Source organism: Cynocephalus volans, chromosome 1, assembly GCF_027409185.1.
Source record: "Cynocephalus volans isolate mCynVol1 chromosome 1, mCynVol1.pri, whole genome shotgun sequence".
NCBI classification, from domain to species: Eukaryota; Metazoa; Chordata; class Mammalia; order Dermoptera; family Cynocephalidae; genus Cynocephalus; species Cynocephalus volans.
The window spans coordinates 123,527,833-123,581,739 of NC_084460.1; the positions used below are offsets into that span (position 1 = coordinate 123,527,833).

Here is a 53,907-nt window from a genome sequence, read left to right on the forward strand (position 1 = left end):
CTCAAGTGCTGGTCCTCACAGGAAGTTCCCCCATTTTAGACATAAGCAAAGGACAAGAAATTAGTTCCAGTGCAGAGTTTAAGTAGTGGAAACAGTGAATAATCCAACACAGAATTGAAAGAAGAACAAAATACCCACAGATCAGAGAAAAAGTTTGAAATTAACTAGTAAAGGTCTCACTTCACAAAAGAACACCTATAAAACCTAGGAGGACCAGAAGCCCCCTGGGTGCTCAAGGCAGGAGGGATGGCTGGGGGCTTCAGCCATGCCCCCCAATACCCACAACCAGCCCAGCAATGACCATCAAGCCACTTTGGGAAGTGCCTCAGGCCCCAAACCAGGACAGTGGGGGGCTCAGGGCCTCAGCCACACCCCCCTACACCTGTAACCAGCCCAGCGACAACCACCAAATCACTGCAGGAAACACCCTGGGCTCCTGAACCAGGGCAGTGGGGGGTCGAGGGCTTCAGCCACACACCCCTGACATCTGCATTCAGCCCAGCAATGGCCAAGCCACCACTGGAAGCCCCCTAGTCTCTCCTGCAGGAATGAGGGGGGTGCCATGGGCCTCAACCATGGCCCCACTCCTTCCTCCTTCTCCTACCCTTTCCCTTTCCCCCTCATACCCAACTGCTCCACAAGAACATCTTAGAATATAAAAACAGATGGAGCCAGGGACCGACCCCTCCTCATGCAACCAATCATGCTGCCACTGCCATGGGGCCCACCAGGGCCCCTAGGTATGGAGCCGGGGACCGACCCCTCCTCCTGCAACCAGGCATGCAGCTGCTGCCATAGGGCCCACCTGGAGTCCTGAGGCATGGAGTAGGGGACTGACCCCTCTTCCTGCAACAAGGCAAGGAATATGCCAAAAACACCACTTCCATGTGACCACAGCCACCACAATAGCATGGCTGCTGCAAAATTGGCTAGGTGCTACAACCACCATGCAGAGGTCCTGCCAGCAGCTCGAATGCATTGATACAAGGAGAGTCACTAGCAGAGACCAAAGAAAAGAAGGGGATGCCTCTCTCCACAGAGCTCATTCCAGAGTGACAGAAGAAGCATCTACTCTATGATAATAGTGGGGGACCTAAACACATCTCTCAGCACTGGACAGATCATCTAGGAAACAAATCAACAGAGTAACAGTTACTCTTTCAGAAGGAGAGAAGAAATCTAGGGTTATCAGAAATGGGAGGAAGGAGGGAGGGGGACATAGGGAGAGATTGGATAAGGGGCATAAAGAATAAATACGACTTGTAATCATATATATGCTAATAATATTGATTTGATCAACACATGTCAACATTGAACCCCCAAAATATGTATGATCAATTATGATTCAATAAAAATTAACAATAAAATAAAAATAAAAATTATTTCCTTTAATTATTCAAACATATTTGTAATAGCAGATATAAAGATTTTGCCTAAGAAGTTCAATATCTGGGTCCCTTAGACAGGATGGGCCATACTCTCCTGTTTCCTTGCATGTCTCATACCTTTTTGTTGAAAACTATACCTTTTAGATAATATATTTTAACAACTCTAAAATTGCATCACCGCACCCACACCAGGGTCTGTGGTTGTTTGTTTAGGGGCTTTCCTAGGCTAGTTCTATAGAGTCTGCATTCCCTGCAGAATGTTGCCACTGAAATCTCTGCCTGTTGTTTTAAAATTATTGTTTATATTTTTAAGCCTAACTTCCCAGGGGTTGCCCCTGTGTCTGCACAGCTCAGTGGTCAGACAATGATTGGTTAGAAGATTTTCTTAAATGACTTGAGTAAGTAAATCTTCTGTACTCTGCTGAGGGGATCTGTTTGTGGGTTTGCACGTGCCTTCAAAGTTTATGCAGTTTACAAGTCTGCCTTAGTCTACACTTCCTGCTTGCACTGGGGACCAAGGTCAGTCAGGGATGTATAAATAACTGGGGCTCCTGTCAGTGTTTCCTGAATCTGCATGTAGCTCTGAACATACTCATAGCCTTCCAAATCCCCAGGAATATTATCGAGCTTATCATATCATACCTTGTATGGCTCTCTTGTTCCTCAGTTATCCTTCTAAAATTTTTGCTGGTCTCTTGCTGCCACCACCTATATCACAGTCCAAGGCAGTTAGTTGCAATGCTGACTCTGACCAAATTGCTTTTGATTGATATTCTTTTCAAAAACACCCAGAGATAGAGCTTTTCTAAGGTTCTCTGAGTCAGGTTAGTTCCTTCCAGCAGCAGCAAGCCCTCAAGACTAACTTGCCACTGAGCTGACACTCAGAGAGATAAAATATGGAAAATATCAAAAAGAACATAAGAAACATAAAGAATAGCATGAACGATTCTAATTTACATGTAACTGGAGTTCCAGAAGGAGATCAGAGAGAGAGAACAGGGAAGAGATAATTTTTTAAGCAATGATGGCTAAAATTTTCCCAAAACTGATGAAAGGCATTAAGTCACTGATTCATGAATCCCTGCAAACCCCAAGCAGGATGAATATAAAGAAATCACATCTTGGCACCTCATAATAACACTAATAAAAACCAAGGTCAAAGAAGAAATTTTATAGCAGCTTGAGGGGGGAAAATATTACCTTCTATTTTTAATTGATTGGGTGCTGACTTTTTAATAGAATGATGGAAGCCAGAATATAAGTAGTGGAAGAAAGTAACTGCTAATCTAGAATTACAGACCCACAAAATACACACAGCAAAAATATCCTGCAAAAATGGAGAAATGATTTTGTCAGACTATCAAAAACTGAGAACACATCCCAAGCAGAACTGTACTAAAGAACTACTAAAGAGAGTTCTTCAGACAGGAAGGAAATAATTTCAGATAAAATCTTGGAAATGCAGGAAGGAATGAAAGTCAACAGAAAGAGTAATTATATGGATAAATCTAAATGAATATTGAGGGCTGGCCAGTTTGCTCACTTGGTTAGAGCAGGGTGCAGATAACACCAAGGTCAAGAGGTTGGATCTCCTTACCAAACAGACACCAAAAAACAAAAACAAATAAACAACAAAAACAAAATAAATCAACAACAACAATAAAAAAACCTTAAAAAAAGAATATTGAGTGTATATGACAATAATATATTATCTTTCAGGGTGTAGAATTAAAACTCATGAAAACAATAACACAAAAGGTAGGAGAGGGTAAATGGAATTACATTTTAAAATCCACGAACTCCCAGGGGAGTGGTTAAATTAATCATGTATATATACTATGAGAAGTCCAGGATGTATGTAATAATCCCAAGGGTAATCACTAAATGAAACATTAAAAGAATGTATAACAGAAAAAATTAATAGTGAGATGGAACAAAAATATCTGATTAATCAAAAAAGAAGGCAGGAAAGAAAGGAAAGAAAAATGAATATAAAAGAGGTTAGTTAAGTGGAAAGCAAATATAAGATAATAGGTAAAACTTAAATATATCAATAATTGTATTAAATGTAAATAGATGAAATATTCTAAGTAGAAGACTAAGATAGTTAGACGGTCTTAAAAAACCATATACATTATGCCTACAAGAAACACACATTAAATATAAAACCACAGAGAAATGAAAAGTAAAAAGATGGAAAAAGATATCTCATAAAAACATAACCAAAAGAAAACTGGCTTATCTATATTCACATTAGAAAAAGTAAATTTTAGGTAAGAAGCTTTGTAGAGATAAAGATGAACATGATATAATGATAAAGGATTAATTTACAATAAATTATATGATACTTTAAAATACATTTGTACCATAATATAGCTTCAAAATACATAAAGCAAATTTGACAGAAATAGATTTAAAAACATATCAGGAGATATTTGCTCTAATAGACATATATATAGAACATGGCACCCAACAATGACAGAATACATATTGTTTTTTTCAAGCATACGTGCAATGTTTACAGAAATTTACCTGGATCAAATACTGGATCATAAAACAAGCCTCAACAAATTTCACAGGATTTTATTTCCTTCAGAACATATTTTCTGACTACAGTAGAATTAAGGTAGACATCAATAACAAAAGGATCCTGTGGAATATCTCCGAATGCTTGGAAATTAAGTGTATTAGTCTGTTTCTGATTCTTATAACAGAAATACCTGAAACTGGGTAATTTATAAAGAAACAATATTTATTGCTTACAATTTCAGAGGCTGGGAAGTCCAAAGTCCAGGGAACACATCTGACGAGGTGACTCTACAGCAATGCAGGGTGTCACATGGCAAGAATGGCAGAGCAGAGGAAGCTAACTCCTCACTGGCTCTCCTTTTAAAGCCATCAGAACCACAACTATGACCACCATTAAACCATCAATGGATTAGTCCAATCACTATGGCATGGTCCTACAATCTAATCTCCTCTTCAAGGCCCCACCTTTCAATTACCGTAATAGGATTTCCCTCCCTCTTAACACTGTCATAGTGGGAGTTAAGTTTCTGATACATGGACTTTGGGGGACACAAATTAATCCGTAACATTAAGCAGGGAGCTCTAAATAACCCATTGGTAAAAGAAGAAATCACAAAAGAAATTAGAAAGGATTTAAAATTGGATTATAATGAAAACACAACATATCAAAACTAATAGGATCCTGCATTTGAGCAGAGGAAATAAAACAATGTGACCTACCTGTGCTACAAGGTAGAAAATGATGAATGTCTTCACCAAATAACAAATTGAGCACTACTGAGGTTGAGAGATGGGAGCAATCATGTGTATCCCAGAGGTGGATCATGAAGGCCTCATAAAGGTGGTGATATTTTAAAAGATTTTAAAGGAAAAACATGATGGAAATGCAGATTTATAGGACAGCGATAAGAAAAAAAAAATCCAAAAGGTTGCAGCTCAAGTTATGATTAGAGGAAAATTAATTAAAATATTATAAATAATAGCCTAAATAAATACATTATAAAAAGAATAATGGCTGAGAATCGATCACCTAAGTAAACATCTCAGTAAATTAGAAAGAGAAAAGAAAATTAAACCCAAAGGAAGTAGAAGGAGGAAATGAAAAAGATATTCGAGATATGGAAGACTCAATATTGGAAAAGATGCCAAATGTTCCCAAATTGATCTATAGATGCATTGCAATTCTGACTGAGATCTCAACAGATCTGTGTGTGTATGTGAGCATGTGTGGGTGTGCAACTTGACGAGGGCCAGTAGAAGGAATAAGACTAGATGGGTAGGTAGGGGCCAGAGCAGATAGGGCATTGTCGACCTTGTTAAGGAGTTAGAAGTTTATCCCTTAGAGTAAATAGGGAGCGATAAAGAATTTTTAAGCAGAAAAGCAATATGGTTTGCATTTTTGAGATCATATTGCCAGCAGTATATGGAACAAAACAGATTAAGCATAATGGCTGTTGTAATAATCTATACACGTGATGGTGTACTGGCAATGGGAAAGGAAAGAAGTGGACAAATTTGAAACCTATTTAGTAAATAGAATCTTTAGTAAATGGATAGACTGAATATGTGCAATGTGGCAGAGGAAGGAGTCATGGATAATGTCTGTGTTCCTAATTTGGAAAATAGGTAGCTGGTGTTGAATTTTGAATCATATAATCATAGTCTTATGACTTTCTCCTGCATTTCCAGGAAGCCCCAAAACAGGAAGAGGAGAATGTACAGATTTGTGCAGTGGTAGAGATTAGCAGAAATGGTGGAAGGTCAAGAAGGCCAAAAATTCTGATATGGTAGCAAATGAATAGCTAAAATAATTGACGATGGGCCCAAGCTAGTTTCAAGGTAAATGAAGTCAGACTAGAATTTAATCTGAGAGAACAGAGATGTTGATCTACAGGAGATTACAATGAAGATGAACAGCATGTTCAATGGAGAAGGGGAGGAAAATTGTAAAACTACAGAAGTTTAAGATGAAAGACAATTTCAAAAACAGAGATCTTCCAAAAAACATTGGAGTTTGAGATAAAGTTTAGTCTGAGAATGACTGAGTTACCCTAGGTAAAATAAGTCATTGGAATTTAAAAAGGGGTCAGGGCTGGCTGGTTAGCTCAGTCGGTTAGACTGCAGCCTTATAACACCAAAGTCATGGGTTCTGATCCTCATACTGGCCCCACCATAAAAAAAATGGGGCCAAATAATTGGTGAGCTCTGGGTGCTAACATTTTTTGTCTATGAGTTCAGAAGCCTCCAAAAGTGATTGCAGAGATAAGACAGGAAAAGATTGAGAGTCAGATACTACAGTTAGGAAAACACAAGTTTTGTGAAGAAAAATTTTGAAAATTTAGTTTTGAGCTCACTGATGGCAAGAAGTTTATTTCACTTATCTTTGTCTTGTTTGCTCTAGGTTTGTTCGTGTTTTTCCCTCATTCATTTGGTGTCATACCACATTGTCACCCACGGTATGGAGCCACAGCTGTGCTACAGTTAACTAAAGGTAAACATTACCAGTGGAATTCAGAGATGGATCAAACTCCTAGGGAGTTGGTTCACTGGATGCATGAGGAAATACTAACTTATAGGAAAAAAGCAAAGCATTTTATCCCTTGGTTATTGCTATGGCTAATAGCTAAAATGAAAGTAAGAGACAGTGCTGGGTCAGGCTTTGAGGCTAGATCAAACTCAGATGTCAGTCCGTCTGAGCTCAGGCCACTAGCCTCAAAGCCAGCCACAAAAGGAAAAATTATCCACAAAAGAGACAGTGCTGGGTCAGGCTTTGAGGCTAGATCAAACTCAGATGTCAGTCCGTCTGAGCTCAGGCCACTAGCCTCAAAGCCAGCCACAAAAGGAAAAATTATGCAGGGACAACAACCTCTAAGACTTGTGGTTACCAAGAAGGTAGTCAAAGGTTGGGGGGGGGAGGGCAAAACCAAGAAACTACTGAAACCAGAGGGTATATAGTGAAGGAATTGTTTCATTCTGTAGACCAGTTATCATCAGCTCCCTCAGAACCTTTATTAAAATGGGCTGTGAGAGTAACTAATTTAGGAGCAGGGTCTTTGGTTTTAAATACTGCAGAGTGGAAGAGTATGTTCAGGTTAATGCATGATCCATAGCTAACTATTGAACAATCACAGATGGCTATACATTATCTAGACACACAGGAGGTTATTCCAGAGGGAACAGCCAGACTGAAGGACTGGATAAAAGCCACTGTAAAATGTGTTTATCCTCAGATAGGGGACTGCCCAATTCCCCCAATAAATGCTAAGTGGAGCACCCCAGATGAAGCAGCTAATATGCTTTGTATGCAAGCCATGTGGGACTGGCTTTATGATGACCAGGATACACACCTGCTGAATATGCCCATTACCCAGGTTATGGTAAATGCTGTGATTAAGGGGGCTCCTTCTACATGGGCATCCCATGTGATTTTACTGTTGCAAAACCAAACAATTCAAGAAGCCTAACTAATTTGCTGTTTCAGCTTCCCCTCATGGGTCTTATAGATACTAATAAAAACATTAGATTAATTATCAAAAGAATGAGGAAAGGCATAGGGGAGAGTCAAAAGACACATCCCAGGAAGGTGGAAAATTTTAAATAATTATTAAGAAATATGTTGAATAGAGAAAACATTTATAAATGTGAAACTAAAGAAAAAAACAGGAAAGTCACAGGACTTGTTTCAGAAGGGTGGAAATCTTTAGGTGGTTATCAAGAAACGGGAAGAATGAAATGGAAATTGATGGGCTTAAAACAAAAGTCTTAATACAACACTATAAAAGGTTGGGCGGACCAAAGGGAGCCCCTGCTGGTCCCCTAATTTTAAAGAGTTTCAAACAAGTTTGCTGTATTTACCCCAGTTTGGAGAAGTTTAAAAAGCCAGAAGGGAGAGATTACAATGAGAAAGCTGACTAACAATTGCCTGGGCAATACTGAGGCAGTTTAATCAAGATAAAGATGGAAGAAAGGGCCAGTGTCCCTTGGCTCAAACCCCTGCAGGGGATCCAAGGCCTTTTGTATGAGAGGGTAAAATGGTCAGGGAGTAGAGAAGAAACTTTTCTGGAGCTACTTGACACAAAAGCCCAGAGCACTGTGTTTAAGGTCCTAATGGAGCCTACAGTTAGGAAATTAAGGGATGATGAAATTAAGAGAAAACTTCATAGGAAAATTGGTATATTTGAACATGGTTCATGTGAAGTGGTTGTGACTCTTTTACCTTATTGTTTTATGGAGACTGTATCTCACTGGGGAATATTTCTTCTACCTAGTACTATAAAAGAGAAGGTATGTAAATCCACCCTTCTAGCAATATTAACTGGACATACTGAATAGGAACCTGTAAGATTACCCAAGCCCACACAATATGGAATAGAATCTGGAGTGCTAGGGCCGGCCCGTGGCTCACTTGGGAGAGCGTGGTGCTGACAACACCAAGTCAAGGGTTAAGATCCCCTTACCGGTCATCTTTAAAAAACAAACAAACAAACAAAAAAACCCGGAGTGCTAATATGGATAAATTCTCCATTAAATTTCCCTTTGTGGACCGTTTACTGGGGCTTATTGCAAAAGTCTGGGAATGCCTCCCAGCGATGACTTACTGGGACTTTGGACTAGAGAAATTCCCCTTCGGGGGCATTTCCTACCTTGCTATAGGGTATTAATTGAAGCTACCTCTATGACTGAAGGACATAAAATAATCTTGAAGCCTGAAATACCCATGATGTCTTGGATGATGTCAGAGAAACGCTCTAATAGAGATGACAGTGCCCAGAAGAGTTTCATAATAAAATGGAAATGGTTTATACACGATCATGCTACCTGGGGATTGCAAGGAGGAGATGCTCACAAGCAGGGAGGCTCTTTTCCCTCCCCTAGGACTGACTCTGGAATTGCATGAGGAGCTGCTGGATTCTATTGTCACTTGGACAGTGCCCTATAAACAGCCCTCAACTGACCTACAGAGTGCTGCTTGGTTTGTGGATGGCAGTTTCAAGATGAATGGACAACATCCTATTTGGAAGGATGCCACTCTGACCAAAGAAGGTAAAAACAACTCACCTCGGTGGGCTGAATTTCCTAGCAGCAATGGAAGAATTGAACAGTGGTAATAAGACCCTGTGCTTGGGTTTTTACTGACTCATGCACAGTGGCCTATGGCTTGGCCATATATTCAGGCAGGAAGGTAATGAAAACCTAGCCTGTTAAAGAGATGTCCATACGAGGCACAGCCCTATGGAAATTTGAGGGTTACATTAAAGTAGATAACGTTGATGCCTATCAGAAGAGCCCCCTTTCAAGTTCAAAAGTTGACTGGAATTGACAAGCAGATATCCCCATGTGCTCACTTAGGGTGGCCACCTGGGTCCATGAAATGAGTGGATATGGGGGTACTACAGCAGTGCAGAGATGGGATGAATCTGGACATATTCTTTTTGTACCCTCTCAGGCACATAGTGCCAGTAAGGACTCTTACTGTCTGCCAGCAGAAGAGAGAGAGACTGCTGATTGCTATGGGGCAGACTCCCTGGTGGGAAGGCCCTGAATACAGCTGGTAAGTGAGACTGATACTCGTAGCCCTGGAGGGCTACAAGTGGGTCTTGACAGGAATAGACAGTCTCTGTACTAAACTTTGCTTACCTGGTAGAAGATACAAATGCTCAGAGTGCTATTTAAAAAACCAGAACAGAAGACATTGCAAGGATTTGAATGGCCATCCATCATTTCTTCAAACCAAGGAACACACTTAAATAGCCCATAATGTCCAGCAATGGGAGAGAAATATCCTCCTCATAGTAATAATCTGATAGAAAGATGGAATGGCAATTGAAACACTGGTTGTCTCAGGGAGAGATAAAAGCATAAGGGGCCGTCTTCCATGCCTTCATGAGTGTGTGCTCAAATTCCTAACATGAGTAGGACTAAAGGAGTGACCCCACTAGATTTCTCTGTATTTCTGGTGGATCTGGGGAAGAGAGGGTGGGGAAGAATGCTGGTATGACTATGCAATTCTTGCCAAGGGAGGATTACACTGGTATAACAACTATTGTTTTTTCTTTCTTCCCCATACCACCTCAATTCCCCCCCTTCCTCTTCCCATGCAGTGGTTCTAGTAGAAAGTACAAGTGCTGAAAGTAGGGATGATTCCTAAGCAAGGAACTGTAACAATGTTTTTAAACCTGATGTCAAAATTCCTAAGGGCCTGATAGGGGTAGGTTCTGTTTTCACCCCATCTGGCAAAATTTGGGTTAACAATGAATGCAGATCTATTGCCTGGTGGTAAAAATGGCCTGCCAGTTCTGCACCTATATAACCTTATCCTATATTAATGTGAATGAACTGAAGGGGAGGCACATAGTGTCAAAATTTAATTAGAGGACACCCAGCTGTTATCTGCCACAGAATTGCTTGCTTGCTTGCTGAAGCGGAGAAATCTACACACATTTGGTCACAGAATTGACCAAATTTGTTATTGGTTATTAGTGAAAACACAACACCTTTTAAAAAAATTCTCATTAGCACATCTGGAACATAGCAAGAGCTCAATAAATATTTCCTGATTGAACTAAGTCCATTGGCCTTTTCTTTTCTCAGAAATCCATATTTATACATGCAATGCAAGATGGTTATTTCAAATTGAAAGATTAATGATGGAGAGGTAACCTGAGAACTGAGTGACAAAAAGAGCCAATGAAGAATATCAGGGGAAGAACATTCCAGGTGGTGCAAAGATCCCATCAGGGACAAGCTTGGCATGGTTGAGAAGCAAAGATGGCCAGTGTAGTTGTAGCATAGTGATCAAAGGAACAGAGAATGATAAAGATGAGGTGAGACAAAGGAAGATCACATGGGGCTTTATAGATCAGGTTAAGTAGTTTATTCCAGGAAGGATGAGAAGCCATGGAGGGCAGTAGTTAAGGAATTGGTCAAATTGGATCTGTTTATGAGGATCTGTTGCATTAACATATCAGTATCCTTCATGTTCTCCTCCAGCCTTATCTCCCACCATTACTCTGCACACATTCTTTACTCTACACAAATCAGACTACTTATCATTTCTTTAGTCATACTCATGTTTGCCTGTCTGTCTCTTCATCTTTGTTTGTGATGGACTCTCTACTTGGAGTATTCTTTTGTCCCTTGCCTCATGTCCAAATTCTAGTCACCTTCAAAGTCAAGACTAAAATGCTATCTACTTCATGCCTGCTCCATGAATTCTACCCTAATTCCCATAGTCAGAAGTAATCTCTCCTTTCCATGAAATTCCACAACATTTTGTAAAGTCTTTTGTACAGGTCATGTTCTATCTTCATTAAACAGAATTGAGATAACATATGAGAAAAGGAAGATACTAAACAAATGAAAATTATTATATTACTATTTATGTAGATTATATTTATGTACATGTCATATTTCTTATGCAGACTAGAAAATTCTTGAGAGCTTGGCTGGTTAGTTCACTTGGTTAGAATGTGGTGTTATAACACCAAGGTCAAGGGTTCAGATGCCCATACTGACCAGCCGCAAAAAAAAAAAAAAAAAAAAAAAAGAAAGAAAGAAAGAAAGAAAAGAAACTCCTTAAGAGCAAGGGTTCTTTACACCCATTTATTTTTCTCACAGTTCCTGACACAATGCCCTGCAGGAAGAAAGAAAGAAGAAAAAAAGTTAGGGAGAGAGGGGAAAGAAGGAAGGAGGAGGGGAAGGAAGGAAAAAAGGAAGGAAAGAAAGGAAGGAAGGAAGGAGGGAGGGAGGGAAAGAAGGAGGGAGGGAAGGAAAGAAGGAAGAAAGAAAGGCAAGCCATTAAATCACAGAGGAAAGAGGATTTGGGCAAACTTACATAGAAATTAGCAGAACCCAGATTTGCCTACAGGAACAAGTACTTCCTTTAGGTCAGTCAAAGATTGTTGTTTTTTTAATCTAATTATAATAAAGAATGTGTCATATATTAAATCACATTCTCTTGAGTTTCCTCTTATTTCATAGGTCACCCATGTCATTGCCTTTGCTGCAACCTCCTCATCTCCTAGACCTCTAATGTTGGAGGACCCTAGGGCTCAGTTCTTGAATGATTTCTCTATATACATTCACTTGCTAGGAAATCTAATTCAGTTTTATGGCTTTAAATACCATTTATATGCTGATGATTCTCAAGTTTATATGTCTAGCCCCAACCTTTTACCTGAACTTCAGACACATACATGAAACAGCCAGGTTAATGTCTCTAATTGGATACCAATTGGCATCTGAAGCTCAACACGCTCCAAATGAAATTAATAGTTACTTTATACCCCAAACCTATTCTTGCCCTAGTCTTTTCTACTTCTAGAAAATTGCACCGTGATTCATTTTCACTAATCAGACCCAAATCTGTAAGTCAGCATTGATTTCTTTCTTTCAAACCACATATCTAAATCACACTCAAATCATGTCAGTTCTACCTTAAAGTTTAATTCCAAATTAAACCATTTCTTTCCACCTCCACTGCTACCACCTTGTCCACATTGCCTGGACTATTGCAAAAGCCTCCTAACTGGACTCCGTGCTTCTATTCATTCCTACCTATAGACAGTTCTCCACTCAGCAGCCAGAGTGATCTTAAACAGAAAATCAAGTCATGTCATTCCAATGTTCTAAACTTCCAACAGTTTAACATCTCACTTCGAATGACATCAAAGATTTTTACCATAGTCACAAGGCCCATGATCTAATTCCTAGCTTGTTCTGAATGTATTTTCTACCTCTTCGTACCTTACTTACTCTTGTCATACTGTCCCTCTTGCTCTTCTTCATTACACCATCACTTCCTCAAGGTCTTTGTACTTTCCAGGATCTTGACAGTCAGTCAAGACAAGCGAGATAACCTTGAGGACAGGTAGAGTGTATTATTTATCTTTCTTTCTCTAACAACTGACTCAATGAATGGCATATAGTAGAACTCGAAGATGTATGTGGATAAACAATAGCTTTCTTCAAAAACTTTGAGGTTTTAGCTAACCATGCAGTTAGAATATAAGCCTATATTGTGATGTAGTTTCCAAAACATCTAATGTTATCTTAAGCTGCATTAACAGAAGTGCATTGTTTAGAGAAAGGCAGGTGCTAGTTCTTCTGGTCAGACCACTTCTGGAGTGTTGTATTTGTCCCCAGATATGACATATTAAAATATCTTAATCTTGATTGCTGTATTTCAGGTAAAAGATATTTTTCATAAGCAAGAAATCAGGATGGTGAAAGGACAGAACTATGCCTTTTGAGGAACGATTACAGGAACTGAGAATCTTTAGCTTAATGAATTCTTGATGACTGAGGAAGAGCCATAAAAGCTCTCCCCAAATAGCTAAAAGTTTACCATATGAAAAAGGGGCTTATACTTATTCTTGTTAGCTACAGGAGAAAGAAACAATGGTAGGAGGTTTCAGAGAGGAAGCTCTTATTTCAGCATAAGGAAGAATTGCCTAACAGTTTTTCCCAAACCAGTGGCTTTTTTTGTTTTTTGGTTTTTTTTCATCCTCGTAATTCAACTTGACCAAAACCAGTGTTCTGCAGAACACTATACCATGTTAGGATACACGAAGTGTCTTGTGTCTTTACTGTAGGATATCTTAGAGTCTTTAATATGCAAATGTTAAGAAGAGGATACAGTATGCCTCATTTCCCAAACTTATTTGTCTATAAGACACTTTTATTCACAGATCAAAGTTAACATCTCTTGAAACAATACTCATAGAACAGTTTGGGTTAAATCTACTTAAAAATGAACATGCTGTCTTCTAAAGAAGTAGGGTCAGGTTCACATCTGGGTGGTTTTGTTGCCATTTCTCTATTTCTGAAACCTTGATCATTAAAACTAAAGTATACAAAGTGTAAGTAACTGGAGAGAATTCTTTTACTTGCTACACTGACAATGAGACTCAACACTGTTCTAGATGAAAATAATGGAGTAAAACCAGTAGAAAGGAGGCCCTCTAGTAGAGTGATTCTGAACTTTTTCCCCCCTAGCAACACACTTCACAGTCATGATATTCCCATGTGTCTCTCTTGACTCATTCATTGTGAGCAAGGTGATACTTTTCAACTTTTTTCATTAACACACACACACACACCACTCATGCTCTACCATCCCCCCACCACACACGGATTTTGATAGGATTGTCATGCGGGACCATGCCCCTGTATTTGAGTATCGCCATTTTAGAACTTCAAACCTAGAGTACAAATAAACAGGGAATTTCCAGGCTTAAAGGAAGAAATGGCATTTAAAAATTATGGCAAAAGTAAGCCAGGAAAAATCACCAAAACAGAATCACTATTTTGAGGCTAAATGGGATAATTAAAAAAGGAAGTTGAATTTATAAAAACATTGTTATTATGGAAGGTTTGCTGCAATAAGCAAGACAAGATGTAATAATAAGAGAAAGCAAGTTGTAACTAGTGTCTACACAACTGTCCACAGACGGCATAGTCCAGGGCCACAACTTCATAGTTCCTGAAAGGAATGTGTACCATAGAAGAATGAATAGCTCATCAGTATTTCTACAATTTATACCTGTTCCTCCAGCAGCATATTTACTAATGTCTACTATCTTTAATCTGGTTTCCAGGATCTATCAGTACTGACAAAGGAATATTTGGATGAGGAGATAAAATACTGTAATAATCAGAAAGATATATCTTCTCCTGTGTGTTAATAAAATGGTATTCTGTCTCCTAACACCTGTATTGAAAAATGTACCGATGTCTTATCAAACCTGGATAGCTGACAGGCCAGCACCTAAACCAGACCACACCATACATACCAGTTCTTGAGGTCCTTGTGAATAGCACAATTACATTGCTTATAAAGAAACTTGATTCTGATAGCCTTACTGGCCAGCTGCCAAAAGCAAAACAAAACAAAACAAAAACAAACAAAAAACCCCAAAAAGCAAACAAAAAAGAAACTTGAAATACCACTTCTGTGTAATTCTGTGATTTTGCCTCTAATTCAGCACCTCGAAAAGTAGAGTCAACAGTTCTAAATAGCAGGAACCTGTAAAGGAATTCCCATATAACTCTGCAAACCCAGAGACTGAACTCTATTATACATTTGTATTTTCATGGCTACTTGGAGACACCAGGCCAGTTTTAGCAACGCTATACTACATTTACTGCATTCACTGATAGGTGGGAAGACAGAGTTTCAGGAGCCTTGTTTAAAGATGTACCGGAAAGCCCAGTCCTAGAATTGACTCTATCATGGGAGAAAGCTGGAGGAAATCAGCTCATATATGATGCTACCTCTCTCACTTAACCTTATAGGAGAAAAAAATGGTTGAAGATAGGTAATGGCTGAGATCAGGGCCAGGAATTATGATCATGGCAAAGTCCAGGGAGTCATTACAACTTTGTCTTCTTGGTCTCTAGGTTGATCATGTTCCCTTGGATATGGAGAATCTGCTTATCTTCTGGCCCCTGAATATCTTCCGGCCTTACAGGAACATAGTAGTAGCCCATGATGGAAAAGATCAGGCAGACCACCAGCAGGACGCAGGAAAACAAAATGAATTCAGCCCACTGCAGGGAGAAATAAATATAAGAGAAGAATATGGAGAAAGCTGAAACTAAAGGGATCTTGACAGAATGAGGATTGGGGAGCAGACTGACCTGAGATCACTGGTTTAGGCAGACTTGCTGGAAGAAGACTGGGTTCACTGGCCTCTCCACACACAGACATATGGTGGTTATTATTGCTACTTATGTAGTATGTCTATTTTTCTGGCAAAGTCTATATATCTAACCCGTCTTATTTCCCAGAACTGAATGGAGTATGAGAGAGGCAGAGAGATGAGGAAAAAGAGAGAAATTGGAGGGAAAACTTGGGGTTTTCCTGCTTCCCTCAGATCCATACCTGTACCAGGCCACTGAACTGCGCCACAACAAGCACGATGATATTGCCAACTGCAACTGTCAATAACCAGGCTGCCTGGAGTACAGATTTCATGCTAGAGGGAGCCTAGGGAGAATACAAGTGTGAAAGTAAACAAACTCCCTACGCTGCTCTCATGCCCCATGCATCTATCTAGGAAACTTTTCCCATAAAAGCTTCCAGATTCAAACTTCCCCCACTAAGTTCAGCTATCACATTGATTCAGGGGGTGGTAATAATGTTAACAGCAAGAATAAAAAGGAGCCCTTAATTGGATATTTTAATTAATTATATCATATAATCATCATTACAACCTTAAGAGATAAGTTATATTAGTATTCTTATTTTATACATAAAGAAAAACATTAGAGAGATAATTCAGTTGCTCAAGATTATACAATAGGTCATGCAGCCAAAATTGAACATGGGCAGTCTGACTCCACAGCCCTTAGTCTTAATCTTTAAGTATTCTTTCCTACATCCCAAACAGTACAGATTCCTATGCTGCACTGTCACGATCCTGGGAGTCAAGATGACAGTGCAGGGTCATATATAAGGAATTCAAGCCAAAAAAGAAGGAGGTCTCGGTCAGGATCACATACTTATTTAAGGCTGTGCCAGAATTAAAATTCACCACTCTTCAAGCAGTGTCTCCACTTCCACTTTCCACTTGCGAAAACTTACCTGAGAATAAGAAAACTCAAGTCCTGTGACAGAGAACATGACCTCCCCAGCTGTAATCAGGACATATTGTGGTAGCTGCCATGCAATGGACATTTTGTTTGCTGGAATGTCTTCCATCTTCCAGGCCTGAAGACTTTGATTGGAGTTCTTAGTAGGAGAAAGAGAAAATTGGCTTGTCAATAGTCTCAAGTAAAACTCCTAACTATGACATCCTATAATCTTATATCCATGCCCTCTTTGTATTTCATCCTTCTACTACCTTCAAGAGATTGAGCATTTCTACACAATTCCAGCTTTTAAAGATTTCTTTTGATATCACTACATTCACTTGCCTAGCTTCAGTCAATCAGATATTATTACTGACACAGAACTTAAATGGCAGAATATTTTGATATTGCAATATTGATTTCCACCATTTTGATCTATTGGACATTTGGATCCTGGACATTTTAAATATAAAATGGCATCTGAATTACAAAGACAAAATAAATTTTCAGAAAGCATCTTCTTGAGAAAAGTTTAGTTCCTTGATCCATTTTCTATTTGAGTAAAATTAAACTGTTTTTTAACATTTTCTATTTTTTTTTTTTTTTTTTTTTGGTGGCTGGCCAATATGGGGATCCGAACCCTTGACTTTGGTGTTATAACACCACACTCTTAGCCAACTGAGCTAACTGGCCAGCCCCTAACATTTTCTATTTTAATCTTTATTTTAATAAAGTTACTATTATCAAAATGAGTTATTTTCTTGGTAACTCTTACATTGAAGATTTTATTGATCAATTTTTAAAAAATCCATATCAAATACCACCTATTATTTTGAATTCTATTAACTGGTCATTATTTTTGAACACACATTTTACACATCCAAATTTTGTCAAAAAGAGGTAATTTTTCTGTACAATTTTGGTCAACAAGAATTTTTTTTCAGGGTCAATTTTTTGTTATTAATATGACTAAATATATGTGATTCTACAAACAGGATGTTTTTGTCAAAAAGTGCTTTTATCATATGCACATTTTTAGCTATGTCTGGTTTTATGTAGATTATGTCTACTAATATCTTTTATTATGAATGGAATAACATTGTAAAAATTATACATATTTCTTGAAGTAAAACTATGATTAGGGAGCCGACCCTGTGGCTCACTCGGGAGAGTGCGGCACTGGGAGTGCAGTGGTGCTGGGAGCGCCGAGGCCGCGGGTTCGGATCCTATATAGGGATGGCCGGTGCACTCACTGGCTGAGCGCGGTGCGGGCGACACCAAGCCAAGGGTTATGATCCCCTTACCAGTTACAAAAAAAACACAACAAACTATGATTAGGTAGTAGGAGAAATATCTGGATAAAAATGAAATAAAAATAGCAAAGGTAAAACATCGAGGTCAAAAGTCCTTGAAATCAAAAGTCTTTGATGTCCGAATGCTCTTGATTCCCTGAGTCAAAAGGCCATTGGATTCAAAATAGTAAGGTAAAGGAGTCCTGCTTTGCTTTAGTTGACAGTGTGAACAATACCTGGGTATCTGTTTATGATCCCTCAGTATCAGAGAAGACCATGACCAGAGTTCCTAAATCAAGATCAGATTCTTAAATGCCACAGGCAGGTAATTAAATAAATAAAACAGGCTGAATGGGAAAGATGAGGACTATGGTCTAGACAGCATAGGTCCCATCAAAAGGGCACAGCCACTACAGCTCAAGCTAAATGACACAGTAATACCTGTTATGGAATTCTGATTTTTTTCCAAGAAATGTTAGTAATCCAACTTCTTAAGTGAAATCTCTATAATTTAAATATTGGCAATTTATTATTCCATTATTTTTTTCAACACTAGGCAGGCCAAACAAGACAGGACTATGGAAGGAACTGGGTCTCCAGACCCCAAATTTATGACCTTTACTCTAGCAGATTATTAGATCCTAGTATTCAGAAACAATATATATGATCTTTGTCTTCAGCAGCATGAGAGACAGAACAAAAAAAATGGAATGCAAGTGTTGTGGTTGAATTGTGTACCCCAGAACTCATATGCCAAAGTCCTAACACCAGTACCTCAAAATATGAACTTATTTGAAAATAGGGTTGTTGTAGATGTAATTAGGCAAGGTAAAATGAAGTTATTAGGGTTGGCCTAATCCAATATGACAGGTATCCTTATTTTAAAAAGGGGGACATTTGGACACAGACAGGAACGTGAAGATGAGGGCAGTCATTGAGGTGATTCTTCTACTCACCAAGGAATACCAAATATTCCAGCAAACCACGAGGAACTATGGGAGAGGCAAGGAACGGATTCTTCCTCACAATCCTTAAGAAGGAACCAACCCTACCAATGCCTTGATCTCAGACTCCTAGCCTCCATAACTGTGAGACAATAAATATCTGTTTTATAAGCCACTTAGCCTGTGGTACTTTGTTACAGCAGCCCTAAAATATCAATAGGGCTAGGCTGGTTTAATATCTGAAAATCTATTAATGTAATATACCATATCAATAGAATGAAGGACAAAACCCACATTATCTCAATAAACACAGAAAAAGCATTTGGCAAAATTCAACTTCTGCTATGGTAAAACAAACAAAAAATACCTCAACAAACTAGAATAGAAGGAAACTTCTTCAATCTGATAAAGGGTATCTATGAAAAACCGACAGGTAATCTGCTTGATGAGAAAAGACTGAATGCTCCCCTCCAGAGGATATCTGCTCTCACCACTTATATTCAACATTGTACTAGAGCTCCGAGCCAGAGCAATTAGGCAAGGAAAAAAAAACAAAAGGCATCCAGATTGAAAAGGAAGAAATAAAGCAATCTCTATTTGCAGATGGCATGATCTTGTATGTAGAAAGTTTAAGGAATCCACTAAAAAACTAATAAATTATTTTTATTATAATTTATTATTAGAACCAATAAATGAGTTCAATAAGGCTGCAGCATACAAGATCAATATACAAAAATCAATTGTATTTCTATAACTTACAATTAGTAATCTGAAAATAAAATTAAGAACATGATTCCATTAAAAACAGCTTCAAAAAATACTTAAGAATAAATTTAACAAAATGAATGTAAAACGTATACTCTGAAAACTACAAAACATTGTTGAAAAAAATTAAAGACTTAAATAAATAGAATGACAGCTCGTGTTCACTGATCAAACTTAATATTGTTAATATGGCAATACTCCCCCAAATGATCTTCAGATTTAATGCAATCCTTATCAAAATCCCAGCTGGCTTCTTATCCTAAGCTGATCCAAAAATTCATATAGAAATTCATGGGAACCAGAATAGCCAAATCAATCTTGAAAAAGAAAAATAAGGTTGGAGACTCACACTTTCTGAACTCAAAATTTACCACCAAGAACAATAATCAAGACTGTGGTACTGGCACAATGACAGCCATACAGATCAATGGAATAGAATTAAAAGTCCAGAAATAAGCCATCACATTTATTTATGGTCAATTGATTTTTGACAAGAGTTCCAAGACTGTTTAATGGGGGAAAGAATAGCCTTTTCAACGAATTGTGCTGGGACAACTGGATATACACATACAAAAGAATGAAGTTGAACTCCCTAACTCACACCATATACAAAAAATAACTCAAAATGGATTAAAGACCTAAATGTAAGAGCTAACACTATAAAACTCTTAGAAGAAAACATAAGCATAAATCCTTGTGACCTTGGATTAGGCAATGGTTTCTTAGATATGACACCAAAAGCACAATCAACCAAAAAAAAAAAAAAATAGATAAATTGAACTTCATCAAAATTGAAAACTTTTGTGCTTCAACAGACACCAACAAGAACGTTAAAAGACAATCTACTGAATGGGAGAATTTGCAAATTGTATATCTGATAACAGACATTTCTAAAATATACATGGAATATTTACAACTCAATAATAAACAGACAAGTAATCCAATTGGAAACTGGGTAAAGGATTGAAATAGATACTTCTCCAAAGATACACAAATGGTCGATAAGTGCATGAAAAGATGCTCAACATCATTAGCCATCAGGGACATGCAAATAAAAAACACAATGAAGATACTGTTTCATACCCACCAGAATGGCTATAATCAAAAAGACAGAAAACAACAAGTATTGGTGATGTTGTAGAGAAATTGCAACCCTATTAGAGGAAATGTAAAATGGTGCAGTTGTTTTGGATAAGTTTGGCAGTTCTACAAATGTTTAAACATAGTTACCATGTAACCCAGCAACTCCGGTCCTATGTATATACCCAAAAGAAATAAAGACATCTATTCATATAAAAACTTGTATATGAATGTTTATAGCAGCATTATTTATAATAGTCAAAATGTGGAAACAACCCAAATGTATATCAACTGATGAATAAATAAATAAAATGTATTTTATTCATACAATGAAATATGACTTGGCAATAGAAAGAAATGAAGTGCTAATACAAGGATGAGCCTTGAAGAACATGCTGAGTGAAAGAAGCCAGACACAAAAGGCCACATATTGTATGATTCCATTTATATGAAATATCCTGAATAGAAAAGAATAGAATAATTTATAAGCAGAAAGTAGACTAGCAGTTGCCTAGGAGTATTGGCTTGGGAGGAAATGGGGAGTGACTGCTAATGGGTATGGAATTTCTTGTTTGGATGATGAAAAATGTTCCAAAATTACACAATTCTGTGACTATACTAAAATCACTGAAGCTGGCCAGTTAGCTCCCTTGGGAGAGCACAGTGCTAATAACACCAAGGTCATGGTTTCGGATCCCCATACTGGCCAGCTGCCAAAACAAACAAACAAAAAACCATTGAATACATATTATTGAATATATATTCTTTCTCTATATATATTTAGTACATAACAATATATTCAATATAGTAATACTGGTATATTAAAAACCATTAATACTTTAAATGGTTTAAATTGTATGGTATATGAATTATGTCTCAATAAAGCTGTTATAAAAATGGCACACCAAAAGGAGCAAGTTAAACAAATTAATTAATTAGTAAAGTAAATAAAATTTAATAGATTGGGATCTTACCACACCAATAGAAAAGTTCACTCTTTTTTGTATTCACTACATTTTTATCTTTAGTACAGTGTCAAAAGCAATGAAATAAAATTAAAGGCAAGATTGACACCAAAATTAAAATTCAGAGGTACCAGTGAAACTGAGAGCATAAACTCTGATTACTGAGACAATTGCTTTTGATGGACCACAGTTTGGACCCCAAAACTTTGTGTAGAGATTGACATTTACTACCAATTTACTACCAGTCTGGGTATTTCAGACTGTGACATGCTGGTAGATCGAATTTCCGGGGAGCTGGGAGATTCGCATATAGAGTCAAACAAGAAGACATAAATAGTTTTGCATAAATAACCTTTGTTTTCTTGAGGCCATAATGAGATTGGAGCAGACTGTGCCATCTCATAGTGAGGACTCAAGATAAATTACGTTTCCCATTCCCCAAGACCCATTGCCTGCTGCTGATGTTGTCTCTTTTAATATACCTGTGGTGACAGTGGGCTTTCTAAAATCACTGTAGAGTTTGTCACCTCACAAGAGGAATAAGTATGTGATCCTGTCTTGCCACAGGATCTCTTTTGTCCTTTGTGCCTGCCAAGAGGATCTCAGGATGTATATACATATATGTGTAGAGGGTGGGGAGGATATGGCCGTGAGCTACGTACCTTAGTAATAATGAACAGATATGCTGCACCGAAGTCTAGTAGACCCAAATTCAGAAAAAAGTCTTCATCTTCTGTTCTACAATGCACTGCAGGGTATCTGGAACAGAATGAGTTTAGGTTAGAATAAATGCCACAGTTTAGAAAAGCACTCCCATCTCCAGGAAAAAAAATAATCTTGTCTCTCTGCTGATGGTGAGGAAAGCAATGAAACAACCATTTCTCTTTGCAGAGAGACAATGCTAGGAGTGAATTAATTTAATGCTAGGAGTGAATTAATTTAATGCTAGGTTTCTTCCCCTAATCGGAGCTCTTTATTGCCTGTCAGGTTTGTTTTTGTTTTTGTTTTTAAATCTTAAACCTGAATAATGAAGGCACAAATCGTTGGTGTACTCCAGGCCCAGGTGAATTTTTGTCACGCAAATCTTATGACTTTGTGGAACAGCATAAAACAGTGAAACTGAGAGGATAAACTCTAAGTAATGAGGTGCCAAGGGAAGGTGCCAAAGGGTAGTAGCAGGAACCAACAATAAAGTTTGTGAACCTCACAGAGATGGGCCATGTTAACTACACAGTACGACCATCACAGGAATCATGATCTCAATATACATGTGCCGAAAAATATGAGACTGAGGGAAGAAGAAAGAGTTGGAAAAAAGCAAGTCTGTCTGTCCTCGGGCCGAGCCCGTGGCGCACTCAGGAGAGTGCGGCGCTGAGAGCGCGGTGACGCTCCCGCCGCAGGTTCGGATCCTATATGGGAATGGCTGGTGCACTCACTGGCTGAGTGCCAGTCACGAAAAAGACAAAAAAAAAAAAAAAAAGAAAATGAAAAAAGTCTGTCTATCCTCAAAATTAGCCCAGATGTACCTGAGGTCCCCACTTATACACAACAATAACATTTAAATAAAAAATTCTTGATAAAAGTAAAATGTCCACAGGGCAACACTCTTACTCTCCTCTTTGCACAGTTCTGTAAGCAGACACAACATAGTCTTCACCAACATTGAAGGAGATATCTGTACCCAGAGAGATGTTCACACCTTTATGCAAAGTGTTAATAAACCTGAGAATAGAGAAATTATTTACATATCAGACAAACACATCCAAATAGGGACACCTGATAAAAGAGGGTAGGAGCCTTTTCTGTTTTGTTTATTTGCTATATCCCCAGTGCCTAGAATAGTGGCTGGCACATAAAAGGTACATTTGATATATATTGTTAACTGGACAAATGAATGAACTCACACGTAAGATGTAATCAATTGTCTTGGCTGTCCCCAACTTTCTTCTTCCTGAAGTATTACCTTTTTATCCATCACATCCTCACCAGATCTCCAGTGGGGTGAACACTATCATGATCACCTATGGTAATCAGAGTTTGTTCACTAATCCAGCTCAGGTGAATCTAATTTCTTTCCCTCAAACTGAGACTTTACTAAGAAAAATAAGATAATTATGTATATATAAAGATATAATGGTATCTACATAAAACTGATATCCTCTTATAAATGAAGTCTGATTTGACTTATGCAAAACTCAGATTCCCAACCCATAGTAGTCTGTTATCATTGTTTTGGGGACTGCAGGAATCTTGGACCCTTCCAGAATCATCTTTCTAGTCTTCTGAACCTGGGCCCCTAGACTGTCCCCTCAGGATGGGTTTTTGGTACATTTCTATTTTGATAGCTTTTGCCTTGGTCTCTGGCCCAAGGGACAAGAAAGGCAGTTACCTCTAGAGTTCTGAATGTTGATTCCTGGACTTTAGGTCATCCTGCACTGACCTTCTAGAGGCCTATGGCTCTCTGGTGTAACTGTTGTCATTTATTTTGAGCTGTTTGCTCTTTCTAAAGTATATTCAAAGGCAAGTTATTATGACTGTTCTACCTTTCAGTGAAATTCAGACTTTTCATTAAAAGTTCTTCTCTAAAATGCTTTCTCAATAGCAACCACCTGATTGTGGTGGCCATAGGAAGGTGTATCTGTCTATTTCATGTCTAATTCCTGCCACAAAGAGCTGGTGACCTCTTTGGTGCTCCAATTCTGTAACTACCCTCGTGGTCTAACAAGACCTTCAGCCTTATTGTATCCAAAACCAAATCTTTTGACTCCAAATGTCTACTACACAATGATGCTTCTATAGGTTTTTAATAAAAACTGTACTTTAAAAGATAAATAACCAATTACCAACAACAAAGGGAGGATTATTTCCCTCTGGTGATCACAGAGAGGAATGTACTCAGTTATTTTCCTGAGAGCAAGATAAATGAATAAAATTTAGCCCAAGGAATTTATGCAGTACAGCACAGGGGGCATACATGGATACAGGGTCGTCTTTGAATCCCACATGAGAAAGCAAGCCTATCTGCCTTTCACTGTCCTGGAAAATGCCTTATGACTCCAATGCCCTGATATTCTAGGAGAGAGAATTCCTGTCCAGAACAAGTAGAATAGGAGGCTTCTTCATTTGAGGCCCCAAAGATCAGAAGAGATCCAAGATTCAAGAGAACAAAGTGGCCTGGGGTCTCCTTGACATCCAAACCTTATGGTTGTCATCCCATTGGTTGTTCTGTTTTCTACATCCTTTACCTACAAGAGAGGAAAGTAAAAATCAGTAACAGCTGACAAAAGGGAACCTATAATCAGAAAATTTGACCATCAGGCAGATCCTTGGTAAGACATTGATGAGCCGGTCATCTTATTTTGAGATGACAACTTGGAATGGTCAACTTACCATTATGCTGGAGATACTCTTTCCATCCTCACGAATGATCAGACTGTACCAGTTCTTCTCCTCCACAGAATGCTCAGTGTAGACAGACAAATTTTGATATTTCAGGTGGAAGTGTAAATCCTGGCTTTTTGTTTTCAAGTGCAGTTTGGAATAGTGTGGAGTTTTCTGTAGGATGAAGACAAGTCCAATCACCTTCTACCCCATCTCGGACATCACAATCTCATAGCATCTAAGGGCGAGTGACCTCATCAGATACTTTCAACCAGCAATTCCTTTCTTTAACCTAGTAATTCCACTTCAAGGAATCTACCATAGGAAATAATTACAGGCATGCATAAAGATTTATGAGTAAGGATATTGATTATGGGATTATGTATGCTAATTAAAAACTTAAATTCCTATAAGGAAATGTTCAAATAAACTATGATGTATCTATAGGATGGAATATTTGTACCCATTAAAACCATGTTCTAAAAGATTATCTAAGGACATGGGAAGATGTTTATGATATAATTAATGTTAAGAAAATATCAAGGTCAATACAGCATATAGAGTTTATAATTCATTCAGGCCCATACCTCACCTGAAAGGATTTAATGGACTCTACCAGCAGAGAATTGTTTTCATTTCCCAGCACTATCACCTTCACCTCATCATCTGCCAGATTCAAGACTTGCAGAAAAACCTCTTGGGGACCTGGCTGGGGTGGGGCCATACCCTTAGGACAGAGAACACACATCAAAATCACCAACAAATACCCCTTCAGATACAATGAGAACACATTTCTCAGTCCTGTCTCTGACAGCCTGGCTTATCTAGCCAAGAGGACACAGTTTACTTCCTCTGAAGAATATTTGGCATAGAAAACACTGAAGGCAGTTTGGAGGGGGAAACACCAACTCAATGCGGCAAGCACCAGTGTGTGTTTTTGATTCAGCTGTGGCCTCATACTTAATTCCTGATAATGGCTATTCAATCTGCCAAAGGTATTTGTTTGAGTATCTAGAATGGCATCATATAAACCTGTGTTCCCTAAAGAGACAGCTAGATATCTTGCATATTAGTGTTTGGGAACTCCCCGAAAATACACTTTGAATCACTCAAGTGGGAGGTGGGCCTCACTTCACATTGTTGGTTTACCCCTGTATCTACTCATTTATCACAAGTAACTTATTATGCATCTCCTGTAAAACAGGTACTGTGCAGGTTGCAGGGAATCAAGTTTGAACAAATCAGAAGAGTGAACAAGACAGATATGGTCCTGCCCTCGTGGAGCTTAAGATTTATTGAACTCACATTTATTTTTATCTCTACGGCTGCCGCAGCTGCAAATGCCAGGCATGCTAGGATCATACCAACAGCCATTTTCCTAAGTGAGCTGCAGAGGAAAGGAAGAGACAATTACTCATATATCTAAATTTTAGGCTCTAAAGATAAAATCCAAACTTCTTAGCCTACTATCAAGACCTTTCTTGATTTGGTCCCAACTACTTTTGAAAGTATTTCCTAGAACTCCCCTTCACACATCCTTCTTTCTCCTTTTACTTGAATCACATTGAACTGCTCTTCTCTGTAATGCACCATATTTTCCCACTTCTACCTTTACTTACGATGGTTTTTCTATCAACTATGTCATAATGTGAAAAACAACAGCATTTGGATCCCCATACCGGCCAGCCACCAAAAAAAAAAGGTCTAAAAAATAATAGTAATACAACCAGGTTAATTAAACATTTACCATATGCCAGGCACCGTACATATTTTTACCTCATTTTCTCTTCAGAAGTCTTTGTTCACCCTGGCAGCAGGAAAGACTCTCTACCTTCTATACATTTCCTTGGCATTTCAATTTTTCCATCCTAGGGCACTTAACATATTTTATCTGTGTAATAGTTATCCTTGCATATGCTCTAGCTCCTTACTAAACAGTAAACTCCTTGAGGGAAAGATTTGTGCTTGATTTACATTTGCATGGCATTGGTCCTGAACTCCCTAATATCATCTCAATGAATGAGTAAATGACAAAAGGCCATTTGAATATAATAGTCATCAAAACAAAATTGCTATTAAGTCAAAAATGAAAGGAGGATTGAAAACCTTCTTTACCAAATTTTACAAAGAATAACACCTCTATTAGAATAGGAGAAAAGTAGTAATTAGGAACAATTCTACCCCCAAACCTACCAGGGCCCCCATTTCTTTCATAGGAACAACAGGAGATATAAAGGAATTAGTTCTCATAAAAGGCTCTGGACTTCTCTGAAGAGGCAATATTCAAGAACAAAGCAGCAAGCTGGTTTACAAGCCTAATCTCACATACTTTTGACTTTCCATGAAGCCTAGACCTACCCCTTCAACATCACAGGTCAAGTCCACAGTAATGGTTTGAACGCGCATTAGTTAGATCTAATTCACTTTTCCAATATCAATAGGCACTTAGTCTAACATGGAAAAATAGAAGCAGATAAATGAAAAATCAAAATGAATTATCATTAAGTAGAAAAATACTGACATTGAATCTTTATTGAACTGGACAAAGACTGAGTTTGGAGTAATACAGGCATTGTGAGCACTTACGAGAAGTTAATTCCACACTTGGAGACCAGACGATAAATAACAAGGTCAAACAACGGGATGAAGATAAGTACCAGAAAGGGATTTATTACCTGTAACACCATGGCAAAAAAAGATTAGCTACAAATGTTTTTCTATCATGAGTGTAAGCATGTGTTTTCATTTGCTTGTGTGCACTCTCTCACATCTACACACTTTCATCGTAGTGGACACAAAATTGATTCCACATTTCTCAGTCCCTTTACATCCAGGACTCTATTTCCCCTGCATAGCACCTTAGCTTCCAAATATCCCAAGAGACCAGTTTCACTCTGAGCCTGTTTCTCTGCCAATCATATCAGGAGCTCTTGCCTCCCATTTTCACATATCTTCCCCAGCTCCACAGCCCAAGGAGAAAATGTCATGGCCAGGGTAGAAGGAAGGAGAGAAGGAAGAACTGGGAATTGTTGAACAAGGGGTTAAAAAAGAACTGTGAGTGTACAATAAACAGAGATTCTGACCTCATTGCTCATACAACAAGGCCTTATACTTTCTTTGACAATATTTCCAATTACACTACCTTGACATGGAAAAAAAATCCAATGCTTATGCTTTACTTATTGGCTCAAATTCCCTCTCCCTGGTGTTGGAGAAGAGCTGCTTATTTAATAGGGAAAGTGAATGAGAAGTGTGGAGCTTAAAGAGATGTTTTCATCTCTATGCTTGGCTCTCCTCAGCATACAAGGAAAAAAAACCCATCAAATTATGGTTGTTAATTGTAATACTTCAGGTAGTGGTATAGATGAGAAAAGAAAGGTCTCCATGTCTATAGAGAAGTCTCCTACCTGCATCTGGTCGGGCTGAAGCACAAAAAAACCCTGAAACATTATAACAAATTATATTTAGATGGTGGCTGAAGACAAGAAAAGCATAGATGTACAATCTTGCTAATTAGCAGGTAAGAAGCATATAAAGAGAAAATTCATCAGGTCTTTGGTTCAGGGCCCCTATCTTGCCTGTGAGGGTATTTGGGGTGGGGACAGAGGGGGATAGCTTCTTGGTCTGCCTGCCGAAGGCAGATGGGCCTAAGGGAAAATATTCTTTTCTGTGTACTATGCTTTCCCTAAGTCTAGTGTAATTTTATTAATCTCAGCAACTGCAGTTGTAGGTGGTAATAACATGAAGGACAAGACATTGTGGTTAGGGTAGACTCTCACTGACACATATTACTTCCAAAGTTGTTCTCCAAAGGGTCAATAAGAGGATCACCATGGTAAACCCTGGACAACCAGAGGAAGGGAGAAGGTAAAATTATATTTGGCAGGCTTCAAATAGGCAGAATAATATGACCCTGGTATTGTTCCACCCTGTCTTCTTCAGAACTGAGAAGGTAGAAAAATAGTACAATAATCTAGGTTGTGGAACAATTGAGAGCAGTAATGGTACCTTATTTGAGCGGACTAATTAATGGAGATTGGAAAAGAGAAAATAATGTATACAACCTTCCCATTCTTTCCATATCCATGAACAAACTATTCCATTTCCCACAGGTTCCCTACTGTGATCCCTGCCTGAGATACGGGACCAGTTGTGTAGTACCACCAATTCAACCTATCCCTGCTGTGCCTGAGGATGAGCTTAGATAGAAGAAAATCACTATCCCAGGTCTGTATCGCCTCATTTGCTATCCTCTCAACACTTATTTGTATACATTTAAACCTTTCCCATACCTATGTTCCTGTTTTCCAAAGATAAGATTCTGGTTTTTATTTCCAGACTACCTTTCTTTATCTTTGCCTACTCAGTACCTTAAAGCTAAAAGCACCTCTCTAATAATCTTAAGTCAGGCAAAAACACAAAGAAATTAATTTTTCCAGGGCTGGCCAGTTAGCTCAGTTGGTTAGAGCATGGTGCTGATAGTCCCATGGTCCAGGGTTCAATACCTATACCAGCCAGCCACCAAAACAGAAAAAAAAAATTAATTTTTCCTCAATATGGATGAAGAAGAGAATGGACTTCTCTGGAAAATCTTCTACTCACCAAATTCCCATTCATCCTGGTGGCCTGCAAAGTCCACCGTGAGCCCTAGGGCAAATGGATGGTATTATGAGAAATCCCCTTCCTGCGAGAAGGAAGTGTCTAGAAGAAAGGATAGCTTTCCAAAGAACTATTCTTACCTGCTGATCCATAAGAGCCCAGAACATGGGTAATGGGATATAAAGGAACAGTACCCTGGTCAGTGCCTTCACATCCATAATGAGCTGCTTCTGCAAGAAGGAGGAAGAAAGAACAGGCAGAGTTGCCAGAAGTTGCACACATGGCTTTCTTGCTTAGAGTAGGAGTGCCCAAGACAGTAAGAGGAGAGGTCAAATGCAGCAGGTACAAATCAGTTTGAACATTAGGAAAGATTCCAGGGGATCACAAAATGTTTCTGCAGTTCCAACTTACTGGGTATCTCTCAGCTGCCCAGTCGAGCCAGTGCTGTCGCTTTGGAATGTCTGAAGAACGGTTCTTAAAACGGTTGAAAATAGCAAACTAGGGCAGAACATAGATATCAGGAGAGAAAGAGCAACCATTCCCTGCCTTTTCCAATTCATTATCCCTTCCTTTAAACACACATACTTTTAGTGAGTTACTCCATCTCTTTGATCTCATCAGAAGTTGAATTTCAGAATATTTCAGATACAATTTTATCTATCCTTATTTCCTGTTGGCATCATATATAACTATACTTCAGAAGATTTTTTTGCCAATTCCTAAAAATGGTTACATTTTTAAAAACCTAATGGTTAAGTAAAGGCACAGAGGAAGACCGATTAATGTGAGCTTGTGAAAAGGCATGGAAGTAGAACAGAGGTCATGTAGAAAAATGTATACCCATGTTCAAAGGCCCTTATTCTTAGCATAGCATCTCTTTCCTTTTCATTGAATAAGGCAGGTAAACAATTCACGGACTTACCCAGATACATCTGACAACTTGAGCCACTATGTTTCCTTGAGGAGGTGTTTTTTTGTACATTTTGCTTCCCATTGCAAACACAACTGCAGTTGATACACAAACAAAGTTCTTAGCTTCTCGTTTAGCACATTCAATATGTCAGTGCTAAGGGCAGACTGCTGAACTGTGGGAGTTACTGGCAAATCTCATAAGGAGGAAATGGACTTACATTTCCTGACTCTGGAGTTATAAAAATTACTCGAGCCAAGAGAAGATAAAATAGCCAACAGTTAAGAGAGATATCTGTTGAGAATTTCACATAATCACAGAAAAAGAAGTCATCTTTGACTTCTCACTCTTCTTTCTTCATCTCCATATCTGATATGTTACCAACTTTCATAGATCCTTTTTCTTCAGTGTATTGCCCATCTGCCCCCTCTTTACATTATCACTGCCACCACTCTTCTTCAGGAGTTCACAACTCCTATTCTGGATTACCAAAATAGCCACCAACTACTTTCTCATTCTTTAGTCTCTTCCTTCTCTAATCTGATGCCAAATTTTTCTTTCCAGGATCTACTTAATAAGTCCAAACACCTGGCATGAAAGGTCTTCTTAAATTCATTATCCTGATGGTTATTGTTATCACTACCATCTACTGAAGATTTAATTTATTATATTAAAGGCTAAGCATTTCACATACATTAACTGATTTATTTTTATTTTGTTTTGTTTTGTTTTGTTTTGTTTTTTGTGGCTAGCCAGTACAGGGATCCGAACATATGACACTGGTGTTATAAGGCTGTGCTCTAACCAATATGTTAACTGATTTAGCCTGACAAAATATGTACTATCTCCATTTTACCCATAAGGAAATTGAAGATTAAAAGACTTAAGCAACTTGTAAAAGGTTACACAGCTATAAAGTACCAGAAACTGCATTTTTGACCTTAGGCCTATCTGACCCAAAAAATCCATGCTCTTAACCACTATCAAGCATCTCATTCACTAATTCTTGCATCACACACTATACTAGATGCTATTGGAAATACAGGTGAAAAAGACAAAGTCCCTGTCCTTAAAGGAGCTCACCTCAAACTACCGTTTCCCGTTGTATATTTAATTACTCTTTGTTAGATATGCCCTAACCACTGTGCCTCATTCCTACAAAAAATTCTATTCTGTACTATTTCTGTTCTTGAGCTTTCTGTTTCCCTTAACCCAGATCTTTATCCTTTAACCACATCTCTACAGGTAATTATAGGTGAATTTTATTTTCTTATTTTTTCCAAATTACTAGCAATAAGCTGGTATTACTTTTATAAATATAGAATAGTGTTATGTTTTTTCAAGTTTTTAAAGTTTAATTAAAATCAACAGAATGACTCCATGTTGGTACCCTCCCAGATGTACTTTCCTCCTTAATAGATTTCCCAGTTCCAGCAAGATGCTCCTCTAGTAGATTCTCAGCTAAAGTTGCCCTTGAAACTGACCAGTAGAATTTTCCAGTATCCATCCATACACACAAGAATGCATGAATCACCTTACTCTTCTTTCCCTTAAGTTTCTAATGGATCCATTACTCTCAGACTCACTCCACCACTTTTTCTTTATTCATCCTCCTAGTTTGCCCAAAGCTTCTCCAAACAGCACCCTTTACCTACAACAACCCTCTCACTGTTGATAAAAATAATAGTTCAGAAAAAGAATGTTAATCCTGGGAGTCAAGTGGGCAGATAAGGAGTTATCTAGATAAGAGGAAGGTTTTAGATGGGAAATAAACTGCTCCTGACACTAAAAATGATTCGGCCGACCCCGTGGCTCACTCGGGAGAGTGGGGCGCTGGGAGCACAGCGGAGATCCCGTCGTGGGTTCGGATCCTATATGGGGATGGCTGGTGCACTCACTGGCTGAGCCTGGTGTGGGCGACACCAAGCCAAGGGTTCCGATCCCCTTACCGGTCACCAAAAAAAAAAAAAAAAAAAAAAAAAAAAAAAAAAAAAAAAACCACCACCACCAACAAAAAAGAAACTAAGAATGATTCTAGAAATAAGTGGCTGGACACCTCAGGAATGCTGGTTGCAATAGTGAAAGTAGAGTGGTAAAAGAAAGGCTATGTAATCAACTACAATTTCAAGACCACCTAGCTAAAGAAGATGAACAGGAACTTGAGTTTCCCTACTATCTTCTCCCTCTAGTAGATGATGCTGCCTCTTACTTCACAAACAAAATAAAAGCCTTCAAGTGGAAATTCCCTCAACTTCCTGCCACCAAATCTATTAATTCCTGTATCCACAACCATCCTCTCCTCCCTCCAGTAAAGTGAAGGTGATATTCCACCTCTTGTCCATAGCTAATTCTTCCATGTGTTTTCATATTGATTAAACTGTCTTTATATTGCATCTTCAACCTCTTTCTCTACTGGATTCCTACTAATAATATTCAAGCATGCTCAATATCCTCTCTTAAATCCATGTCACCTTCCAGCTATAAAAACTTACTGTTTTACTTTCTTACCTCTTATTCACTTTCCAATCTATTCTAATCAATCTTCAGCCTCCACCAATATATCATAACTGGTATTATCATATCAATGACTTCCTTGTTGCTATATTTAATGGACATTTTTTCATTCTTATCTCAACTTCTCACTCAGTAACATTTATCACTCTCAACAAGTTTCTTCTTAAAAATTTTCTTGGTATCCAAGATAGCCCCAATAACACTTTGGCCATTCCTTCTTAATCTTATCTGTGGGCTTTTCCTCTTTGCCTTTATTTTATTTTTGGTGGCTGGTCAGTACAGGAATCGAACACTAACCTTGGTGTTATCAGCACCATGCTCTAACTAACTGAACTAACCAGACAGCCCTCTCTGCCTTTCTTTTAAATGTCAATGTTCCATGGAGCGTGGTCCTTTGTCCTCTCTTTACCTTACACTTATCAGCTCTTAGTTATCTATTTTCAAGGTTTAATTGCTACTCATATACTAATGATTCCACATCTATATCTACAGCCCAAACATCTAAAATGCAACATGTCCAAAACTAAATTCATCAACATTGCCCCAAATCTGTTTTCCCTTACTATCTTAGTTAATGACCCCACTATTTACCCAGTTGCTCAAGGCAGAATCCTACACTCAACCTTGATCTACTTTTCCCTCACTTCACATATCTAATCATATCAAGGTTTGTTAATTCTACTAGGGCCAGGACTAGGGTGAACTGAGTGAAGCACTCATCTTGAGAACAAAATCTAAGGGAGTGCCAAAAAATTCAGCAATCAAGACAAATATTATTCTTGCCTCACCCTTAACACAATCTTTTCTGCACATTTTACAAACACCATTGAAAAATAAAAATCTAACAATCATTCCTCTGTTCAAAATCTTTTTGTAGTTCCCCACTGTCCTCATGATAAAGTTCTAATTCCTTAAAGGTTTAAAGGGCCCTTCATTCTTTGGTTTCTCTCAACTCCTCCTTTTTAATCTTTGACCTATGTGCTCCAGGTTATTTGATTTCCTTTAAGGCCTTTGAATGTGTCATACTGTCTCCCACCTCCTTGTTGTACAGATACCATGTCCTCTTTCTGAATCACTTACATTCTCCTCTTGCTATTCTCACCTTAGATGCCATTTCTTTAGGCAATCCTTTTACGACTCTCAAAGTCTTAATCAGACATTGTTTCTATGTATTCCCATAGCTCTCTCTGTACTTCAGCAATTGTGACATTGATCATACTATTTGGTAAATTCCTATTTGTCTGTCTTCTTCTTCCTAAAGAACTATATATGTTGTTTGAGAGAATGAACCCTGCAGCTGTCTGATTCACCAATATGACCCCAATACTCAGCACAGAATTTGGCACATGATAGGTTCATTAAATAAATATTTGTTGAATAAATGGAAAAATAAATAAAAGAATAAATTAAATTACAGTGAAAGGCCATAGAATTATTTATTAGCACCCAGAAAACTGAAGTAGCTGACTAATAATGACAGCTAACATTTGTTTCTAATATTTTATAATTTTTAAACATTTCACTTACAGCATCTCTTTTGATCTTCATAACTACTCTGATATGTAAAAATGACTATTATGAAATGATTCAGAGAAGGAGACACAGTACTAATCAGTGGAAAACCAGCAAAATATTTGAGAAAATGTTTGGCTTTGCAAGGAATATATTATCACAGCTCTCCTGGAATAAATTTCCTTGGTATTGGAAACTGAATAGTAATATCTGCCCCTAGTAGAAAATAATCAGACTGAACATTGAGTCTCTTGGTTCTTTTTCCTCTATTGAGCTCTTTATGTGTTTGGACTGGATATCTTCCAGGGGGCGTCACCCTGAGGCTCAGAGTGAGAACAGGTTTCCAGGTCAATGATTAGAAACAATCATGGCCAAATTTCCCCTTAGGCTGCCTAAACTAAGGCACACCACAATCCACCTTCTTTTCCAGGACTGGGTTCTCAGTGGTAAAGAGAATGCCATTTGATCTAAGTTGAATTAGTTTCCGCCTACTTATTCAACTCCTCTTAATCTCTTTACTCAAGAGCAGACTCCCTGGGAGCATTGCAGAGCAGTGCAGAAAGAGCTAAACCCAGAAACTGCTTTAAAAGGCCCAGAGAATTGACAATATCTTCCAATTACCAGATAAATACGTATCAGATGAAGTAAGCTAGTTTGAGAGAAAGGATTAATTCTCTCTCTTGCTTCCTTACACATTGTAGTGTAAAGCAGTGGATCTCAACCATATGTATTAGAATCACATGAGATACTTAAAAAATTATAGACACCCAGCCCCCTGATTGGTCATAAGTGGGGTCCAGAGATTGGTCTTCTTAAAGGCTCCCCAGGCAACTTATTAGTTGAGTAACCTTGGGCACTGTTTTATATAAGGTTTCTGACTTCATTCAGAATTTTTTCCAGGCTGGGCAGTTGGCTCAGTTGGTTAGAGTGTGGTGTTGTAATGCCAAGGTCAAGGGTTTGGATCCCCATACCAGCCAGCCACCAAACAAACAAACAAACAAAAAACTTTCCAGAATTTATCTCCAAAGTCAAACCACTACAATAACGCCAGATAGGGTTAATGTGAGGATTGAATGAAATAGTTTGTGTAAAGTGCCCTCACAATGCTTTACATGTGGCAAGCATCAGTGACTATTAGTTTTCTTTCCCCACTGCACTTACCAAGTGCTATCACCATTAGCAATCCTGGAACGCCAAAAGCCAATGCATAGCAGTCTTCCCCAAAACACTGAACATCTCCTAAAGAAAATGAGGGAAGGAGAGCAAACTTGAATCTTGAATCTTTGATGCTTATTCTACAAGCTCAGGTTCTTGAGATCATAGACATAGCCATCCTCTTTCCTCCCATTACCTAATTCATAATCCTTCTTTTGGGCCAGGTAAATAAAGACTAAAATAATTTCTCACAGATTTTCAAGCCCTTATAAAAGGAGAAGATGGATAGCAGGAAGCTTTTTGGCTGACCAGAGTAAAGCCTTATACAAACAAGGGCCCTCGAAAACGATCCTAACCTCTCAGCATGGGTGTGATAAATGTAGAAATCAAGCTCCCTGCATTGATGGCGAGGTAGAAGACTGAGAAGTATCTAGTCCGTTCCTCTGCCTGAAAACAAACAGGATAAATCATTAGTGCAATGTGCCTCATAGCTCCATCCCCACTCCGTGTGCAGATTCACAGATGGAGGTACATACAAAGGGGCAGATTCAGCTACTGCCTCGGTGGTTTCTAGACACATTAGATATTTAAAAACATGGCTTATGGACCTCAGACAAACATCTACTCATCTTTCAAACTCCAGTTCAAGCAGCTTTAACATTCTTTTACCCCTTTTTCCAGGGCAAAAATGATCATCCTGTCCTCAGTGCCACTACTGATGTATATATCTATTCTAACATTAATTTATTTGCATTAAATATCTGTTTCTTTCAGTAAGTTGTAAATTCCTTTAGAACAGAAATTGTATCTTACTCATTTCTATAATCCCCAGTACCAAGCATGGCACCTGACATATATTAGAAACTCAATAAATGTTCATTGACTATATATATGATTTTTCCTAAAAATTTTATTTATTTATTTCAATTATACATATTTATGTGGCACAGAGTTGACTATCAGTATTTGTGTGCAGTATGTGATGATCAAATCAATATTATTATCATGTTCATCATTATAAATCATAGTTACTCTTTATGTCCCTTACCCAATTACTCCCTAACCCCTCTTCTCATCCCCCTTTCCCACCTCTAGCAACTATAGGTCTGTTCTCTCCTTCTGAAAGTTCAACGTTTTATTGTGGTCTGTCTTCCTCCCTCCCTCCCTCCCTCCCTCCCTTCTTTCTCTTTTTCTTTCTTCCTTTCTTCCACATATGAGTAAGGACACATTGTATTTCTCTTTCTGTGCCTGGCTTATTTCACTTAACATAATTTTCTCCAAGCTCGTCCATGTTGCTGCAAGTGGCAGAATTTCATTATTTTTTATGGCTGAGTAGTATTCCATTGTGTGTATGTATGTACACACACACACACACATACACACACACACATTTTCCTTATCCAGTCATCTATTGATGGACATTTAGGTTGGTTCCATATCTTGGCTATTGTAAATAGAGCTGCGATGAACATGGAAGTGCAGGTATCCCTTCAGCATGATGATTTCCATTCTTTTGGGTTTATACCCAGAAGTGGGTTTGCTGGATCATATGGTAGTTCTATCTGTAGTTGTTTGTCACTGACTATATTAATTAAGTGAATGACTACTTGAGTCAAATAATCAGTTTTATGGAGTCTGTGGTAGGAATAGCACCAGAACACAGGACAGTGGTATAAACTGTTGATCAAGCAGAATATTTCACCTAGTGCTTAAGTGCTTAAGGGAGATCTGCCAGAATATAAAAGGAAATCAGTGGGCTTGGAAGTGGCTGGCCGAAACTTAAAGGTGGGTTTATCTTATTAATTGAAATATCTTTGTGGAGCAGTTACCAAATGAAACAACTTTCAGATAAAGTTTCTGATGCTTCATTCATTATGTACTGCCATGTTTCATATAGGCACCCCAGATTATTTTCTTGATTAAAACCATCAGTCCTTCCCCATTTTCTCTTTTCCTTTTTTTTGGGGGGGGGTGGTGGCAAGGTGGCAACTGGCCAGTAAGGGTTCCAAACCCTTGACCTCAGTGTTATAATACCACACTGTAACCAACTGAGCTAACCAGCCAGTCCCCCATTTTCTTTTTATAGTGTGTTTTGCTTCCTCTTCTGGTTTCCACTTAAACTTTATTCCACTTATCTAAATTGTGCTGTTTGCTATACATAGAATCCCAGTTGCTAAAGATAGGCTGTTTTTCCAAAGTCAGCAAGCAATTATGATCTATGGACCTTTGGACAGTTAAAGAGTATAAAATAACCCAAATAGTCTGAAAGGTAAGAGAAACACAGGAAGACAGGACAGAACAGAGGGGAGATAGTAGGCACCATGTCAGAAAGAAGGAAGGGGAGGGAAGGAGCTGGGGGAGAGAGAGACAGACAGACAGACTGACAGACAGAGACAGAGAAGGGGGTAGGGGGGAAGACAGAAGGACAGAGAGAGAATCCAGAAGCATGATAAATAGCTATAGAAGAGGGAATAGATACATGGAAATAGAGAAAAAGGAAAACTGAGAGCAAAAGAGAGGAAGCCAGAAATATTGGCTGAACTAAGAATAGACTATTCCCTTACCCATTGGTCACTGCTTCCTCACACAGGCCCATTTTTACCTTACTCACATTGCTTCCCACCCCCCCATAACAATGGAAAGTATTCAGGAAAAGGGGATGATCAACCAGGCAAATTCATCTGCAGACACTCATTCTGTTTCATTCCAACTGATTCATTTTCCCTTTCATAGAATCTCAAAGCTAGATATGCTTAAATTATCTCTACACTACCCATCACCTCCCATTCCCAAAGTGCTTACCACCTTTCTTCTTACATACTTTGAGAGCGGGTAAATGCTCTATTTCCACATCTGACTATTTGAAGTTTTTCCTTCTGTCAACCAAACAACTGACTTCCTTAGCTTTCACTCATTGGTTTCAGGTTTAACCACTGACATCCTTCTAGTATCTATAAACTACTATAATATTCCCCTTGATTTAAAAAAAATGTTTATTTTTTTATTGAAACTTAATTGGTTATATATATCTGTGGGGTACAGCATTGAACATCAATACCTGTGTGCAATATGTGATGCTCAACCTCATTCTTATCTTATCCAGGCTAAATATCCCCATTTTCTTGAACCTTTACTCATAAGACATCTCTTTTACTCCATCTGCCACCCTGGGCACTATCCTCTGAATGTGTTTCAGTTTTTCTGTCTATTAATGATCACCATCCAGCATTGAATACAACTTCTCAGATAGGATCTGACCAATGGATGACTTCAAAATTGGCAAATGGCTACATTCATGAAAATACAGAAATAACAGGACTCTTACATGTTTTTCTTCAAATTGGTCTCCACCAAAAGCTGCCACACAGGGTTTGATACCTCCTGTCCCCAAAGCTATCAGACTTAGGCCGACCAATGACAGGACTCTGAAATGGAGAGGTGAGGATGCTAAACATATTGATACTAAACACAACTGTAGAGATGGACTATAGAGCTGTGGCAGGAAAGAATGTATTCAATGACAAAGATTCCCTTCACAATTCTACCCTGTGGGCACGTTCCATTGCCTTCACTCCTAGGAGGTACTCATGGGCTCTTACCATCTTTATGACTCTTGACCCCTCTGCTGAACAGCATGCATCGCATGGGAAGATTTTGTTCCTGGTAGTTTAATTTGCCCCTTGTGTGCATCAGACAGAAGCAGAAACTGAAGGGACTCCAAAGCTAACTTGCTTGTTCTCAATCTTGTTTTAGTCAAAGGGACACTTCAATAAAGAGACCTTACAGAAGACCCTGATCCCACATACCCTTCCTAACCACAAAATAAAAGGTTAAAATTCATCACAATTAATAGGAGCTGTGTCAATGATTTTTGATGTGACACAAATAAGAAGTATCTAATATTTTTAAAATTTCAAACAAAATTCCTAACCCATAGGATAAACACATGTATAAGCACATTATGACATGAACACATATGACCTACTCCCTGAACTACTGTAATCCTCTCTACTGACTGAACCAACAGACACCAGAATTTACCAAATGCCTCTAGTCCCATAAACATCAATAGCTTAAGTAAAGATGGATAGAGTAACTGGAGTATATGGGACTAAACATAAATGGAAATATTCTAAGCTTTGAATATGACTTCTATAATGTATTATAAAAAAATGACAGATTTTTAAAACCCTGGTGAAGTACAGATGCATGGATGGATAAATAAGTGAGGGAATATGGAGGGCATGAAGGTTTTAATTGTTTTCAAACATATAAAGAGTTTTTATCAAGAAGGTACTAACCAGGCATTCTACAAGTCCCCAAATGCTAAATAAAAACAAATGAGCTCAGATAAAGTAGGAAAGAGTTCAACTGCTCATTTTTTTTTTTTTTTTTTTTTTCTTAACCAATTTGGTAATAAAACCATAGATTGGAAAATAAAGGAACATCTCTGGTAAGAAAATAGAAAATAATCTGTAATGAATGCCTGAGACATATACCTGTCTAATGGAAGAAAAGTGGTCCAGCTGACCCCATGATTTTACTCACGTGTGTATCACTTGTCCCCCCAGTATTGGTAAGGCACCCAAGGACTTGATCACATGGCCAAGCACATACACCAAGGAGAGATAAATGATTGTCCTGTTGAAAGAGTGCAGTCAGTCAGTCTAAAAACAGAATTCAGACACTTGAGTAATACAGACTCAGAGTTCACACTGTTCTCAACATGGAGATAAACAGAGAAAGAGGAGGAAGGGGTGGAGGAGGAAAGAAGTATCTGAGAAATGCAAATAGAAACAATAATAGTGAATGAAGTAAACAGACTGGAAAAAAGGAGTGTAATTCTTCACCCCGTGGTGTTAGAGGTAATAGGCATTTCCTTCAACCTTCCTCATACCTGCCCTCCCTTCTCCCCACTACCCACTCACTCCACACATACACAGAGCACCCCTATACTTTTGTACAGATATGACAAGAACAGGGTGGATATGTAGCAAGAGTGATAATATTTTAAATTAGGAGAACCAGTAGAACTTTGACCTGAGATGTTTTTCTCAAGTATGTCTTTTGCTCTAGAAATCAAGAGGAGTCAAGGTTGAACTCCGAATAAACAGAAATGACTGACACAAAGGACTTTCTCCAAACCTAAGCACTGGGATATATAGAGAGGTAAAGAGTTCTCAGGTTCAGCCTGGGTAACATAGACACTTGGATGAATTATAATCCACACTACAATTTCCTCAGGGACAAGTTACCAAGGGTAAGAAAGGAACGTAGGTCTTAAAATAGAATGTCCAAGGATAAAAGTCATGCAGTTGGTAGGAACTTCCTGTTGTGTTGTTTTCTCAAAACAAAATTGAACAGCAAATAGGAAGTAGAAGAGTAAAGTGTTCCAAATAGGAACATATATAGAGATATACACATTCAAATACAGTACACTACCACATAGACTCCTTATGTATATTACCACACCAGCATTCTCTTGAAGTATAAGTAGAATGTTAGCAGTATAGCAAACCTTGGAAATATGTGGTTTATATCTGTGATTTTATAGTGTTACATGCTAATGTGGAATACAAAGAATGAAATGAAATGAAGGTAGCAAAGAGAAGCTGAAGATGCCAGAAATCTCAGGATATGGATTTCCCACTGTAAATGCCTAATCTTTCTAGGATGGCTTTCTAGGGAAGGGACTTTAAAGGGTACATAATGGCAGGTGGGGGATAAGTAGTTATGTGACTAATCCAGGGCTAATTAATTAACATCAGTGGAGGGGGCAGGCTTTCCCAAAAGACCTTGTAATATCTTCTGGATAAAAGTTTTTTTTGTGTGTGTGAGAATAAAAAAAATAGAAAGAAAGGGAATAAGAAGGAACTGAAAAAAGGCTAGCTATCATGAATACAAAAGAGATGATCTATGCTAGATTATCAGAGAGAAAAAAAGAAAACAAAAGGAGTCTGAGCTGGAGTGGTAAGTCTGGGTAGGAAGATTAGATCAGTATACAATTGTTGGACTGAATGAATGAGTGAAGAATAGGTAGTTTGGGAGGAAAATAGGCAACTTTCTAGATGAAAAACCCATAGGAAATAGTTTAGCTATGAAAGATACAAGAGATAAGAGATAAATATGAGAGGAAGCAAGAAACTTTAACAGAGAAAGAAGTCAAGAGAGACTTGAAAATTCTTCATTTGAAATGATGTCAGAAGGACCATTGTAATCTCCACCACAGGACATAGAACTATTTTAGGTAGACTTGACCAATCCCCCAATTTTACAAACCAGAAAACTGAAATCCAGAGAGGTCAAATGACATTCCTAAAGTGACATTTTAATTAGGATTAGATCCAGAACTTCTACTTTCTAACTCATAGCCCAACATTCCTTCAGTTTTATCACAAACTAGTTCATGTGGAAAAGAGAAAGAGACGAGGAAAAACTTATAAATTTTATTTCACCATAAGAATTTCAAAAGCCAGAGCCATTTTTAATAAGAGCTTAGAAACTGAGGAGTATATGCAGAGACTAAGGAGTATGTGTACAGATGGCCGAGGAAAAAACCTAGCATGAAGAGAAGAGGTCAGCTCTGAACAGACAAAAAAGATAGGAGACAGAAAGGACATGTTATAGATCTACTCAGAGAAAGAGAAAGAAGTGTAAAGAGGATATCCAAAATTAAAATAAACCCATTTAAGAGAGTGGTTCTAAGTGATTGCCGAGATCAAGAGCCCAGACCGATAGGCATGGGTCACAGGATATAAATACTAGAAACTATGACTAAAAGTTTTTCTCTCTTAAAAGCAACTTGTCAATAAAAAATTTTTTTTAAAAAAAAGCATCCTAGCATGTAGTTAACCCTCTCAGTAAATGTTTGTAGAAATCATGAGAATGATATGCCTGTTTAATAATTTTTGTTTTCCGCGGTGTACCTATTAGCTAGTCTTTCCTATGTGTAGCCATGAAGTCTAACTTCTCTCCTGGCATAGGGAATTCCTTATACAGGAGTCAGGGACCCTGAATGCCCATTTCCTCTTAACAAAGCTGATTCTGAGATAGCAAACAGAGGAAGGATTTTTTTTCCTAGATAAAGGATTTTTTAATTTAAAAAAAAGGATCATTAATAGAAATTCAGAAAATTGTCCCTTAAAGGTTTGAACAATCTTTCTAATGTTATAGAAGATTTTTCATCCCAAGATAATATCTGAAGAAAAGTACACATACACACGCGCGCGCGCGCGCGCGCGCACACACACACACACACACACACACACACACACACTCTAGCAGAGGAGCACATGAGAGGTGGAGAACTTACAGTTTGAAACACATAAGTCTATCTCATTTTCCTCTAACCAATGAAGAAAAGAAGACTGCAAGTTCAAATTAGAGAAACGGGTGAAGGAGGAGCGTGCTCTTTTCCTGACTTCTTAACCTAAGGTAATCAGGAGTAAAGTATGGGGGGGGGGGCGGTGGTTTAAGTGCTTATTTCTTTGGGTTGCTATTATCATTCTAATAGATCTGCAACACAACCAGCCTCACTTTAGACAAACCCAAGTACAAAATGGCACCGCCCACTTCCTCTCCTCCCCTCCCCCCTTCCCTCTAGGAGAAGCCTCCTGACTTAAACAGAAACCCCTTTTGCTTCAGCAAGGACGCAGTTCTCCACCCCAATCACATTAGCATAATGACCCTCCTTGATGGTATCACCCAGCTCTTGGCTGCCAACATACCAATATAAGCTCTACCACCCCCACACCTGGTGCTGTGCTGTCCCCTTTCTAGAGCAGCCCTGGGATGCCTGCTACTTTGAGCACAGCCCAGCAGATTTTCTTCCTTTAATAAAGCTTGAATGGTACCTGGCATCTCGGCTCACTTTCTTTCACATTCTATTTGTACATGTGGACTCTCAGACACACATGCCTGTAGGAGAACAAGCTACCTATGTTTTTAAATCACTTCCTTTCTGAAAGAGATGCCAAAAACACCCGCAAAAGAGTTTTGTTATTTAAAAAGTAACTACGATACTAACAAGAAAATAAAAGTCATCTTCATGCCTGTCCATACCTATTCTCAGTCTTGTGTCTATATTTGAGGGTCTAAGGGTGAATAAATTTATTAATTCAAACATTTATTGTGGGCCTGCTATGTACCAGGCACTGTTCTCGGTGCTGTGGATAAAAATATAAATAACTTTGCCTTCTAAGTGTTTGGAAGGAGATATCAGATTTATATACAAATAATTATATGATAGAATTTTGTGAATCTCTTATGAGGGTGTAGGGGCTAAGGGTAGACATCACCTTCAACCCTCTGAATTTTCTCTTAAAAAATCACCTGATAAGCACAGATTAATATGGAGAAAAGACATAACAAATTGTATTATATCATAGTTTTATATGACACAGGAACCTTCAGAATGAAGACCCAAAGATAAAGGGAAAATTGTCCATATCTACACTTAGGTTCTATGAAGCAGGCACAGCCATGTAGAAAAGTGATTGGACAGGAAAAGTATGATCTAATGCTGATCTAATAGACTGAGTGGGGAAACACAGCAAGGCCTGTTTGTTGAGATTCTTCTTGGCCTCTCTGTACAGCATTCACTCCTCCAGGACAATGGGGCAGGATGCTTTCTGGAATGGGGGTCTTATGACCTACAATCAAACAAGGTAGTTCAGAGAATTTCTTTATGGCCAGCTCCAAGACAGAAAGGCAGGGGAGAAGATTAGAGTACATCTATGACCCGCCTTGGGGAAGAGGGATTCTAGTTTCTATGGCTTGCCGCAGGGGAGAATGAGGCTAAGAAACAGGAGGGTGGAAGAAGGTCAGAGGAAAACTTTGCTTTTGAGGCTGTTTCTGAGGCCTTCACTTCGGGGTATCACTTTCTCAGTTTCAACAAGGGTAAAGAATAAACAGATTGGAGAAGATTAGATTACTTCTGGCTAGTAGTGAAAGGTAAAGGGGCAGAGAATACTCCATAGCATAGGCAGTATTTCAACTGAGCCTTAAAGGGTTTGAACCTGGGAAGACAGGGAGGGGGATTCCACAAAGTAGAAATAGAGCAAACAAATATGGAAAAGATATTCCACTGGATATTGTTAGGTAAATATTAGTATTCAACTTTTCTCTAGTTGCCATTCTTAGAAGGGAGTGTGACAATAAGCACAGAAAAGTAACAGAAAATGATTCAGACACCAGAAATTTTTGAGCAGAGTATTAATGAGATCAGAGATTTCTTCCAAAGATTAATTTGGCAGTAGTATATAGGCTCGATTGTAGGAAAAAGATATGGGAAGCAGTAAAAACATTTTAGCTGTCCACTTCGCTATTCCAATTTAGAGGCAATGAAGACCAAAATTAAGGTAGTGGTAAATAATGGCAGTTGGATTTAGTGTTGAAGAAGGATATGTGTGAGAAACATTGTAGAAATAGAATTGGTGGAATTTGATAACTGATTGGGTGTGGGATGTAGGGAAGCCAGGAGAAAGAACAGATTGGGGGAGTGCGGACAAGGTGGAACATCTAGGAGGTGAATGCCAATATGCTGTTATAATGCATGCTGGAGTGGGAGTGAGAGGTTATAATATTTTGAAGAGCTTTCTGCATGTAGCTAATATTGATGCACACCACAGGATTTGCTAGGGGAGAGTCCAAAGAAAGAGAAAAGGGTGAAAGTTATAACCTGGAGGAAATGCTTACATTTAGGAAAGAGTGGAGTAAGCAGGGGGCAAAAGAGAAGCCAGATAAAAAAGAATCCAAAAATGCGGAGAGTGAGAAAATACAGTGTTAAAGAACGCTCAGAAGTTTCAAGAACAAAGAGTGATAAACAGACCGAAATGTTAAGTTCAAAATGAATAAGAATTTAGAAAAGACCACTGGAATTTGTTAACAAAGAAATCATTATTAGTGGTCTTACAGAGTCATTTCAGTAGGAAAAAAAGATAATTTGTACTACACCTTATTTTACTTACCACAATCTGTTCTGTATTAATGCTATTTGAACATGAGCAATGTGGAGCATGTAATATGTGTAATTCATCTCTTTATTCCCTATGGTTCTTTGGACAGATGAAAGGTGTTCAATAAACATTTACTGAATTAAACTAGATCACATTAAATTGAATGTAATTAGAGTCTATTGCGTTGCATTATATTCCTCTACCATAAAAAGTGATAATGAAGAGTGAGAAAGAAAAGCAGCACAGACAGATGGTTCTTTTTAAAATTGGGGGTAATGGTGAGAAGAGAAAGAAGATAGGTAAGGAAGGGTCAAGAAGAATTTCATTTGTTTAAAGCTATTAGAGATTTGCATCTGCTTCTCAGAGGGAGAATTTGAAGGTAAGAGAGGGGAATATTGAGGGTACAAAGATCTTAGAGTGATCTGGGTGATAGTGAAACATGTAAAAATTCATCAAGCTGTACTCTTAAGACTTTTGGATTTGTGTACTTTACATAAGTTATACCTCAGTAAAAATAAATTTAAAAAAAATTAAAAAATACCTCAAGAAGGATTGAATTGAGGGCACAACTGGAAGTTGTTAAATTTCTTCTGAAATAGGCAGGAAGCTATTATTCACCAAATCCTGAAACGATTTCTTCAATCTAAAGGAAGTTATTTTTAACATAAATAAAAGTGCTGCGCCATGTATGTGAGTCTTTATTCTACAACTGAATAAATAGACCATGGCTTGTACTTTTTATTCTGCACATAGTGCCAACCCCCTATCTGGATGAACTTGGTGACTACTACTTCATATGTCGATGGATAGATCTCAGTCACCTACTCACCATTCCTCTCCCAAGTCAGGAAACTGTGTTAACTGTATTGTGTCTATAGATATATACCAGGTGCTGATCAAATGCTTTTAGAACAATGAGTATATATACAGGCCAAAGTAAGATATAAACTAGTGTTTACTGAAGAGGATTCCTTGGAACACTAAGTCCACAAAATACTTTTTGAAAAAATATTCTATTTGCAAACTAGTTTGGGAAACTCTACATACTATAACCTTCTCTTGGAGATTTCATAGTGTATATTAGGATGTTAAAGGCTATAAGTCATGCAGTAAGGAAACATTTTGTTCAGCCTAGCATTTTCCAAACTGATTTGAACATAAGAGCTTTAATTTCCCACATAACTCATTATATCCTATACAATCAATTTTCAATAGAATGCACCTTAAGAAATGCTAATTTAGACAAATCCATGAATAACAAGTCCACAGAAAATAACTGGGCAATGGATACTGAAGATCCATCTCTAGCCTATAATAGGATAATATTATAGGGGACAACGATAACATACTGTAATGTATGTCTTGGTGCTATTTTCAAGGACTTAAAAGATATTGAACTGAATGGACCATTTGATACTCATGAAAATATTTATTATATTCTCATGAAGAAAACTACAGAAAGAGGTTAGAAATGAGAAACAAAAATGGCTTAAAAGAGCTGAAAAGAGGGACACATGAGAAGATACTAAAGAAGTTGGAATGACTGCATCTGGAGAAGAGATGGAGAAAGTATCAACTACATTAAGGTCTCAAATTATAGATTTGCTGGTGGGTAGCAGTCTCTATCCCCACTAAAATCAGAACAAGATTTGGTCTTAGACTATAGAACAAAAGATTAAAATTAGATTTAAGGGGAAAAAAAGCCTCTTTGCTGAAAAAGATGTGAAAACAGTGGAAAAACTAATAATGAAAAGAAATAGCCTTTCAGTGTTGTCAGTTATGGGAAAGCAAAATATTTCAGCCCCAAATATATTTCTTTGACATATTTCAAGATGGCTAACTCAGGGAGACTGGAAAAACAAGATTAGCTAGAAGGCTGGTGTGCGTGTGCGTGTGTGTAAAGAAGTTTACATTTGTAATGCGAACAGCCAGGCTTCCTCTGAGGCGGCTCCTTTAGCTACTATCCATTCTTTCTAATGGCAGCTGTTAGTTTACCTGAAATATTTTTATCTACATAACAAGATAGTCTCTGCCTAAGTTTAAATTCTGCCTTCCTTCTTCCACCTGTGAGGCCACCTGCCCAAAGCTTGGGAGAAACCTGGTCACAAGCCATTGTTCTGGGACTTGTACCTCCCCCACCTTCTCTCTCTCTTATAACACTAGGATATAAACTTTGTACCCCAGTGGCTTATTGGGATTTTGGAGAAATTACTCTCTTGCAATTCCCCCATGCATTGCCCCCTCACAGCACACTAAAATAATAAAATTTGTTATGCCTTTTCTTCATATTAATTTAATATTTTGTTTGTTTGTTTGGAGGCTGGCCAGTAGGGGCTCTTACCCTTGACCTTGGTGTTATAACACCATGCTCTAACCAACTGAGCTAACCGGCCAGCCCATATTAATTGAATATTGAAAGTTGATTTTTTAAGTGAATCTTCAGGGGTGAAGAGGAAGTTCTTCCTTTGGCCCTACACAGAGATTCTTATTTGTCATGGATGACATAAGTATGTTCTTGCTTGGAGGCAAGAGGCTAGCAGTGACAACATTTTGCACAATTAATCTGTGAAACTTATTTTCCTTACTTGAATTTTCCCAACAATGAGTCAGCAATAGCTGCTCCCAGGATAGGAGTGAAATAACAGAGGCTGCTGAAGGCATGGTATACTGATGTAGAGGTGTCTTCATTCCAGTGCAGGAAATACAGGAAATACAGGGTAAGCACAGCTGAGACAACAAAAGGGCGGGGGGGGGGGGGGGGAGAAAAAACAAGATAAATGTATTAAAGTGACTTACAAAGAAGCATATTTAATCTCTGGTCTATTGAAGGTGATCTTGGCCTTCAGAACTCCTACCAGTGAAGTAACTGAGGCATGACTGCCAGGCAGTAGATGCACAGACCACGGGAGTTGTGGAATGAATGTACAAATACAATACTCTCCCTTTAATCTATGGGCACTCATAGCATCATTTAGGCCAACGCTGAAGATAACATGGTCCTTCCAATATCCTTTCTTTCTCCTTCCCAGCAACAATACAGTTCAAAGACCTGAGGAACAGGTATGAAGAATGGAACTGAGATGATGAGAGCTTTCCCACTTATATTCTCACAGGCTGTGCTCTGGTTTCTGTCAGGACTTTCTGATCTTGGCCTGTATGAGTCATCAGGTGAAATCTCATGAGGTATTTATTGGAAGTCTTGGCCAAAGGAAAGGACCAATTTGGATGAAGGCAGAAAGAGTAGATAAGGGAAATAAGTATATACAAGGAGATCAGGCTCTTACAAACATGGGGTAAGGGTGAGTGATGAGTAGGACTCTGGGACTCAAAATTACCTTTCATGCCATAATAAGAAAAGCGCTCGCAGAATTCATTCACCACGATGAAGGCAATGCTCAGTGGATAGTTGGAGCCACAGATTTTCTATGCAACAAAATGGCAATGGTTCAAGCATGAGCTATTTTTCTCTATTTCAACCACTATGTTGCTCCATAACTGAAAAATTCATTCATTTAAAATTGCCACAGTGGGTTATGGGAGCAATGGTTTCTACTCTTCATAAAATAACTGCTATCACACTAAAAGTGATTACATTGCAGATTTAGGAGTAATAGAATCTAATCTGAATATTACTTTATTCCTCATTTATTTAACATGGAACTGTTCACACATTCCTTGATCCTAGACCCCAGGACTTGCCCATCTTCCCACAACTTCTAGGTGAAAAGCCTGGAGCTCTGGGCAGAGAATAATCATACTTACTTCTAGGAACAGAATGAAGAGGTACTTGATATGGAGTACCTGATATCCAAGCAGTTAGATTCAGATGTCAGTATCCTGTTTAGCTCTACCGTGGGGGCTGATCCCTCTTGTCCCTATCTGCCCTGTTTGCTATGCTGGGAATATGATGGCTTCCTCTTCAGAGGCTGCTGGAGCCAGACACAGAGCCCAACATGGAGGGCAGAGACTACTAAAGGTAACCTTGACCTTGGGCAGAGAGTTCTTAAATCCTATAAAATTAAATATCTACTCTTCTCACTAAAGAGATTGTATAACAGTTTCATGATAATGATACTGGACATTAAAAGAACTGTATGCTATTTCATATACTATATTAGTTAGAATATAAGGAATGTCATGATTTATTTCAAGTGCCTACCCATTACAATTGCTCAACTAACATGAGAGGGAGATGAAGATACTTGTCTTTGGGACTCAAATCTTTTTTTTTTTTTTTTTGGTGGCTGGCTGGTACAGGGAATTGAAAACATGACCTTGATGTTATAAGGCTGTGCTCTAACCAACTGAGCTAACCAGCCAGACCCTGGGACAGTCAAATCTTATCATGGGATTTATATTGCCTCTTATTACATAAGATATATAATCTTTGTAAGCAGCCTTAAATTCTTTGGGAACAGAAGAGATATAACTAACTAGATAAATAGATAAAATAATAAATTAATGTACTCATTCTTTTACCCATATGGATATACATAAATGGCCCTCTTAAATATTAATGTATGTTAATGTATGATAATAACTTCCTTGAAAGACGCAATGAACTGGGCTTCTTATTGTCCTAGCTCACAGCCTGAGAATTATGCAACCTGGAGTTAATATATTGTCATATATGTAACACTGTCACTGGCTGTGTTAACATACTGATACTGGCCATGTCACTACACCTGTCACTACACCTTAGTTCTGTTATTCCAAAGAAATGAGAATATTACCACCTCTTGGTCCATAGTAAGAACTCAGTAAATATTGGGTATTATTACTATATCCTGTTCATATAGGATTTTGATACAAAGATTGAATGAGATAATGAATTTGGAAGTGCTTTAACAAATATATAATGTAAAATATTATTATTTCTTTGTTTCTCTGTCCTATCTCCCACTGTAAACTGGGAACACATAGTAACGGAGATTGGATCTATTCTAAAATTTCCATTGGTATCCAACATAAGGCTCTCTGCACAGGGGAAACTAAGGGCTGAGTTTTTATACTGTTAAAGAAAGAACAATCACACACAGTTCTCCACACAGAAATGCTTGCCAAGTTTCCTGGACATTCAAATTACTTCTTTTTCCCCCCAGGGAAACTCAGAATATGTAATGAAAATACGGCAAAGCCGTGGATCCCAGCTGAAGAACTCTGACTACCTCTTCCTACTGCTTCCTTTCCTAAGTAAGAGCAGCTTCTGTTTGGATTTGGTTTTCAGGTGAATTGTAACTGCAAGACAGAATAGTTTTTATATCCTAATACAGCTCATCCTGAAGCTCCAAAGCCAAAGAAGAGAGTCAAAAGAGCGAAGCTATTCCCGTCAGAGGCAGAACTGAATCTGGGTACTTACCGGAGGTGGCTTCTTTGGAGGGCTGGGGTTTCGAGGTGGTACCCCTTCAGTAGAGACAGGTGAAAAAAGAATTTCCCTGGGCTCATTTTTCTGGAAGGGATTCATGGCTGGTTCCTTTCTCTCTCCTCAAGCATTTGGCTTCAGTAGGCAGTTAGGACAGCTGCCAGACTACTGTGAAAAGGGGGACTGGGCGGGGGGCGGGCAGTAGCTTCTGCAACTGGATTTAACCCTCTGGGTGTCAGCTTCAGTAGCTGCCTGACACAGAGCAAAGCAGGAAAGCGTTGGTGTCCTAGGTCAAAAGAATGATTTTGTAAAAGGTAGAGGTCACAAGATGGTATGAGACAATGCTACAGGACTGATGAGGAAATCCATATTCAAGAAAGATTATCTTTGCAAATGAGTAAAAAATAATAAGAATTCAATGCCTCAAGCATAGATTAAAAAACTGATTTCAGGGTAGCAATAGCTACCATATATTGAACACCTATTATGTGCAAGATTAACATATATATTTGAATTACATATGTATTACATGTACATATATATAACATTATTTATTCTAATTCTTACTCCTGTCTCCATTTTATGGAAACTAATGTTTCAACAGGTTAGGTAATCTGTCCAAAGTCACATGGCCAATAAGTGGCAGATCTGGATTTTCATTATGCCATGACAGAGATTAGTATCAGTAGTGACTTTGGCCATTATTCAGGTATTGGAGGCTATGGAAATGGAAATGTAGAAATGTAGGGAAATTGAAATGCATTGAAGAGAAAGTCATCACAAAACTTAATTTGAGAGATAGGAAAGATGTTGATTTTGGTTTTCAGCATCATAAAGTTCAGCTAGAAATGTCCTACTGATAACCAAAAAACTGCTCTGACCGGGTCAGCTAAATTATAATGCCCTGGAAGATCTGGGATAAGTCAGTCATCACGTCCACCTGTTACAAAAAACATTCTCATAAGACCATTTTTACTTAGAAGCTGACTTAATGGCACCAAAAAGCCATAAAATAACCTAGAATGCTTGTTACCTCTACCTTAGATTCTTATATGTAGGATGTAACCTAGTAACAATCCCAAATCCATAGGTCATGTAGATGTCATGAGGTAATTAGGTGAGGCTGTCTCTCTCTCTCTCTCCATTGATCCTTCCCCCTTCTAGTGATTATAAAATGCAAAGCTCTGCTGACCCTCTTCAGAACACATTTCTCAGGGAGACCCATGTGTCTCCCCAGTTGCTATCATCATACTGGCTCAATAAAATCCTTGCTATATGTATTTGGCCTCAGTTTCTTTTTAGGTCAACACTATAAGCAATAAAGAAGTGGAGCTAAAGAAAATAAGAGTTGGTGATGCACATTTGGGAATTATTCTTCTCCTTTGCTAAAGTCATTCCTTTTGTTTTAATTCTCTCACTTCAAGATAAATTCATCCTTTCATTTAAATAAAATTTAATTTGAGCAAAAATTGTGAACCATTTACTTTCTAGGTACTGTTGCAAACATTATTTTCCTTCATTTTCAGTGGATGGACTCCTTAATGATTTCAGAATATAGTATTTTTAGTCTTTATCAGAAGAGGAACAAAAACAAACATGATGATGATTAGATGCATTTTATACTGTATTAGTTTTGCTAGGTCAAAGAGGTAAAAGAAGAAGAACAACAACAACAAAAAAAGCATTGTGCCCCTCTAGTTGTCAGTCAAAAGAAAAGAGGAGACAGAATGGCCAGAGTTATAAAAGAAATAAGAAAGATGAGGACTAAACCAATGAAAGGTCAGGCAGCACCAAAATGAATTATTTTATTTAAGAGTACAAGAGAAAAAACCTATGGCTCTATCCCTTGCAAAATTCTTACATTACCTATCTGAATAATTTACTGACAAACAAAGCTAGGATAAACTCTACCCTTTTCTCCCTAAACTTTAACTCAGACTTTGACCATGTCTTCTCAGCTTCTATTACACTCCTCATTTCCCCTCTCTCCCACCAGCCTTTACCCAAAGAAGAATCCAGCTTCATTTCTGTGGCATTAATGATTAAGCTGTAGTTATTCTTTCAGAAGTACTGCCTTTTCTGTTCTAGTTTGGTTAATGATTCTGGATGCAAAATACATGAACAGTCAGAAGTTACTAGTCAAGTTAACTGTTGTAAATAATACTGCAATAATAACTTAATAATAATAATAATTGCATATAAGTTAAATATATCTGCAGAATATATTTCCAGAAGTGAGACTGCTGAGCCAAAAGTATGTGTTTTTATCATTCTGGGAACCTAGTCATTTTCTTTGTCCATTTTTCTACTCAGTTGTTTGTCTCTTTCTTGTAAATTTGTAAGATCTATGTGCATATTTTTTATATTAATACTCTGACATCCTTTATACTGCAAATATTTTACCTATTAATTTTGTTTATGGGCTTTTAAATTTAAATATACCTGCAGTGAAGTGCACAAATCTTATGTGCACACCTCCATTAATTTTTATATATCTGTAACTCACAAAACCACTACCCAGATAAGATAAAAAAAAAAATTTCCTATCACCTCACTGCTGGAAGTCCTTCAGAGATAACACCTGCTACAACCCTTCTGTTTCCAGTCAATCCCTCCTCCCCCATGGTAATCACTATTCTATCACCATATAATTGTTTTGCCTGTTCTGAACTTCATACAAATGGAATAATGCTGTTTGTATTACTTGTGTTTGGTTTCTATTACTTAACACTATGTCTGTGAGACTTATCCATCTCTGCAATGAGATTTTTTTCTCCTACTGTTTGGTAGAATTCACTATACAAATATGCCAGAAATTACCTACCCATTCTTCTTTTGATAGATACTTGGGTTATTTCCAGTTTTAGGCTGGCTATTATCAACCCTAAATAGGGTTTAACTCTGTGGGTGTTGGCTTCAGTAGCTGTTTGACACACAGTAAAGCAGGAGGTTATAGGAAAAGAAAGGGTTAGTGTACTAGTT

General features: G+C 38.1%; 1 protein-coding gene across 2 annotated transcripts; it reads right to left on the bottom strand.

Annotated features, from left to right (window-relative positions):
- Positions 1-15,290: 15,290 nt before the first annotated feature.
- SLC15A2 (solute carrier family 15 member 2) lies at positions 15,291-51,039 on the bottom strand. 2 transcript variants are annotated; one of them, XM_063111056.1, is made up of 22 exons: positions 50,923-51,039; positions 48,899-48,986; positions 48,149-48,290; positions 40,156-40,248; positions 38,933-39,032; positions 35,964-36,054; positions 35,614-35,691; positions 30,439-30,521; positions 29,928-30,014; positions 29,657-29,746; positions 29,520-29,564; positions 28,325-28,357; positions 27,504-27,592; positions 26,223-26,304; positions 25,510-25,644; positions 24,927-25,091; positions 24,735-24,781; positions 23,148-23,258; positions 22,199-22,295; positions 16,504-16,650; positions 15,802-15,906; positions 15,291-15,467 (listed from the first exon to the last, which is right to left on the bottom strand). In XM_063111056.1, exons 1-22 carry the CDS (start codon positions 51,025-51,027, stop codon positions 15,291-15,293), a joined length of 2,190 nt encoding a protein of 729 aa, XP_062967126.1. In that variant the 5' UTR covers positions 51,028-51,039. The 2 variants fall into 2 exon arrangements, with proteins under 2 accessions (XP_062967126.1, XP_062967117.1); XM_063111047.1 differs by lacking the exon at positions 40,156-40,248 and having other exon boundaries at positions 50,923-51,027.
- Between the last annotated feature and the right edge of the window lie 2,868 nt (positions 51,040-53,907).

Excerpts from the sequence above, each read along its gene's own strand:
- SLC15A2 (XM_063111056.1), bottom strand. The coding sequence starts at position 51,027 with ATGAATCCCTTCCAGAAAAATGAGCCCAGGGAAATTCTTTTTTCACCT. Across the intron at positions 30,015-30,438 it reads AAGTTGTCAGATGTATCTGG|TTTGCTATTTTCAACCGTTT; the intron begins GTAAGTCCGTGA and ends GTTCTGCCCTAG. Across the intron at positions 25,645-26,222 it reads CCGTAGAGATAAAAATAAAT|GGTATGGCCCCACCCCAGCC; the intron begins GTGAGTTCAATA and ends CTCTGTCCTAAG.